This window comes from Delphinus delphis, chromosome 11 (assembly GCF_949987515.2).
Source record: "Delphinus delphis chromosome 11, mDelDel1.2, whole genome shotgun sequence".
Classification (NCBI taxonomy): Eukaryota; Metazoa; Chordata; class Mammalia; order Artiodactyla; family Delphinidae; genus Delphinus; species Delphinus delphis.
This window is the reverse complement of record NC_082693.1, coordinates 51,894,939-51,967,027: the sequence shown is the minus strand read 5'-3', so window position 1 is coordinate 51,967,027 and position 72,089 is coordinate 51,894,939. Positions and strand designations below refer to the sequence as shown.

The window sequence follows — 72,089 nt, the reverse complement described above, 5'->3', positions numbered from 1 at the left end:
TCGAAGTTGAATATTCTAAACTCTCAGTCAGGAAAGTTCAGAATTCGCTTTCACAAAGGGGATAAACATGGATTCAGGAAGTCTGACCGGCAACAATTCCAGGGCTCACATTACCCGCTTCCTCGTTATTCCAGTTGGGCTCTTCCTGGAAAGGGGAGTCTGCTGTTTGATTAAACATTCCAGTAACATCAACACTGAACAAAATCATATAATCGGCCTGATCTTAATCAAGTGTGCTTACCTCTCCTTGGGAAAAGCATTCAAATTAAAAAACACTTCCCTAACAGATCAGATATGTAGGAACAATTCCCCATCTCTCCTGCTTCGCTGGCATGTCAAGTCCCCGTTCATATGAGACCAGCCAACGTGCACTGAGCACTTCCTAAGGGCCAGGCACAGTGCCAAGCGCTTTTGCTTACACTTTCTCATTTAACTCTCACAACCCTTAGAGGGAGGGAGGTACTATTCTCATCCCCATCTTACAGATGAGATCACTGAGGCCAGGGAGACTAAGTAAGTTGTCCAGGGCTACATCATCACCTCCAGAGCTACTAAAAATCCAACAGTGGTGTGGACAGGTCCTCAGCAGACCTGGCTCAGCCACTGCCCAGGTAGGCTACATTCTCTCTGGCCTCAGTTTCCAGTCTTGGAGAGAATGCAGCCACTCTCGAAGTTCCTTTCCAGCCTGACATTCCACAGCCTGCTGCTGCTGCTGCTGCTTCTGGCGGGCTTCTTTGTTTCCACGCTCAGCTGCTCTGGCCGGGCCTCCCCCGGCTCTGCCCTGTTTTGTTTTTGCGGCTGGACCTACTACAGACGCACTCCTGGCAGCGCAGCCCAGAGCGCAGCCGAGGAGGCTTCCTCTTTCGCTCGGTTCCTGGCCTCTTTAGTATGAACAGAAAAGGTGGGCAGAGGCCAACTGGCAGAAGCCACAGAAATAGCAGCGCATGATTCTCCTATGAGCAGGAGAAAGGTCGGCACGCAGGACCCCGCCATCTGCTGAGCTCTTTCACTGACTAAGGTTGCTTTTGGCACGCACAGGCACCAGGGGTTTCCACGCTTATTTCCTTCTGGTAGGAGTAGACAGCTTTGCTGATAGACAATTCGGAGGTGATGCTCCACGGTCCCGTGCTAGCAACTGACGGGCCAGGGACAAGAGATGGAGACCTTCAACTGCAAAGCCACACAGGAACACCTTCCCCCCAATCTGAATCTCTTATTCTGTAGCCTGCAACCTCCTGGGGGATCTCCCCGGGCCCAGGCCACCTCTGAGCCTGTGGGAAAAGGTGTGCAGTTCAAGGACGCGTAAACCGCAGTGACTCAGCCATCCCTGCACTTGCGGGAAAGGTGGGTTCCCTGGATTAGCAGGCTTCCTTCGCCAGCACTGCGTCCTCATTAGCATCTGCCTGCAGGGATCGTGTGCTGGGCTGTCTGCAGCACAATTTCTCCTCTCCCTGTCATCCTCTCTCTCTCTCTCTCTCTGGGTCTAGGACAATACTCAGGCCAGGACAGTTCCAGTCATAACTGGATCTTTCCATCACTTAGGAGCACACATGAGGATTTGCTGGAGTGGTGTTTTGTTTTGTTTTGTTTCGCTACTATTAAGCAAGATTGCTTCATAATCCTTTAAGTGTTTTTCAGCCAAGTTTTATTTACATATCCTGGCCAGCAAGCACGTGATTAACCCAAGGATGTCACGGAGGGAAGGCAAATGCTACGTCTGAACAAAAGCCGATGCTGTTTCGGTGAGGAGACACACACAGCTGAGCTGTCGAAAGGACAACCGTCTCTTGGGCCAACACTACACAAAACTCTCCGACTCTGGAGACCCTCAGAAACAAGAAGGAGCTGCTGAGGTAGGGACCCAGATGCAAGTGATTCTGCTTTCCGTCTCCTTCTCTCTCTTTCACTCTCTCCACTCTGGGGGCAAATCTTGAGGAGAGCCGGATGCCCACAGCATCTAATACACGTGAATGGTGGCAAGCTCTCTGTCTGTTTACCACAATGATACACTTACAATGTGGTGTATTCCTACAATGTACACACCACCCAGAAAACAAGCTGCATTGGCCTTGACAGAAAGGAACTCTTTCAATCAATATTTATTGAGCGGCTTGAAGTGAAAGAATTTTCTTATCTTTCACCCCATGATAAAGGTAATTAGAGCCAGTTATGATCATTTCCATTCCGCAAAAATATATCTGATGATCTACCAGAAGGTTAAATGGATCCTGACTAATCAGTGAAATTTTTAAAAAAGAAGTAAAAGAAACTTAAACCCCAAGACCTAGACTCCTGGAATAAGGATCTGTTCGTGAATGAGAAATCCTTAAACATTAAAATAAGCATTTACCAGGAGGTCTTGATAAGCATTTATCAATGAGGTCTTGACTATATATAGGCTGACTCTCAGGCAAAACCTACTATGACACAAACAGTGACCTTCTATTTCTAACTCTCATCCCTTCACACTGCCTAGCTACGCAACTTTAAAACAAGTCATTTATCTTCTGAGTATGCATTTTATTATCTTTGATACGAAGGGACTGGGTCAGAGATTTCTAATTTCCCATCTAGCTCTAAAATCACATATTTGTTTAATGAAAGAATCTATTAACACTGTCAATGGCAGTTTTAATTTTAATCTTTAACTACAAAGGCCACATAGCACAAAAAAGATGGTTTTGCATAACCTCCCACAGAAATATTTTTGCAAAATTTTCCTTGCTCTTCTTGGAAAAAAAATATCACGCCATCAGGCTCTGTGAGAAGAGGCCAGTGATACAGGATGGAGGATAGTGGTTTCATTTATTTGCTCTGAATGGCAATGCTCTGAAAGTGCTAGGATTTTCCCCATGAAAAATGTGTTTGCCGCTAATATTATCTCTCGTGATCGGGAGTTAGTGTCAAAGGTTTGTGAATGGATTTCAGAATGTGCAAGTGGCACCTCCCATCATTAGCTGTCTGCATTTTTTTATAACCGCTTGCATACTTTTGGTCAACCACTGTAAAATAAACAGTCCTTCTCAAATGTTTTTGTTTTCTTTGACAGCACAGCAATAATTCACTTGGAATGCTGTAGAACAGAATAGCACTTTAATGCTTTTGTAAGGCTGCCTTTTTATGATTTCTATTCATCAAGTTGTTTTTAAGTTAAAAGATGCCAGACTGAAAAGAACATAAAACAATCTGGAGATGTGCTATGCTTATCTCTTCTCCCCCATCCCTTCAAAATACACATGCGTACAATATACGCAATAACCACACATGCACACGTGCATAAATTGATGTGTATGTACACAGTCAAAATGTATATGAAAAACAATAGTCATGGAAAGCGCTGGCTGTTTTTGTTTTTTTGCACTTGTACTTTGGTTTCATGCTTGAGAAGTGTAACATCCAAGTTAAGGTATGATTGTGTTCATGCAGATGAAGGTGGAAATTAACATTTACTCCTGCCTAGAAAAGTTTTAGAAAAAATGCCCTAACACACTCTTGGCTTATTTGGTTAAACACTCTTGATCCCTTTTCTCCAGTCAGGTACACACTAAAGAAGGAGTTTAGAAGAAATATATAGTTTGGTCAAAAGAACTTTATTTTTTTGTGTGGGGGGCAGTGGCGCTGGGGGATAATCGTCTCAGATGTAATATATGACAGAATAAGGTATATATCTGTGTGTCAAAACGGAAGGATGGGAGTTAACTTGAGAATAGTGCACAGTTTCCGTGTACCACGACATGCGATAGCTTTATATAGGTAAGAAGTTGGAGGTAAGAAGCTGGAGTGTGGGCAGTGATCTATTTTCATCTTACCCATTCTCCTCTCTGAGAATCCCATCCCTAGTCTGCACGCCTCGCCTCTTCAACTGTGATCTATGACAAGCATGAATAAGTCTTGTGTTGAGTTTAATTTCAGAGGCTGCGAGTTTATCAGCTGAGCCATCTCACCTGCATTCCTTGAAAGTGATTGGAGCCCTAGAAGCCTGGCCTAGCTTTGGGCTTCTCCAGCAGAGAGCAGTGAAACACTGTCAATAAACTTAATTCTGGAAACCAGAGTAGCTTCCAAGCTAAAAGGAAGGCAAAGGCAGAACTGGCAAGCTCATCGGAGTTGTGAGGAATGGGGGCAACTGGGCTTGTAGATTTTCAGAGCTGGATGTGTGTAGAGGTTTGGTGCCGATGGTGACAGCACTGCATATATTTACACACTTAAATGTTAGGCAAAATAGCACTTTAGAGCGAAATAGATGAGGCACAAAAAAAGTGTATGCCTTCCAAAACTGGTCTCTTATTTTAATCGTGCAATCACTGTATTATTATACATTTATTAGGTCACTTTCATCTGCTTTCGGTATTATCACAATGTCAACTCTTGAATCCCATTCTCCGGCCACCTACCTTGGCCGTTCTTCAAGCATTCCTTGTTTGCAGCACAGTAACTGCTTGGTAAATCAAGTGCCGGAAGGAGTTTGTACACATGCATTCTACAGGAAACGTGGTCGTGAGAGCCGTTTTAAGAAGCTGTGGCTCCAGTTCAAAATGAGGTTCCTAGTGGGGATGTGTGAACGATGCTTCCAGGTGAAGTGATTTACAACAGGACATGTGAACTTGTTAACAGTATAACACAAAAATGTACAACTCCCTGGACACCCAGTCCTTGGCTGGGGTGCGAATGGGTTCTTCTCCTTCCAATCAGCAAAAGCTGATGACAGAGGATATTAGTGAATGGACTATGTCTGTGCTAAGCTGCTCTCAAAGAAAACATCTATTTTCACTTAGGAAGTATGAGCGTTAACGATCCCATGAGGTGGTCTATATGATCTGACTTGCTACTTTTCTTAGATGAAAAGAAGTTTAATCCATTATATATTTTTTTGAAGCAAAGCTATCAGAGAGATTATTCGGCAAAGATCTTAAAAAAAAAAAAAAACAGCAGGCAGATCGCTCCCTTGCTCTTTGGAAGCAGGAGGTAATACCCTATGTATACATCAGTGGCTCCATGAGTTTCTATTCTGAAACGTTCTGCTGTCTTCAAGTGCTGGGGTCAGATGCCAGCCCGTGCGTGCAGGCTGCCAAAATACTAAGTGAGGCATGGGGCGCTACACATCAAAGGGGAGAGGTCGGCATGGCAGCTTGCCCGAAAAGCACGCTGTACAAAGGATGAACTTCGAAGAGACCGGCTCACATCAAAAGTCACCGCGTGTTTTACATTCCCCCAGTGCCCGGGGTCATTTTACCTTCCACTGGCAGCTCCTCTCAGCCAATCTAGCTCCCATTTCTTGAAGGACAACTCCCTCCCCTTCTTTACTCCTCCCAAAGCCCCTCTCCAGTCCCATCCTGGCAAAAAGAAACTCTTCACAACCAGAAACCGACTTCCAGGGGGCAACTAGAGCTGCGCACCTAAGGGTGAGGCTTCCCTGGGACCAGAGAACGTGGCGATGCAAGGCTGCATTGCTTGGGAAAGCACAGTCCCCGTGCTCCACGTCAACATTCCACCCCCTCGGCCTTTCCCAAGGTCTCAGTGAGAAAACTTTTTTTTTTCCGTTTTCTTTTTTTTTGGGTTCTTATCAGTTCAAATAAGAACAATGAATTCCTCAAGCCCACAAGAATGTGACAAGGTGTCAACAAAGCCGACCAGGAAGGTGATGTATGGCCCCTGGGCTGCAGCTCCCATAAATCACTTCACAAACCAGAGCTGCAAAGAATGAGCCTTGCAAGCAGAGTGCAGAGGGCCAGCTCCCTGCACCCTCAAACAGGCACACACCACACCCAGCCTCGCCCAGTGCCCTCCCTGCAGTGCACCTGTCACCCCTGCACCAACAAACTGGCCTGCTCAAGGGTTAAGTTCTTTTCCTTCTGTGGCAAATACTGTTCGTACATGGGGAGCACCGTATAATTTAATGTGCTTTAGAGACATGCGTTGATGTGGCTTTGTTGAAGGCTGTCTGGAAAGTTCTACACGAAACCCCAATTTTAAAGGTTTATAAATGACAGAAGTATTTGTTCTTCGGTCAAATTTTGATTTAGAAAGTTTGGGCTTCAGTGGTGAAATGATTTTATGGTTTTCAAAAGTCGGATGCCAGAAATTGTTTTGCCTGCTTTGTAAATGACACAAAGAGAAATTGAGAATTACCCATCCAGCATCCCTTTCTGGGATCCTAGGATGTGGCTTTCTTGAAAGAAAAACTGGACAAATAGTTGTGTACAGACCAAAATTAGGAAGGGAATGGGACTATTTAACATTGCCTTATGCAAAGTAACATACTGGCCAATATAGAATAACCAAAGAAGATATTTTCCGTCACTGTTTTAACATACCTAACCGACTTATACTTGACACCATGATTTGGGAGAGAGTATACAGTGTAAACTCCCAGTGTAAAGACTCCTGAAAATATTTACATACAAGTGTTTGATGAATTTTGCAGAAATTAGAATTCATTCTATGAAAAACATAATACAGAACTTCTATTTTTTTTTTTGAAAAAAAAGTGTCTTAAGTACATACTTAAGAGTTCAGATCAGCTAAGGTAAAGCATTTACAAACGTATTAAAATGTAGACTGATTGGTAGCTGCTACATTCTTATATAACAAGTACTTTAGGGGAAAAAGAAGGAACTTCTAAAGAAACAGTGTTACGAAAAAATGAGAAGCAATAACAAAAGAGAATAAACTTACCAATGCCCACACTAACAGAAGTCAGGGGCAGCCTAGTTGAATGTAGTTCTATTGCTTCCATCCAAACACTTTTTAAAAATTAAAGCGTTTCAAAATAGCTAGAGGGGCCAGGGTGAGCTCATTCTCTACTGACTATCCTTGCTCATTCTCTCAACGATAGTAAAAATAATTCAAAAGAAAAGCAAATTTACAAAAGGAAAGTAACCTCTATCACGTTGGTAGTTCAAACTCATAAAGAGAGGACTTATGATTGATGTAAGCCTTGGTATTTAAAAAAAACAAAATATATGAAAATTTAAATAAAGAATTCTCTGCAATCCAGTATGATGGTTGAAATAACAAACTGAGGTTGTTATAAATGACGTGTTCTTCTAGAGCATGTAAATAGGTCAACTTGGAATAATATAAATTATTCATTCAAGAACGCAGCTACTCAATTAAATGAAGTCCGTCTGGTATTATTGCCAGTAAGACAACCAAAGAAAGTATGGGCTGAGCCACTGTCAGTTGCCTTCTAAGAATGGAGAAAATCCAATTTGGGGTTACTTTGGAAGAATTACCTGTTGCATTAACTCTTTAAATATAAACGTTTCATTTTTACACACGTGTGGTTTTGAAAAATCAAACTCACCATGGCAATAGCATCAAACTCCAGGGAACTTCTACACGACTATTACTGGGGAAAAAAACCCTCTTTCTGGTTGAATAAAGGGAAAAGAGAAGATAGAATGAGTACATGCAGATCTGTGAGATTCCAATTTTCTGGCATTGGAGAAACTTGTAGAAAGAGCTACACCTGCTTCAAAATGTGACTATTTTCCCAAAACGGAGCTCCAAACTGGAAAAGGCAAGGAAGAGGGCACTGGGGATGACCATTTGAAATTGTCTCTCATATTTTTAAGCATACTTGTGAAAATATTAACCTTCATATATAGATACAGAAGAACAGATGAATTAGAACATGATCATCCATCCTTTTGTTAAAAAAAAAAAAAAAAGATATCTTGCTAAGCCTCGAGGAGGTTCCATGGGTAAATGTGGGCAGCCTGGTACATCTCACAAATTGGCAAGATCAAGCATACGTGGGTTACCTGTACTCCATTCCAGTGAAGCTGGCGAGGCACCTGGAATCACCCTACACCTCCTTCTGAAAAAGACTGAAACAACTACTAGAAAGAACCACATCTTCAGTTGGTTTCCCTTCTATTGGAAACCTATGGCTTTGTTGTCTGAAAGCAATTTTCTCCCATTGAAAAGATGACAGTTCAAGTTTCCTGAATATTCGCCTCATGTCGTTAAAGACTTATCTACACTTTCACCCAACGTGTCTCAGCAAGACTGACAAAGCCTTCAAGGAAGTAGCAGACTTTACATAGTTTTAAATGATATACATTTTTATATCTTTGTTACTTATATGTTTTACATACATGTAGTATTCACATTACATATTTATTAATTTTGATTTTCAATGTGCAAAATAAAAGTAAGTTTTATCTGAGATCTATGAAGAGTATTAAGAATAAATTCTTACTCTTATCCACATCTGGCTAGTGTCAATAAACACAGACCAAGACCCAACTCCAGTTAAATGCACACAGTGAAGAAAGAACAATTGAAAAATTATTACAAATTTGCCTCTGTCCCATTGTCACTTCATTCACTCAGCAAGTACTTATCAAACACCCACTGTGTGCAAAGAGCTATAGTAAGGTATAGAGAGATACAAAATGGAAGCTCACTTATTATTTGCCATTAATCGGCATACCTCAAACTACCTTATGTTATTACTTATCTTTTTATGTATGTGATTTTTGAGTTCTATAAGGCAGGAACTACATGTTAAACCCCATGGGTTAACCCTATATAGTCCTCTGTCTTTATTATTGGACTTACAATGATAATTTTCTGAGGATGAATATACTAAAATGTAACTCAGTAATGTTATAATGGTGATATTTAAATATATATGTACATATATATTACACAAATATGTATTACATACTTTATATGACTAATAAGACCCTAACTTTCTACCAAGCTCTCTCTGTATTAGTATGGGAAGTTACACTTTATCTCTAATGAATATGACTCACTAATAATGACACTGGAAGTCTCTCCTATTCTCTTCCACCTGTTCTGTTAAAATAAATACTAATCTTCCCACACTTGACTTCTAGAGTGACTATGTATAGCCACGTACACTCAGCCTAAATTCAACACAAATAAAATATTGAGAGAAGGAAATAAACCTTTTTTGCCAATAACTGCCCTACTGGGTTTTCACAGCACCATTCATTTCTAACATGCCTGGTAACTGCATCCTGAGGGCTCATGGTGTAGATACAGACATATAGCTTGGACACATTCTTTCCTTGGATGCTTTTTATGAGATAGGCAGTGTGCTATGGACCAAAAATACAATGAGGAAGGAGATACAGTCCACTGTGTGAAAAATGTAAACAAACAATTACAGTACACTGTGAACTGTGCCCTCCTCAGGGTGTGTGCAAAATCCTATCATGGCAAAGAGGAGGGCGTACTGGGACTTCCCTTGTGGTCCAGTGGGTAAGACTCCGTGCTACCAATGCGGGGGGCCTGGGTTTGATCCCTGGTCGGGGAACTAGATCCCACACGCATGCCGCAACTAAGAGTTCGCATGCTGCAACGAAGATCCCGGTGCCACAACTAAGACCCAGAACAGCCAAAATAAATATATAAATATTTTTTTTTAAAAAAGAGGAGGGGGTACTCATTTTGGGAGGGGGAGAACCAAATGTGAACTGGGGCTTGGGAGATGTGTTGAGATTTGTCCAGATGGAGACAAAGGTAAAGAATACAACAATGAGAGCAGAGGAGTGAAATAACCAATAGAGGTTTCGGACAGACTAGCCTTTCTGTACTAATGGAGGGAAGATTACAACTGGAGGATGATAAGAGGCAGGATTAGAAACTAGGCCTAACGTGAGAATCAAGCTAAGAAATGTAAACTTTCTCCCTTGGGCGAATGGAAGCCATTGAAGGCGTTTGGTCTTGGAGATAGCACTTGTGGGAGTATTGAGGGTGGGCTGGAGACAGAAGACTAGAGACAGCAAGGAAGCTAGCAGGAGACGAGTGCAAATAGTTCAAGGGAGGGATGATAAGGGCCTGTACAAAGGAAGCATCAGAGGGAATGGAGGAAAAGCAAACTCAAACCATATGGCACAGTAAATAAATGACAGGACTCTGTAAGTGTTGAAATGGAGGAAGAAGGGAGTTCAGGGTGACCGGATGAGTGATGGCACGCTCATGTAAGCTAGGAATACAGTCCTTGACATGGAGGTAATAACCAAAACATAGATGTCATGAGTTGCCTCAGAATGGACACACGGAATGAAACATAGTGGGCTTCGCTTATCCCCCTGGAGACAAGCAAGCAACGTGAGAAGGGCAGGTAGAAAGAGAAGCGTCTGCCTGCGCCGAGGAGCTTTCAGATAAGAGAAGAAACGTCAGGCCCAGGTTTTGTTCTGGGATCCAAGGAGGGAGAGTGTGATATAAGGAAGAGTGGTCAAAGTTCAGATTCTTCAGAAGAGACATCAGGATGAGGACTGAGATGCACCCCTAGGATTTGGCAGTCCAGAGGTTGTCGGTGACCTGACGTGGAGCGCTTTCTGTGGGATGAAGGGGGTGGAAGCCAGGTCACATTGGCCTCAGGAGTGAAGGATAGTCGTGAAGAAGTGAGAGTATTTTTCACTTTGCATCCTGTTGTCTCCCTGATATTTCAGAATGGTTTCAGCCTAAGGGCCTGAAACCCCAGAAAGCTATGATGCTGAGAAGCACAAACAAAACTGCAGGGCACAGACGGCCATTGGTAGGTACTGTGACAGTAACACACCAAAGAGGGAGGTTAAATATATTGTTCATAATCCAAGGTTATTCCACTATTCCTGAGCCTTTCTGAGGAAAACTACCCCGGTAAGACACGGGCAGAAACCAAACTGGAAGAGATTTTTAAGAGATGCTAAGAAGTTCATTTGGCATTGTTCTGTGAAGCTGACAGCCTGAGTATGAACTACAAATGGGGTATGATTAGAAAAGGAATGTAGCGCTCTAACCTAAAGAGAAAACCGTACTTTAAGGATCCCCATAGTAAAGGGATATGCTAATGGATAAAACATATTCTACCTCATTATTCTTTAGCTTTGAGAATCTAGATATATGGAGAACATTCAAGATTCTCAAGAGAAGGAGGAAAAAAAATATCTGAAGGCAAAGCTAAAGGTTCCTTGCTTCTACTAATGAACTTCAACTCATTTTCCATTTGTACCCGCAAGTAAGAAACCCATATAAACGGATTAAGAAGGCCAGAAAGACACAATCCAGCTGTGGGGTCAGCAAACTTTTTCTGTGAAGGGCCAGGTAGTAAATATTTTAGGCTTTGGGGGCCAGGTGGTCTCTGTGGCCACTACTCAGCTCTGCCACTGCAGTGGGAAAGCCGCCATATGCAGGACACAGGACGTGAATACATGAGTGGCTGTGTCCCAATAAAACTTGGTTTCTGGATACTGAAATTTCCATCTCACCTGATTTTCATACATCACAACATATTACTATCCCTTTTCTCAACCATTTAAAAATACACAAACCATTCTTAGACTGCAGGTCATGCAAAAATAGGCGATGGGCTGGATTTGGACTGTAATTCACCGTATGTTGACTCCCATGCTAGAAAACCCTCATCCAGGTCAACCACTTCCATAGACTTGGTGAATTAGAACTTCTGGGTGTGGAACCCACTGATCTGTAGAGACCATGGAATTGATCTGTTTCACAATTTACAGAAATCTGGTTCTTCAGAAGTCCCAAAGCCTTTCTTACTGTGGCCCTGGGTTAATCACCCTGATGCTAAGAATGCAAATTACAGTTAACCTGGGCTATACATTCAATTTTTCATTCATCCAACAAGCATTCATTGAGTGATAATGGTTTCTCCAGTGCTGTGGGAGATATTACTGAAGGCAAAAACGGGGTCCAAGTCCCCCAAAGTCTACATCTATTAGAGACAATAGACTCAAGCATTGAAATAATGGTACAATAATTTCAATGCAAGTTCACAGAATTAAAGGGAGAGGTCTGAGATCGCTAATACTTACACCAGGTGGCTAGAAGGAGGTAAGTCCTTTCACTTTCAAGTTAATCAAAGCACCTGACTACCAGCTCCTGACATTAGAAAACTGTAAAAATCATCTCATAAAATGCTAATTACTTGTATTATAAATACCTCTTTTAAAAACTGATGGTTTAAAGAAAATGATTGTAGCAAATAATTGTAATGCATTGGTCATGAGATGATCTATGGCTATGATGAATGCTTCTGAGTAAGCCTACTTTTTTCTGAATCAATTCACATCTGATCCTTCCCTTACACAGAAGTCTTTAACAGTTTCCCATTTCCTATGATGCCCAATCTCCTCGGGCACGTGGTACACGGCCTTCATGACCTAGATTATCACTTATTGTTTAGGCTTATTGCCCACATCATCTCCTACCCGTGCTATGCCCCTGATTTACACTATCCAACCCAACCTATCTGCTCTCGCTTGAACACGTCTGACAGTTTCCTGCCTCCCTTGATTCGTTCCTACTTTTCACACAGCATGGAAGGCTCTCACCAGGAACGGAGCTTCATCTTCCAGCCATCCTATTAAAATCCCATTTATTCTTTAGGGCTCAGCTTGAAGTGCCTTTCATCTTCAAAAAACCTTCCTTATTTTACCTAGTTGGAATAAAGGCCTCATTGATCTTTGTTTATGATTTACATCTTGGCAAAACTATTTATAAAATACCTACTTCATAAGGCTCTTAGAAAGATATAATAATAAAGCAAGATAATGTTTAGAATGCACCTAGCATCGCTCCTGGCCCATAACTGGGGTTCCAAATAAACAGAAGTTCCAAGCGTATGCATATCTACCCTTAGGCTGTAAGTTCTAAAGGCTAAGAACCATAGTTTATTTTCTTACTCACAAACCTATTAAGTGCTCAATAAATGTTTATTAAATATAATTGGAATATTGAGCACTACATTTTTGCAAAGCATAACCAATGCTTTTAATCCTAAAGGTAAATCTGAGAAGGACTGAAAATTGTAAGATGTCCATATTTTTCTAATTGTTTTGGCCACATGGTGTTGAAAAATCATGGGTTTGGGAGTATGATATATCTGGATTCTACACTTGGTTTTGTTACTCCCTAACTGTGTGTCCGTACAAATTACTTAAATTTTCTGAAACTCAGTTTCTTCATTTATAAAATTATGTCAATCAGGTGTCCTTTGAAGGTTTATTTTGAGGTCTCTAGAATAATGCCTGGTATTTCGTAGGCATTTAATAAGTATTGATTATGAATATTAAGTGGGACTGTTTAGATGCCCCATTTATGTTACCTCCATTGAGAAAAGATGTTCAAAATAGTATATACCAGAATGAAATGTGAACTATATTTCTTGACCTTTCTTGCTTTCCTTTTTTTTTTTTTAATTGAAGTATAGTTGATTTACAATGTTGGTAGTTTCTGGTGTACAGCAAAATGATTTAGTGTGTGTGTGTATATATATATATATACATATATGATATATATATTCTTTTTCATAGTCTTTTCCATTATGGTTTATTACGGGATATTGAATACAGTTCCCTGTGCTATACAGTAGGACCTTGCTGTTTATCTATTTTATATTTAGTAGTTTGTATCTGCTAATCCCAAACTCCTACTAATTTATCCCTCCCCAACTCCCTTTCCCCTTTGGTAACCATAAGTTTGTTTTCTGTGTCTGTGAGTCTGTTTCTGTTTTGTAAATAAGTTCCTTTGTATCATATTTTAGATTCCACATATAAGTGATATCATATGGTATTTGTCTTTCCTTATCTGACTTACTTCACTTAATATGATAATCTCTAGGTCCATCTACGCTGGTGCAAATGGCATTATTTCATTCTTTTTTATGGCTGAGTAACATTCCATATATATATGCCACATCTTCTTTATCCATTCATCTGTCGATGGACATTTAGGTTGCTTCCATGTCTTGGTCATTGAAAATAGTGCTGCTATGAACACTGGGATGCATGTACCTTTTCGAAATAGAGTTTGACCATTCTTTGTTAAATACAGAAATACAGCAGCAATCTCTAGCCCATTTTGTGTTGGGGGAGGGGAGTGGTGCGATGGAGGGTAGTTTACTATGATCCATGAGGAGTCACCCTATTGACAGTACATTCTTTGACTTCTCCCTGATGACCTCCGTGGATAGCAAGAGGGGAGTGTGGACCATGATGTCAGATTAGACTTGAGGATCCATCAACCTACCAGATGGAAGTTTAAGAGCTATGATAACTACCATCTGCTTGGTAAGCTCCCTGAAATACAACTATTGTGTTTCATTTTCTAGTCATTGCTGTCATCTTTCTGAGTTGCTCTGTGATCTACCACGTTCCTCCTTCAGTCTTGCTTTGATTTCTGTAGATACATGATTATGGGAGTGGCAGTCCCTATTTGATGATATATATCCAAACTAAACTGGCCCAGGGAACCCTACACAAAAATGAATCAAAATCTACTTGGTATTGAGTTGAATTGAGTAGGACCGTTAGAAAACAAGTTAACAGTTTTCTAACACATTCCTAGACTTATTTTAGCGAACCATGTCATCAACTGAATGTTTTGCAAAGGTTTCTGACTCTTTGATTCAGGAAGTGTAAGCAGCTTACTAATGCCAATCTCTTAAAATATATGGTAGGGGAAATCAATCAATGGTAATCTATTGGACTCCCTTGTACACAATGTGTTGGTGGTTTGGGGTAGCATTAGCATTTTAAAAATGATAGTACTATAATCTTTTTTTTTTTTTTGGCACAAATTCTTGATTTACTTTTTACTTTCTATGCCACAATTCTATTATTCTACCAAGAATAAGCAATAAAACCCACCAATCACCTAGTTGATAACATTAAAATTGATGCTAGCATTCCCATAGATTCGAATGAGGATTCAGGTAAAAGAGTTAGGTGAGAACAAGAATGGTGCTACCTGGGTTTTTCTGCCACATCACCATTCCATAAGCCATCATTGAAGATGCTGGTTGGATGCTGGATGACTGAATTACACAAGAACCATGGAGAAAACAGCAAAGAAACTTTTGCTTCAATTTTTCTCCATACTCAAGGTAAATGGTGTTTGGGGCCCAAATGGTGTGACATTGCCTCAGTTCTCCCTTTCCTGTTTCATGTTCAGACACAGCCAAGGCTGGAAATCGGACACCTCCCTGATCCTGGTGGACTGCTTCTTCCAGGATGATAATTTAGTTTTCATTCTTTATGGGCTCTGTAAAACCACCTACCGCTAGAGAAGCTCTTTCACATGTTCTTAACTCTGAGAACAAATAAAAATGGCATTTTGAAGAAAAATGAAGCCAGCACAAAGAAGTCAGAAACATGATACTGTAAAATCAGGCACTTATCTGCACTGCAAGTGAAAACAGCTTCAGACTCAAAGAACTTAGCAATTTAACCACTAGTTTTCTCCTGAGAGTTGACTGTCACAAGAGATCCTTACATTTCTAATGGTATTCAACAGAATTCTTCCCTTTCAGTAAGGCCAGCGGCAGAAGGTTTACTGGATATTTGCTCCTTCTCGGACGCGGAGATTCTTTTGTGAGCAATGTTGGAGGGAGAAAGAGCTCAACAGGGAGTGGACACAGGGAGACAAAAGGGACAGGCCTACAGGTGCCTGTGACATCTGTTTCTGTGACCAGTGGCAGAGGAGAAGGCCAATCCTTCATCAATTTAGCAACATGGCACTCCAGTCCCTCATTCAAGCTCTTGGTAAACACTGCTGAGGAGTAACAAGGGGCTTCAGGGAACATAGAAGAAAGAGATACCACGTCCTCACCCTCCAGGTGGTTCCAGTCTTGTTCAGGTGACAAGCTTTATGTATGCTGACTCAAATCTTTTCCTCACTCCCTCCAAAACTCCACCCAAAATTCTTCTCCAGCAGGCAGCTTTACTGACTAATCGCTCACGCCTCAACCCTGCGTTCCCCACAAGACTCATATCCTCCCCTTTTACACAATTGGAACTTGGCAGAAGTGTTCTTTAGTTGATTTCTGTGTGCTCCGTCCAACTGATTTGTCAGTATCATGAGGATAGGGTTTTGGTCTTCTCTTTCCTTTGTGTCCGTTCACAGTAATTAGCTCTGTAGCTTAAGCATAATAAACACTCACTCAGGGAGGACTGGCCAGCCAATTCCGACGCTTCCTGCTCAGATATCATTCCAAGTGTGCTGCGTCCTGGCTCTCCCCATAACAGACTGAGTTCCTAGAGGTTCCCCTTCCTGAGAAGGTCTCCGGGTTTTCATGTTACCTTTGTATCCCAAAGCAAAGATGTTCTCAACAGAGGAAGAAGTTGGAAAAGAATCCAGTGCTTCAGGGGCTAGACCTTTCCTCATCATCAAAACAGGACCAGTGGTTGCTTCTACACAGTTTGTGCCATTAACTACATAAGCAGCACCAGCTAAGAACAAGGGCAGGTCCTCAGCTCACAGTGTCCACACTTTTTGCTGTTATACAAGCTAGTAATTTAACCCACCAACTAAGGAGTCTCCTGCACCTCATTCCACCTCTTTCCTCACAAATTCTGTTTCGTCCTCTACTATGTTCTTCTGCAGTGTCTAGAAACCAGAAAACCGGAACCGATTTCTCCTCCCCCATCCCTACACACACACTTTCTCTCTCTCTCTCTTTCTGTCTTTCTCTCTCACTTCTACAGGGGGAACAGCAGCAGAAAGAACAATTTGACTCAGATGGGTTAAGGGAGCACAATGCTAAGTAGCGTGGATACACGTCGGCTGCATCTCAGCTAAGTGCCAGAGTTATCACTGCTAAAAAGAAGAACGACTATTTTAATTAATGACTGCTTTCTTAGATCTGTGCTGAAAAATGAAAGGTGGGCTAAGGTGGGAGAGGTAATATTTATTTCACTTTGAAGCTTACAAATAGTCACATAGGTGGAATAGATACAATGAATCCTCTCACTGTTTTCCTGCCTCTTATGATACCTGCGACATATTCTTGGGTGTTCCGCCTGTGGCATTCTTCAGTACCCAGAGGAGAAGAAAAACAAAGTTGAATGCTCAGGTAGCCCCGTCTAACTCCCCGCTCCCATCTGCCGCTAACGCAGGCCAGGCCAGCCGATCTACCAGCTGTGAGGCTGGCTTCTTGTCATTTGGGTTTCTAAGTTCACACAGCACCTCCTCCACAACGTCCACCCAGACTGCCTAATCTAAAGGAGCCTCCCTCACTCCAGTGCCCTCCATTACGTGAACTTGGTTCACTTTTCCCCATAATTCTCATCAGTGTTGGAAACGATCACCTTTATTTTTGAGTAGCTAGACCACTATTCATAGCCCCTCTTTCGAATGTAAGATCTATGAGAGCAGGGGCCTTGAAGTGCTCACTAGTGTATCTCCAATATCTGGCGCGTTGCCTGGGATTAGCACTGGTGTGGGAAAGGTCAGCTAAGTGAGCGAGCACATCTCCTTAGGGAGGATTCTCAGTTTCCAGTCTTTCTCCTATGTTTGTGAACGTTTTTTCTCTCCGACACAGAGGCCCACCCTCCTTAGACCCAAAGGAATTACATATTTTATGTGATTCCCTAGGGCTCACACATTTGATCCATCACCATTTTAGCCAATAATGACAGTTTGAATATTAGTGAAAGATATATGTGGACACAGATGCTTACAACGAGTGTCTTCCCAACTTGATAATGAAGAAATGGAAAAATGTCACTCCGGTGAATTCCATATTGTATTTCCATTCAAACTGGAAAACTTTAGAAAATCTGAGGACTAACTTAGATTTAAATTTAATATAACTATTTTGTATGTGTATGAAAAGCACATATGCATTTCATTAATAGAGAGCGCTTTCATTTCTATTTGCAAATGTTTAGTACAAAAAGTTCACCCTCATGAAATCAAACAAAAATACACTAATGCGCAAAAGACCTGAAATGAATAAAACACATCCCACTATTTCTAATCGCAGTTAAGTGAGATAAGAAATAAGGCCACTGAAAATTTTATGCTGTGCTCAAGTGGCCATTGCACATGTAAATGAAAGGAAAATCTACTATGTGTGTGAAATGTAAACAGCATAGAATCATTTGTAGGGTGTCTTAGGGAAGAAAGAGGATACAGTAAGTCCCCTACATACGAACCTTTGAGTTGCAAACTTTCAAAGATGTGAACATGCGTTTGCATGTCCCATCATGTAAGTTAGTTCATGTGTCTGGCGCACATTGTCACGTGCGTGCATCCTCTACAAGTGGTTGTGCTTTTGTGTACTTTACTGTACAGTATTGAGTAGGGTACAGTAGTACAGTATCTTTATTTCAAAGCCAGGATGTCCGGAAGCAAGTGTAAAATCAGTGGTATATAGGCGACTGCGTGAGTTGGGTACCTAGGCTAACTTTGTTGGACTTACGAACAAATTGGACTTATGAACACGCTCTCAGAACAGAACTTGTTTGTATGTAGGGGACTTACTGTACATGAACATTACAATATTAACGTTAATGTCTTTAGTTTAAAGCATTTTTTCTAGTATGTTAAATACTTCCCTGTATTTAAAAAAATGAACATTGCTATTAATATAGCAAAGTTAGTGATTTCTGCCAAGTGCAAGGTGAACACAAGCTACCTACAAAATAGCCATCGATGGAGCCCGTAACATCACAGAAGATTTCAAAGAGGTGCAAGAAAATGCTATTATCTTCCTAATAATCATACTTTTGTCGCTAGCTATGGAATTTTTGACTTTAGAGCACTACTCGATTAAGTTAACCCAGGAGTCAAAAATTATCATCGCGGCTGATATTCTTCAAATGTCTTCAGATCCCTTGCTTAAGTTTGCTTTTCTGAAAAGCACTTACCCACCTCTCTGGGGTGTTATAGGAATTAGGAATCCTGGAGCCCATCGAGTCAAAGCATGGCCAGCAGGTTGGAAGCTAATAAGCACAATGGAAATGGGCTCCACTTAGTTACCATGGATACCTCAGATACAAAGGATTCCTATTCGAGGGACTCATCAGCAGCTACTAGCACAAAATCCCACATGTTGCCTGGACCTAAATGTGATCATAAATGTTTACTGCACATACATAAGACTCATGGAACTAAGACTGCAGAGCTGCGGTGCGGGAAGCAGTGCGTTTCTTTCCTTCAGTGTATTTGTGTATCTCGTTTTCCATCTGGAGAGGTTAATTTTGCAATTAGCTTTACAGAATACAGCATTTTCGTTGCATTACTGAAACTGCTCGGCCAATCTTGGATGAAAGTGAAAGTCCACTAGCAGGTCAGAGGGATTGCAGTGGGCACCGACCCTAGCATCCCTGACCCGTATGGTCCTATTCATGTGAAAACCTTTCAGACCTTTTCTTGTGAGTGAGTCCCAAATTACAACTCAGTTCCTCATCATCTGATTCATGCAAAGGGTATCATCTTGGTGGGGTTTTTTTTGGTCTCTGAAATCTAATGATCTTTAAAGCCAAGGCTGTCAGTTTAATCAACACCCCAGGGACATTTCACTCTTCTTTACAGTTGTTCACATCATACCTCAGAAAGGACGGTGCAGTCAACTGCTGGGGCCAGGACTTGCACTTGTGTCCATTTTGCTAAACAGCTTCAGTAAACCAACAAAAATGCTCCATTCTGTAAAGCTAAGTGCATAAGAAAACTTTAACTTTTCCAGATGGAAAATGTGATGTCACAGACAGGAGTTAATGATCTGGCCCCCAAAAGGATTCTCCTTGGTCTCACCTCCCTGCTGTCCTTGAGTGCTGATTGCAACGTCAGGATGTAGGGCTCACTGCTGTCTGTGCTGTGCTTATTCTAGTGAGCTCGTGGAGAAGTCGATTACCATGAACTGAGCGTGGGTGAGGAAGGGGCCAGGGAGCCATATAGAGGTCCTGTGTATGGTGGGACCACTGGTCCACATACCATAGCTAGCAGCTGACAGCATATTTTATCTCCTTTGTGTGCAATGGTCCCATATTCCCTTTCTTCTCCACTTTCTGCATCACTTTTCTTTTCTTTCTTTTTTTTTTTTTGGCACCACTTTTCTTTTTCCACATTTTCTAGAGATCTTTATCCACAGTCATGGCTTCAACTACTACCATGAATGGCCCTCGTATCTTTAACTGCAGCTCAGCTTCCTCTCCCAAACGTCATCCATACATAACTAAGGATATGATTATTTCATCTCTACTTGGAACTCTAAACCCATTCTTCTCCTTCCTGGGTTTTTTCTCTTAGCTGGGGGCATGGCCACCCTCCAAGTGACTCGTGCTTCTAGTCCTTGACAGTTACCACTTTTTAAATATTTGGAGCACAAGAGATTTCTAGCCACTGCCTTCCATTTTGTACACCCAGCAGATTAACTGTTCTAACATAGTATTTTTAAATGTACTTTCAGAAACAGTTTTTCCTCACCTCTCATGTAACAGAAAAATGTGAAAGTATTTAAAATATTTAAGCCCGTTGGTATTACTGATTGTGGGAAGCAGGGAGATAAGTGGGTAGAGAAAAAGCCATTTGCTGTTGTTTGAAGTTGTGTAGGGTGTGTGTGTGTGTGTGTGTGTGTGTGTGTGTGTGTGTGTGTGTGTGTGTGTGTGTTGGTAAGTTTGTTGTAAGAGCCTGAGAAAAAGTAAACATATCCAACGCTTATTCTTTTGTTGCCCTCCTTTAAAATCTAAAGTCTCACTGTGGAGTTAGGAACATGCCCATGCATAAATCGATTTAAAAAAATATGTCAACATATTAAATTTTAAAGAATCGTCTATTCAGAAAATAATTGCAATATTTCTTTACTGAATTTACTCTTAAGATTTTATCATTTTGTTTACCATGGACATATAAGATGCTTAAATTAAATATACGGAATATCTAGAAGGAAGTCAAAAGGTAAGAACTCCCAGTTTTAAGATAAATAAGTCATGAGGAGGTACTGTACAGCACAGCGACTATAGTTAATGAAACTGTATTGCATACTTGAAAGTCGCTAAGAAAGTAAGCCTTAAAAGTTCTCGTGACAAGGAAAAAAAATCTGTAACTATGGGGGGGTGACAGATATTAACTAGATTTATTATGGCGATCATTTTGCAATACACATAAATACTGAATCATTATGTTGTGCACCTGAAACATAATAGAAACCTAATATATTATATATATATTATATAAACATAATATAATGTTTTATGTCAACTATACCTAAAAAAATTTAAAAAATAAATTTTTTTCTGAATTCAGTGTATCATATATATAGAATGAGGATTAAAAATAATAAACATTCACATATAAGTTTTGCCACATGGAACTCTGTTTTGTCCATCCCAATCAACAAGTGTTATTTCTTTAAATATTCTTGTTAAAAAAATCAATCACAGACACTTTTGTTTGTTTGTTTTTATTTGGAGGAAAACTCTCCCAAATAGACGCAACTCTTTCCAACAGTGCAGAAGAGCACGCCACCATGTTATCAATCCTGTTGGGCAGCTTCATCTTAGATTGAGGCCCTGAACTAAACTTAGCAAGACTGTCTACATTTTGTTATCCTTGCAGGTATTTTTCCAATATCTGCTTCTAAGTCCACTTTCTATTTTGTAATCTCACTGAACGCAGTAGTGGAGCTAATGTCACTTATATTTATGTCTCTTAATATTGGATCCAAGAGATTAACAGCAGCAGTAATTCCTCAGGGTGCTGTAATTAATGACATAATACTGTGGAAATACTTAAAAAAAAAAAAAAAGCTTCCAATTACACAGTTTTAAGAAATCATCTTGTGGGAATGACCTAAGTAGCCTAGCCATATGCTTTTTAAATTTCATTCCACAAATGTGTATTAAGCAACTACTGTATACCACTGTCCTAGGTTTTGAAGAAAATGCGAAACATGGGGTACCTCTTCTCAAGGAGTTTACAAAACTGGTAAACAAAGATGGGATTTGTTCAAAAAGTCTCAGTACAAGAGAACATGGATCATGCTCTAAGCAAGGCACTAACAATGTATGTTCATATTCAGGGGCGAGACAGCCCTCTTCTGACCAGGAGACTACTTCATAAAAGAGTGGTGTCTAGACCGGACGTGGAAGACTGGAGAAGATTTTCAGCAGTTGGGTGTGGGAGAAAGAGATTCCAGTCAAAGTGAAGGTGAGAAGGTGTCTGTCTTGTTCGTGGAATAGGAAGCTTATTCACTTGGCTACATGTATGTGAGGAAAATGGTAAACAGGGAGCTCAACAGTTCTATTTATGAGACCTGAAAAATTTATAATTGATTCAGTCACTAATTAGGAGCTACTGGCAGTTTCCGAACAGAGGAATGACCTGATACAGAAATGACCTGAAAGAATCATCTGGAAGTAACCTAAGAACACAAATGCAACAAGATTAGGGCGGGTACAAGGGGTGTGTGTGTGTGCGTGTGCGTGTGTGTGTGTGTGTGTGTGCATGTGTCTGTGTGTGGAAAATTTAGGCAGACTGTAGGTAGGGGGATTATAGGATTTACCCTCCCAAGCTGGACACTCTGGGGACTGGCAGGGGTGCTGTTGGTAGTTACACTGGAACAACAGGCATAAACTGCAACTGTACTGAAATAAACGTGATATATCATCATTTTACTTATGAGGCACTAATGTGACATTTTAAGAGATAATAGTGTTACCCTCTGTGCCCAGAATGGAGCCTGCGTTTCCATAGAGCTGGAACTCCTGGCTCGGGGTCTCTTCCCTCAGCCGTCACTGAACTGCTCCGGAGCCCAAGGGGAGGGCGGCCTCACTGAGGCTGCCGGCTCTGGAAGGGCCCCAGCAGCCAAGGCCACGACAGTCCTTGGGACCGCGGGCTAGTTGTTTCAACAAGTAACTTAAAGACAAAATGGAAAGCAAGGAGGTTTGTGCCTGAGATCATGTTGATGTGAAACCAGGGATGGCCACCTTGTGGCAGATCACTCATCCTGGGGTAAGCCTGCTGCCATGTCATGAAGACACTCAAGCAGCCCTAAGGAGAGATCCACGTGGCAAGGAACTGAGGCCTCCGACTTACAGCCACAGACTTCTAAATATTTTCAAAACGTTTGTACGGATTTTCATCCTCAGCAGCAGTGAATGAGATTCAAGGATTATACACATTCTTGTCAAACTTGATAATACCTGTCATGTTCATTTGAACTTTCTGGTTGTTTTGGATGAGATGCCGTGAGAGATATGACTTCATGAAACAGAATAGGTCAGGAGCCTTGATCTCGATATCCCTGCTTAAAAAGTGTTATCACATGTCTGCCAGAAAGAATTGCTGATGACACTGGAAAAAATTGAGTTATCCTTAACCATTAGGGGTTTTGCGACAACATGGATGGACCTGGAGATTGTTGTGCTAAGTGAGGTGGGTCAGACATAGGGGGACAGATATCGTGTGATGTTGCTTATATGCGGAATCTTAAAAAAAAAAAGAGCCAGAACACCCACATTATGAACGAGAAATTGGTCCCTCACCAGATGCTAAGTCAGCTGCAGTAAAGAGCTGGGCTGAGGAGAAATATCTGTGAGCTTGAAGACATATCAGGAGAAACCTTCAAATCTCAAAAGAAAAGAGAAAATGGGCAGGAACAAAATCAACAGAACAGAGTAATCAGTAATTGTGGAACAATGAAAAATGCTATGACGTATACGTAATGGGTATAGCAAGAGGGGAATAAAGATAACAAAAAACAGAAAATATTTTAAAAAGATGACTGAGAATTTCCCCAAATGAACGTCCGACAGCAAAACCACAACATCCAAACTCAGAGGAACATATGAATAGTAAAGAAAACTGACCAATATCTCTCAGGAACATCAATGCAAAAATCCTCAACACAATATTAACAAATCGAATCCAACAATATTTTGAGAGAATTTTATATCATGAATGAGAGGGAATAATCCCAGGTATGCAAGGCGGGTTCGACATTCTAAAATCAGACATTATATCCATCATATCAACACCCTAAAGAAGACAATCATTAGCATAGCAATAGATTCAGAAGACCTTTGAAAAAATCTAACAACCATTCTTCATAAAAACTCTCACTTAAAGAAACAGACTGAGGCTTTCTCAAGTTGATAACAAAAATCTACAAGAAAGTTTTATCTTACACCATGATTAATGGTAAAAAACATGAAGCTTTTCCACTAAGTTCAGGTAAAACTAAGGATGTCCCCTTTCATGACTCCTTCTCCATGTTTTACTCCAAGTCCTTGCTAATGCAGTAAGGCACAAAAATAAATAAAATAAATACCGATTGGGTAGAAAAAAATGAAAGCAGCCTAAATAAAATGTGGACCAATATACGTTATGGACACCTCACCAAAGAAAACAAACACTTTGCATATAAGTATACAGAAGAATAATCCAGATTACATGCTGCCATGAAAAAGCAAATTAAAAATACAATTACATACCGCTACATAACACTTAGAATGGCCGAAATGTGAACAATGACAGGAACAAATTCTGTAGGGGATGTGGAACAATAGGAAATCTCATTTGTTATTGGTGGAAATGAAAAATAATTACAGCTACTTTGGTAGTCTGATTGACACTTGCTCTAATATTGAACACTCCCTTACCGTACAATCCAGCAAGTGTTCTCATGGATATATACTGAAAGTAGTTTAAAACATACGTTCAGACAAAAACCTGCATATGGATATTTATAGCACCTTATTCAATATTGCCAAAATGTGAATGAAACTAAGGTGTCCTCCAACAGGTGAATGAAACAATATAGTCTAATATATTCTGGGAATGGAATAATATTGAGCACTAAAAAAGTAAGCTACCAAGCTATAAAAATATATGGGAATTCTTTTTTTCTTTTGAAATACAGGTGATTTTATTTTTTAATTTAAATTTTATTGGAGTATAGTTGATTTACAATGTTGTGTTAATTTCAGATGCACAGCAAGTGATTCAGTTACACATATGCATACATTCATTCTTTTTCAGATTCTTTTCTGATAAAGGTATTCCCAGAATATTGAGTAGAGTCCCCTGTGCTATACAGTAGGTCCTTGTTGCGTATCTATAGCACTATTCGTATGTTTACCCCAAGTTCCTGATTTATCCCTACCCCCCACCTTTCCCCTTTGGTAACCGTAAGTTTGTTTTCCAAGTCTGTGAGTCTCTCTCTGTTTTGTAAGTTAGTTCATTTGCAACAATTTCTGGGTTCCACCTATAGGTGGTGTCATACGGTGTTTGTCTAGCTATGTCTGACTTGCTTCACTTGGTATGATCATCTCTGGGTCCATCCATGTTACTGCAAATGGCATTATTTTCTTCTATTTTATTTTATGTGTCGAAAAGACACATATTCTTTACCTATTCATGTGTTGATGGACATTTTCATTGCTTCCATGTCTTCGCTATTGTAAATAGTGCTGCAGTGAACACTGGGGAAGATGTGTCTTTTCGATTTATGCTTTCCTCTAGATATGCGCACAGGAGTGAACTTGCTGGATCATCTGGTAGCTCTATTTTATTTCATTTCATTTCAATTTCAATTTTTTTGGAGTAGGGTTGATTTACAATGTTGTGTCACTTTCTGCTGCACAGCAGAGTTAATCAGTTATACATATATCCAATCCTTTTTAGATTCCTTTCCCATACAGGTCATTACAGAGTATTGAATAGAGTTCCCTGTGCTATACAGTAGGCCCTTATTTGTTATCACTTTTATATATAGTAGTATGTATATATTAATCCTAATTTCCAATTTATCCCTTCCACCTCCCCTTACCCCTGGTAACCTCCATTCTGTGCTCCATAGTGGCTGTTACCAACTGGCATTCCCACCAATAGCGTGGTATTGGTGGTGCAATGGTTAAGAATCCACCTGCCAATGCAGGGGACACAGGTTTGTGCCCTGGCCTGGGAAGATCCCACATGCCGCAGAGCAACTAAGCCCATGCGCCACAACTACTGAGTCTGTGCTCTAGAGCCCACGAGCCACAACTACTGAGCCCACATGCCACAACTACTGAAGCCCACGCACCTTGAGCCCATGTTCCACAATAAGAGAAGCCACTGCAATAAGAAGCCCACGCACTGCAATGACGAGTAGCCCCCACTCGCCGCAACTAGAGAAAGCCCGCGTGCAGCAACGAAGACCCAACGCAGCCAAAAATAAATAAATATAAATAAATAAATAGAGATAATAGTGTTATACTTTACAAAGTACCTCATTTAAAAATGGTTTGAAAGTCAACCTTTTTAGAAATAAAATCACACTTTTTTGCTATACCTCCCAGCTCAAAGACATAAACTCAGGAAAATTCACAGATGGCTTACTCAGGGTTAATGCTAAATCATAAACTGTCTGTTCACTGTCACATGGAAAACCCTGGTTCTTTTTACCCTGTAAGCCCTTTGAGGAAATGGAACGTACTATGTTTTCTCGATCTCTCTACTTCTTCAGGTCCAAGCACAGTGGCTTGCACAGAATAGCTACTTGATTTTTTGTCATATCGAACTAGGCAAGAGACCAAAGGCAGAATATGGCAAAACTTGAGTTGAAGGGAATTAAGGTCTCCTCCAGGGGAAACAGGCAGTTAGAATAGAATTGATACAAGGTATCATGAAGGTGAAAAGGACAGATATGGAGGCAAGGCAAAGACATAATGGACCCAAGGTGACTGTGCTGCCCAATACAGTAGCTACCAGCCATGTGTAGCTATTTAAACTTTAATTTGTTATAATGAAATAAAACCAAATATTCAGTTCTTCAAACGCACGAGCCACACTGCAAGTGTCCAAGTAGCCACATGTGGCTAGTGGCTACCATATTGGATGGCACAAATACACTTCCATCACTACAGCGAGTTCTGTTGGGCAGCGCGACTCCAGAAGAACTGGGAGAATCCTAGCACCTTCAACAAAAGTGAAAGAAAGCAGAGGGGTAGGTCTGAGAACCAGAGTGGCATCTAAACTTTTCGTGGATGTCGAAAGCCGAGGAGATGGAGAGAAGCAGAATGGGGACACTTTTGACAAAAAAGGTTCAAGAAAGTTTGACTGCAAATGAGTTCACCAACGTAAACAACTACTTGAAGGCTGTAAGCGAATTTGGTAAAGAAGAGAAGTGGGACAGGAACTTGAGAGCCAAACAGGACAAGATTTCTTAGCTTGCTTCCTATTGCTTTTAGTGCAGATCTCTATGTTCTGCAATTTTTCAGATGCCCCACCGAGCCTGGCCTATATCTGAAGCTTGATAAACGTGGAGAGTCACTAACCGGTGAGACAGATAAAACTGGTGCACAGGCATCATGCCTGGGTGATGCTGTCCACACTTCTGCATCAGGGCAAGGATGACAATATTCCAGGATTGTCCAGGTTTTCCCGATTATGACTTTTCAGGATATTTCTAGGTTAGATTTGTTAATAATTGAGATAAAAATAACAATACCGGCCAGGTATTGTGCCGCCTTTTTAAAAGAATCAGAAAGGAGCACGGTGAGCAACATTTTGACACTTTGGCTTCATTTTTAAGAGTTTTTCGTGTGTGTTTTGTGTTAAAGGTTTTCCCATGATTGCAGTATTTAATATACACTAAAAAAAAAACCCTGCAATCCTGAAAAACTAAGTTGTGCATTGCTCTCTGGTAGATTCACTATGCAAAAGTATAAATAAGGCTGCCTCTATATACAAATGACACAAAAAACTCAAAGAAGCACAGTAAATTATTACATGGTTTAAAAACTTTTCTTGCAGTGTTTTATTCTAAAAGAAGTATTATCACAAAAATGGAGAATAAACTTCTTTCCTTTCAGCCCATATGTGAAACCTGAATATTATTTGAAATTGATAACAGAAACTGGTGTTTCTAAATATGTCAGTGATTACAACACTTTTAAGCCTTGAACCAATGTAGAAATTACTGAATCAATTTTTTTTTTTGAGTGGGAAAGGTAGGGAACTGTAAAGTCAGTTATAAAACATATGGAATACTGAGAGATGATTCAAACAATCTGACTTACTATTGTATGTATACACATTCATTTTCTCGAATTAGTACATACCATTGGAAACTGCATCAACCCATAAAAATAACTCATACGCCTATCATGTTTTTCCATTTTAAGCTTGTAATAGCAATAACGACCTCAGCAAAAGACATTTCCTTGGAATTAATGGCTGGCTGGGAGGCAGAGCCAAGGGCCACTGGTTCCTCCCAGCTGGTCATTAATCCTCAGGAAATGCCTGCACCTCCACCATTATTGCTAAAGCACCATTATAGAAAATTCTCACAGTTCTAATATATGGAAATTTGAGGCTATTTTGCAAGCCCATGGTATTCATGTTAGTTAATAGGTCACCACTGAGCACAGAAGACATAATTATCAAAACGACAGAAGGGAAAATGTTGTTCTCCTAGGTCTGTAAGATTATAGGAAATGGGGACTAGCCTTATGGGAAGAAGTAGATTCGAAGCTAAAAGATATTAATTTAAAGGGAGATTTAGAATCACATATATAAAAGTTAATAAAAGACACAGCATCCACTCCCATTACTTGGTTTAAAAAAATATTTTTTTAAAAAGGTACAAGTTATGGTTATATGGACATTTCCTCCCAAATTGATCAAATAATGCTAAAGAGAATGAGGTCAGGAAGAATGTTCAGGAACACAGATGACTGTATTCAACTAGGAAAGTTTAGGGAAATGCATACAGTTGAGAGTGCTGACTGCGTGTAGAATTTCTTTCTTTTTAATTTTTACTTAAAAATTGTACACACACCATGAAATATTATCCAGCAAACATTTTGTTCTAGACTTTACTACCACGAAACAAGTTTTTTAAATTTTGATTTTTTATCTTAGCTGGAGGCTTTAGCACATGCAAATAAGCATCTAATAACTGAAGATAAGATCGAAATAATACACAAATATAGTGCTAATGTTCTGCAACATAGTTTTCAGTTCTCTAAAAAATTTTTTACTGGCTTCCAGGCTAAAAGGCAAATGAAAATTAGGTGTTTTCAGGTCTATTCATTCCCTCTTTTAAATAAACAGGACCCAACAAATGGTTTCAAAGCAGGGAATCAATCCAGAAAATCACACCCAAAACAGTCTATAAATTTTTTCAGTGTGTTACTGTAACAAACTACAAATGTTGGATATGATGCTTTACACTTAATGAAACTCACTGCAAGTTCTCATTGGGTGTTACAAATACCTGCCTGGTTCTAAATATGATCTGGAAGCTAACGAGACCTGTTATGAACTGTGTTCCCCCCGAAGATGTTGGAGCCCTAACCCCTTGTGCACCTATGAATGTGACCTTATGTGGAAATAGGGTCCTTGCAGATATGATCAGGTGAAGCTGAGGTCGTTAGGGTGGGCCCTAATCAAACATGACTGGTGTCCTTTTAAGAGGAGAAGAGACATGCGGACACACAGTAAGAATATCATCTGACAAGAGAGGGAGAGATTGCAGCCATGCAGCTAAAGCCAAGGAACATCAAGGGTTACCAGCCACACCAGAAGCCAAGGAAAAGGCATGGAACAGACACCCCTAGAGCCTTCAGAGACAGCATGGCTCTACTGACACCCTGATTTTAAACTTTTGGTTTCCAGAACCGTTACAGAATAAATTTGTGTTGTGTTAAGGCACCCAAGTTCATGGCACTTTGTTACGGCAGCCCTAGGAAATGAATACAGGACCTGAAGGAAGAGGTGCGTCAGAAGAACCGTCAACATTACAAATGGAAAACCAAGAAAAGACTGGTGGGGTGACAGGAAGCGCCCCCCTACAATGAAAAAGCAATGGACTAGGAGTCAGGAAACCTGATTCTTGTCCCAGCTAATGAGGTTGTCTGACCCTGAGCTGGACACTTAACTGTTCTTAGCTTTCATTTTGTCACCTGCAGAATACGAGAAAATTCAACTACTTAATCTCTAAACTAAGTCTAGGGTTACTGATGGGCAGATGAAGCACCAAACAGACGAACATTTTCATACTTACAGAAATCACTCTTCTGGCATTGCTTCGAAAAGGGCTCAGTGACAGACAACAGGACACAGGAATCAGAACCGCAGGCTCCCATTTGCCACTTCCATGGTCACACCAGCAATTTGACCACATGTATTTGGATCAAGTCAGGCCCAAAGTTTGCTATGGAAGTAACTGCAGCCTGACCTGATATTCTTTTATAATGCTTTCTTTTGATATATAGTTTTTTCTGCCCTTTCAAGATTTTCAAAATGATTCAAAAGTAAGCTTTTGTTTAGATAAGATCATTGTTACCACCAAAAACAAAGGATGTCACTTGCAAATCATGATTTTTTAAATTTTATTTTGCCAATAGGAAAAGCGTTCATCCAAAGAGGAAAAGAAGCACTTTATATGCCGTGCCATAGCTGGGGTTTAGGACCCAGTAGGACGGTGGCAACAAATATAGTAAATTTATCCTCCAAATGGTTGCCACAGTGATCAAGTTTACAGCTTTTTGAACATTGGTTATCATGCCCAAACATCATCATCACCACCACCATCATCATAATCATAAATTTTGGTCATCTGATCAAACACTCAGATTCCAGGAGTGACTAGTAGAGCACGACAGGCCTTTGTCATTCTCAGTTTTAATATTCACAGTTGGAGCTCTTTGCAAATCCAGTTTTTTCTCAGACTGGAGTACAGGATACTTAGCTGGTGAGGCAGCCTGGCCATCTGCCTAGTGTTTGCATCTCAGTATAGCTTTGCTCTGTGTGTGTGTCTGTGTGTGTGTGTGTGTGTGTGACAGATGGTTGCAATCTTTTTTAAAATTAGGGAATGTAATGCTATTGTGGCATTCTCAAACGTGGATATTCCTAAAGGTCTCAAGATAACAGGATTCTACTATAGTTCATTCTAGAGTCTGAGCCAGATAGCCAAAGTACAATTAACAGGACAGTTCCCCCAATGAATATCTGTCCTCATGGACATTTAAAATCTGTGTGAAACAAATTTCTAGGAGGGGAGAAAAGCATTTATCCACAACCTCGGGTCTCTGGAGACACGTTTCAATATATCCCAAAGAGGGCAAACAGTTACTCAAATCAGCCTGTTGCATGTGGCCTCGGGAAAAGCAGGTGTGTTACACCCCTAGGCCAACTCTTTGCTTCCTGGCCTCTGAAACTGGCAGAACTCTTAACACAGTACAAAAGCATAAGCTCCTCCAGGCAAGCGGTTAGCTGTGCGCCTAGCCCACCTATGATGCTGCCTGGGCCAGCCAGCCCTTTCTAATGAGGGAACGTGAAAGAGTGACTGCACAGCCACAGACAGGAGCCACGGGCCAGATTTCCACTCTCCACCTCCCTACAGCCACACAAAGTCCCTGTGTATTTAGAATAGAAGACACATCTTAATGTCTGTCATCACGGGATGTGCTGACACTCTCAAGCAACCTACAGTCTTCAGTGGTGGATACATGAATCTACACAGGTGGTAAAATTGTACAGAGCTTAAAATACACACATACACACACAAATGTGTACACACAGAAGTGGGGAAATTGAATATGATGGGTGGACTGTACTCATACAATATCCTAGTTGAGATACTGTACTACAGTTTCACAAAATGCCACTACTTAGGAGAAACTGGGCAAAGTGTGAAAGGGATTTTCTGTAGAATTTCTTATAAGGGCATGTGAATCTGAAATTAAAAATTAAATTTAAAAGGAAACTAAGGATATAGTTTGTGGAGTTTGAGGTAAAGGAGGAAAGAAGACGAAAAGGGGTCTAATTTTTCTCTCTACCAGAGAAAGCTCAAGAAAGAGATTTTTTACTTAAAAAATATATAAATGTGTAAGGCTATCAAAAGCTCCCTTTCTAGTTCGAAGTTTTTCCTATTTAGAAATTTGGAAACAATGTGGAGGGCCTTCCTTCTGACCTTTTTTTGGGGGGCAGAGGGAGGTCAATAAAAATCCTGACAACGTTGGTAGAACACCAAGTATCTCAAACTATGTACGCCCATCAGCTATTTTTCATACCAACTACTTTCAGATGTCACAATATTATGCATAGCTTATCAATTTTGCGTTAAGTTAACCTGGAAGAGGTCTTTTTATGATTCACGAACACGGGAAGCCTCACTGTAAACCAGGGTGATCATCTTTCCTAGACTAACGAAAGGGTCTGGAACTACATTCCCACACATCTGCCTCAGCTTTCTCTTATGGATTTTAAATGGAGAGTCGAATACTATGGTGGTGTTCTCAAATGTGGACATTCCTATTTGAGATCCAGAGAGAGACAGGAAAAGTAACTAAATTTATTGAGCGCTCAAGATGCGCCAAGCACTGTGTATTGAGCTGCCGAGACCAGGAAGGGTGGAACCCCCGTGTGGTGAGGGTACAGGCTCACACCCCAGACATGACATCACACCACCACTCTGCCTAGTCAGAAGCACTGACTTCGGAGGCCAAAAACGATTACATGATTCAATGGCTAAGGTCACAGACAGCCATGGAGGAAAGGGCTCCAGGAGGGCAGCATCCACAAATCCTAAGTGGACAGCTGGATCACTATGGCTAGTTTTATTAGAATATAGAAACAGGTAAAGTAATCAACAGGATAGTTAACCAAATTCCACTCTCTACTACCCAAACTTAAGTACTTTCAGCCCCATAATTAAACTTGAAACCAAACTAAATTGAGGCAACAAAACAAAAAGAGGAATCCAAGTATGGAGGAAGGCTTCTTGTGTCTGCAAACCCTTATATTCAAGAGATTTAACAAACTAACAGAACATGTAAATCTTCATTTCAACATTGCTATGTCCTCTACGGTCTGGGATCGCTGTACTCTCCAAGGTCACTTCCACTCCAAGCAATCCCCAAAACCCCAGTCAGAGTTCTCTTCCTATTCAGATGTGCTTGACCGTGCCATTCTTTTGTTTGGAACTTGGCAGTGACTATCTTAAGTCTAACAACCCTCTCCTTTAATGTCCATCACTGGAGAGATCTCTGCTGCTCACTGACCCCTCCTGGGTCACATCACCTCTTTATTCCCACTTAGACCACCTGGCCCTCTCTTTACTCACCTAACTCTGCTTACTGATTCAGCCTCTCTGCACACAAACTCAACCCCTGTAATGCTGGAACTGTTTTAATCTGTGTCTGTCATACATCTGAAAGTTGTCAGTTTTAGCCTTCCAACCATAAGAGCTGATGAAAGCGGAAATGAAAAAAGAGCAAATGCCCTGTAACTGCTATGTAGGGTAACGGTGAGGCTGAGGAGAGTGACCTACCTTTTTAAAGTTACATAAATGACAAGACCAATTTCATTCACCCTATTGTAAAGTATTAAATTTTAATTGCTGATTACCCTTACTATTATCACTTTAAGATTGTGTGGTGCCTTGTGACTTATAAATTACTTCTTTATGTTATCCTCAGTCCAACTCAGAGAGGAAGGCACAGAAGACATGATAATTATTATCCCCATCTTACCTATGAGCAAACAGGCTCAAGGATGTAAGTGACTTGTCCAAGGTCATATAGCTAGAAATTCATTAAGTCAGAAAACAAGTCAGAGAGGCCTTTCATCGCAAACATAGTGTTCCATCTACCATACCATCAGAAGTCTCGTTTAGAACCATGATCAGTGGGTTGGAAAAAAAGAACCTAGTCAGAAAGATCTGGGAATGTTATTATGGAAAAATGAAAAGCTGACAATAAATTTTCACAGGTTTGAACAATAATGATACAAGATACCATACTTTGAGCCTTTACCGGGAACGGGACACGTTAGCTAAAACTGCAAGGGAAAGATTATCAGCCTCATTTTACAAAAGAAGAAATTTAGGCTCAGAGAGGTAACAATGGCCTAAGGTTAGTAAGTGATAAGGCCCAGAGTCAAACCCAGATCTGCTAGGACCCAACATGTGTATACTTTCTGCTACCCCAAGTAGGAAGGTTTATTTTGAAAAGGGACATACCAGATGTTCTCTATCACCATTAAGAACAAGACAAGAGGAAATGAACTGAAAACCGTATAAGGAGAAATTTAGGTTGAATGTCTTAAGACCCTCCTGTCACAGGCAGAGTGATTAAACTTGCACCATTACCAAGGGTACTCATGAAACCTCCTTTCTGGATGGCTTTTTCACATATATAAAAATTTGCTCCCAAAGAGACTTTCAATACTGTAAGTAAATCAGTCTAAACGTTTTCTCGGACTCAAAAAATTCCTAAAAAGATAAAACCACAAAATAGAGACACCTAAATTTTCACACAGATTCAAAAAGCTGTGTTTGCCTTATGGATATAAAATGTCAGCTTCTCACATGGGGGTCTAAAATCTTATCATAACATATTACTTAAAACAACAGCAGGGACTTCCCTGGCCAGTCCAGTGGTTAAGACTTCGCCTTGCAATGCAGGGGGTATGGGTTCGATCCCTGGTCAGGGAGCTGAGATCCCACATGCCTCGGGGCCAAAAAACCAAACCATAAAACAGAAGCAATATTGTAACAAATTCAAGAACGACTTTAAAAAATGGCCCAATAGATATTTCTCCAAAGAAGATATACAGACTGCAAACAAACACATGAAAGGATGCTCAACATCACTAATCATTAGAGAAATGCAAATTAAAACTACAATCACCTCACACCAGTCAGAATGGCCATCGTCAAAAAATCTACAAACAATAAATGCTGGAGAGGTGTGGAGAAAAGGGAACCCTCTTGCACTGTTGGTGGGAGTGTAAATTGATACAGTCACTAGAGAACAGTATGGAGGGGCCTTAAAAAACTAAACATAGAACTACCATACGACTGAGCAATCCCACTACTGGGCATATACCCTGAGAAAACCATAATTCAAAAAGAGTCATGTACCACAGTGTTCATTGCAGCACTATTTACAATAGCCAGGACATGGAAGCAACCTAAGTGTCCATTGACAGACGAATGGATAAAGAAGGTGTGGCACATATGCATACAATGGAATATTAGCCATAAAAAGAAACAAAATTGAGTTATTTGCAGTGAGGTGGATGGACCTAGAGTCTGTCATACAGAGTGAAGTAAGTCAGAAAGAGAAAAACAAATACCGTATGCTAACACATATATACGGAATCTCAAAAAAAAAGGTTCTGAAGAACCTAGGGGCAGGACAGGAATAAAGACGCAGACACGTAGAGAATGGACTTGAGGACATGGGGAGGGGGAAGGGTAAGCTGGGACGAAGTGAGAGAGTGGCATGGATATATATACACTACCAAATGTCAAATAGATAGCTAGTGGGAAGCAGCCGCATAGCACAGGGAGATCAGCTCGGTGCTTTGTGACCACCTAGAGGGGTGGGATAGGGAGGGTGGGAGGGAGACGCAAGAGGGAGGAGATAAGGGGATATATGTATATGTATAGCTGATTCACTTTGTTATAAAGCAGAAACTAACACACTATTGTGAAACAATTATACTCCAATAAAGTAGTTAAAAAAATAAATAAAAATAAAGCTAAAAAAAATCTATTTGATAGGAATTGACACATTAAGAATATTGAATCTTCCAATCATTAAATATGTATATCTGTATTTATTTAGGTCTTCTTTGATTTCTTTCATTGGTGTTTTGTAGTTTTCAACATATGTACAGATCTTGTATATATTTTGTTAAATTTATACACAAGTATTTCATTTTTGGTGATATTGGAAATGATATTTAAAAAAATTAAATTTCCAACTGCATTGCTAAAAAAAAGGTCCACATCAAAAAATCTTAAAAAAAAAGAAAAACCCAACAGCAAATAGTAGTGCTGAATACATACCACATTTTAATAATCTCGGGCAGAAAACTTTTTTTAGCAAAAAAACAAATGTCAGTCACAAGGGAATTCTTCATACCGTGACCATGTACAGCCAAACCCTCTCACACTATACAATCTATGTATTAACAGGATGCATGTATCCTATTAATCCTATAATGTACGTAAGCCCACTCGCTTTACCACAGCAGGAAACCATATGGTGCCAATGAGTAAGACATGAATTAGTTCCCTGTGAATACTAAGGAAACCCTAAGAAGTTTTCTACAATGCAAGTAAGAAAATAGAGAAAATTTCTTCCTATAACTACTAAAAAGGGTCCCAATTGATCTCCACTGAGATTAGTGATTTAACAGCAAAGCAGATTAAGATTATGTATTAGACAAAGTCACCATTTTATTGTTTATAAAATTACAGAGTTTAAACAATTTTGTGTAGCTCATCAGTTGTCTAAACAGCATGCAAAGCAATGCACAAAACCCTAAGCCTGGCTGATTCACTGATCGATTTTAATGTCCACAAAAGAAGTAGGTCACCACTGGAGGAGGAGCACGACGAAATAAAAACACAGGTTTAACAAGCCATTGTTTTGGTTTGATAGGCTGGAAATGAGCACTCTAAATGGCAAATCTAAACGGAACGTCAGTAAACTCTATACCATTGCTCTGAAAAGAATTATAAGGAAGAGAATAAGATTGGGAATGAGTTCATTTTCATGCAATACATGTGGGAAATACACATTCCAAAGTTAAGAAAGGAGAACCAAGGCTGTAAAAAAAAATCAAACATTACTTATTCCCGGAAAAGAAATGTAAAATTGAGTAAGAGCACAGAAGAATGAAAATGTAATAGGATGGACAGTTAGTTCAGTGGCATGAACAGTACTACTCACCAAATGTCAGTCTCTCGAGAGGATCGGAGACCACCGAGATGGTCATGTTCATACTTTCCAGCTCCACCCCAGATCTACCAACTGAGAAGGGGGCCCAGGCCTGCAAATCCTTCATCAAAATCCATTAGGGAATTTAAAGAACTTTTGGGTTGTCTGAGAGAATAATGACAGGAAAGAAAATGCTGAAACTGAGATTCTGTAATTAGGAAATTAGACTCCGGGATCAGCTTCTGACACAAACTGGGTGATGGATGTCTTCTCTGATATTAGAATCATTTGGAACAGGGAATGAGAAAAGACTGCAAAACAAATGGTATTTTATAGAACATTATTAGTTATAATCTTCTGATTCCCTGCTCCTCCACACCTCCCTGGGCTTTGGTGCTTCCTGTAATAGGGTGCTCCCTCAAGACTGAAAATATTTGCATTGTCTGGAAACTTGGCCGACCTGCACTTCCTTTATTGGTAATGTTAGTGCTTAAACTTCTCTGATGTGACATTGCTACCTATGTTATTCCGACTGTAAAGTCCTTATTCCTATAATGACGTAAACCTAGGGTATTAGATTTTCCCCCAATGAGTCCCTAGCTATAAACCCCACGGCTTTATGTGTCACTTTAAGTGCTTCAGAATATCCTTGAAAGAAGTCAAAGAAACAAATAGTTATTAACGGATTTTCCTCTGTCTTTATTTGCATGTTAGTACTAAAAATTAGGACCAAAGGAAATGGGAGACAGGCAGTTAAAATGAGTTTTTATACAAAAAAAAGAGAAACTACCTTTTCAAAATTATCCTGTGACGTTTTGCCAACAAAGCTCTCTTCTGTGTTTCTGATGATCCAAAGCTGTGACAAAAATTCTTCTAAGGTACAGCACTAGAGTCTATTTTGGAAAGCAGAATGCTATTTCCAGGAGTGAGGGAATGGAAACATTAACATAGGGCAAGGCATTCAAAGTCTGCATTGGGCCTGGGTGATAGTGGCTCACAGCATACTTCTTAAGTGGAAAGGCATAGGCTGGAATTCAAAATTATTATAAACACTGCTTTGATGCCTACAGGTTGTACTTTTAACCCTTGTGTGGCCTCTTTGAAAATACAAATCATCCAATTAAAAAAAAAAAAGGCCAAAGAATGCAATTCAAATCCACATTTGCTACTGGAAACAAAAACTGAAAGGCCATGCTTTATACACACTAATGAAATACTGTCATTCTATTCACCAAACATTTATTAAGTCCAGCTACGGGTCTGAAACTATACTAACATCAATGACGATGATCTATTGAGTGCTTGCCTCTCGACGAATAAAAATTTTGGATGGCTTCTCATTTAATTCTTACAAAATAATCCTATGAGATGAGAACTATTATTATCCTTTGTTTTACACACAGGGAGACTGGGCTGGTAACAACGAGCAACTTGCCTTGATAAGCTGATAAGGGAACCCAGGCAGTCTGAACTCTTAATCACTTTGCTGAATTCCTTCCTATATCCTAGGTGCTGAGGGTAAAAAAGATAAATGCAATGTGCTCTCTAACCTCACAGAGATAATTTTTAACTACAAATGGTAGCACGATTCAGAAACATTAAAGTATACAATCAAGTTGTTTTAACACCTAGCGATTTTTAAATTATTTGACACACACAGCATGAACAAAGAGAAAAAACAAGATCAACATATGCTGATATGGTGGCTCAAGAGAATTATCCTCGCCGTTCTGATTCCATTTCTCCTCCGCTTTTTGGAGCCTGTATCTAATAATTTAATACCTATCTTTTTAAGTCTACCTTAACTGGATAAAACTGCACTATGTTGATAAATCAAACATGTCTATATGTGATATTAGCCTGGATATCTGCTATGGTGATAATGAGAGGATATAACTCTAGGTCCACTAGTACAACTAATTCATAAATTATACATACAGCTAAATTCAAATAATAATATAGAGAGTTATTAGGATTGGGAAAGCAACATAATCACTTCTATAGAAGGACTCAAATTCTGAAGAGCTCAAAATACTTGAAATGGAATTTAATTTACCCTCACCAACATCTGAAGCACAGAGTAGTTAATCTAACAGGCTGGCATCAGGTTTCCTGTTTGGTTGTGAGCACCTCAAAGGCAGCCTCCACCTATTTTGTTGGCCTCTACATTCCCAGGACCTAGCACAGGGCTTGATCCATAATATTGCCAGAAGACTTTAGCAAAATGTTTAGACAAATGGAAAATCACAGAATCAAAGGTCTCGGAATTGGAGCCCTAGGGTTTAAATGGTCCGGCCAAGCAAGAGACAAGCAAACAAACAAGTGAACCAAAGTGCTTAAGTTTCTTCTATATCCACAGTGTCCATCGTACACGCTGAGCCTTCTGCACAATATTATGTTCAAAGAGACACTCGAAGTGCCTTTTCTGGGTTAATGCATTGAAACCACAGCACAAAGTGATGACACGGCTTCCCTTGGTCGTACAACTAGGGCGAGCTTTATGATCTTTTAACACCCCAACAGGGCACTTTCCGCTTCATAAGGCAATCTCCATTTGCCAGAATTTAAAGAACTGTCATTCCCCAACCTGAGTCTAACGGAAGAGCAGACAGCGCAATTCTTCTGGCTTTGAACAAGGTCAAAGCCTTGCTAAATCAAGCCTGATCTGCAGCCACTCATTAATACTAAGGAAATATAAAAAAGAGACTTTGCTTCCTATAGCATCCTGAAAAAGATGCCTTACTTCTAAAATCACATTGATTATAAGAATGAATAAATAATGAATTAAAAAACAAATTTCAGTGTCATGGCTGCACTGAATTTACCCCTAAGGACAGGGTTTGGGGGTGGCTTGGATGTATCAAGTCGACAGATAATCTGAAAACCTTATGTATGCCATTACTCTCAGCCTCCTTCCCACCAAGCCTTTTACCAGAGTTGACCCCTGTTCCTGGGCCTGCCCCCCCATCTGGCAGAGGCGCTAATGAGCAGTGAAATGGCCAAAGGGCAGGCAGCAGGGGGGAGCAGGGAAAACAACACAAAAAAGGAGACAGGAGGCTGGATCCTTTACAAACTCAACAATCAGTCCCTGGACAATAGAGCTGGTGGTAGCAATAAAGGTTTTTGTATTTTACAACTCGAAATGCTTGACAGCCATTAGTTATAGATAGAATGTTCCTATCAGAAGAAAAAGTGTGGGCACACTGAGCGACCTGCCCAAAGGTACACAGCTCATCAAAACAGTCTTTATCTCGGTCCAGAGAAGACACGGTAGGCTTGATTAAATCCCGCTGGATTGAAATTTTGCCAAAAAATAGTGAAATATCTGTGTCAAATATGGAAGAGTTTAGAATCAAGAATTCCTTGGTTAAAAAAAAAAATCTTAAAATAAAAACAGATTCCACTCTTAAAAACAGAAGAAAAATGTTCTCTTGAAACATGGAGTAATAGTTTTACCTATCTTACCTAGTTAAAAACATATATATATATGGCATATTAGTTTTATTTATATATGATACGAGGGTTTCCAGTGTTTTAGAAATATTTACTGCCATCCATAAATACTCAGATTTGGGGGAACATAGGTAAATATGTGTATGGTAGTATGGATAAAGTCTTAAATACATTTACTGTCATATAAAATGGTCACTGAATTTCATAGTACTTGTCATTTAATTAGAGTGAAACTGAGATAACTGTCTTGGCCAGGATTTTACTGATTTGATTATTTGGGTCGAGAAACAGGACATTTATTTGATCTGCCTCCTGTCTATAATCTGCCACTCCTCCACAAGTGGGAGAAAAACATATTCTTCCTTGATTATAGTTTAATAAGACCACCTGGCTATTGTGGTATTGTGGTAGCATCACTTGAGCAGTGGACCCCAAGGTCGATGTCTGAATAATCCTGAATGGTCAGGATCTGGTAGAAGCTGGTAATACCAAACTGAACTGGATGACCAAGTAGAGCTGGTTATCAGTCTCTTTGTTAAAGACATCATTAACCGAATAATTAAGAACAGGACTTCAATACTGAAACAAGCGGAAAAAAAGAGACTAAATCAAAATGCTAATGATCAAATCCAATTCTTGCCTTCTGAGTATGATATAGTTATTAGTGTTTTCATATTTAATTTTGCAATTTTATATAAGCATTTTAGGGAATTTTGCAGTGAGCTATTAAAAAAAGAAAATCAACTTAAGTCACTTTTCCCCACAGAGTTCTATTAGGGTTTGCAAAAAACTCCATTTTTATCACAAAATATTGCAAAGGAGATAGTTTCAGAAAATATAGCTTACCGATATTGAACACATTATAAGCATCAGAAGATTTATATCTTAATTATTAAGCATATGTCAAAAGCTCATGTGCCTTAGAGGAAGCATCTCCCGGTTTTTAAAGCATGTTATTTTTCCAAGTTTCTAAGTGAAAATGGTTTTGTCTTCACACACTCCATTAGTAGACAGTTTCTGATATTCTATCAAAGTCATTTCTTTCCCTCTGACTCCAGTAAAAAGTTACAATTATCTGCAATATGCATTATTGGATATTCCTCTCTAAACATCAAAGAAATATTTTCAGTTTAAACAAAGCAAGTGTTAAATTACAAATGGCTAAAAGTTTAAAAAAAAAGTAACAAACATCTGGAGGGGAAAAGTAATGGAAATGAAAACCTAATGTTTTAACTTCAACATTAGATTTCCAGGTTCCTCAATACATTAATGCTTGAGAGCTTTAGAAGAAATCCAGAGTTTCAACCAGTCTAGTTGTAACAGGTTTTATTCCGATTTAGTTCCTCCTACTTGATTTTAAAATCATCATGTAAGTTTCTAGATTTCTACAAACTTAGAAAAACAAAAAGCTCTTGTTGCCTATCTAGAATGTTTGACTAACAAATGAAATTACATCACTTTCCTGTGTATCACAAGTTCTTTAATAAAGGAACTGTCCCCCAAAAGATATGGAATAGAAATGCATATTTTTAAACCAACAGACCGCACACACCCCATTACCAAATGAAGAGAATCAGCAACCCGAGAAAACAGCTGGGGTTTGTTAGTAACTTTCTAGTGACCCATTGAAGTTAAGCTTCAGCATCTAGTCCTTGGATCAATTTCTAGGTCAATTTCAGTATCTCCAGAATGATTTCTTTTTTTTTTCTTTACAAACCATTAATTTATATTGGGGAGTATTTCCCTTCTGTTGTTAATTTCCTTTCTCATAAAGATATTCTGAAAACAAAACACCTAAAAACATCTCTGGTTCCCACTGATTTATTCTTTATTATTTTGTCCTTCCTTCTTTTCCTCCAGAAGCACTGGCTGCTTCACTAAGCAACATCTGGATGGAGCATTTCATACACAAGGTTAACATTGTTATTACTGCACTGTATTTTCTTGAGCCTTAGCTCTACTCTCTAAAACTTTTTCCAAATATTTTCCATCGCTAAATCAGTTACGTGATGGGCTCCATTCTAAAGCCAAAATCGAGAAATGCAAATAAATATGAAATGCCTAGTTTCAACTGGCAGAAGGACTGACTAACTGAAATCTATATAGGTTCTAAGAGGCCAGAACATCTCTGCATGTGCCTATTGAGGCACACAGCAGAAATACTACTTTCCAAATTGATGAACAACACATGGCATGAACCTCTACAGTTAGAAAGCTTATAAGTTGCAATTTAAATTTTCTTCCTTGGGAACTTCCCTGAAGCTCCAGTGGTTAAGACTCCACGCTTCCACTGGAGGGGGCACAGGTTCGATCTGCGCAGTGCAGCCATAAATAAATAAATAATTTTCCTTAACTACAAATAGATTTAAAATGTACCTTAGTATTATTTATAAGCAAGTCTTAAACTTGATGATATTCAGCATAGATATAGTGAAGATATAATGATACCGCCAAGGGTACTCGGTGAGTTTGATGCACAACTGTCACCTCACTCCATGTGTAGCTACAGGTAGCTATAAGCTATTAGGGTTTAGGCTGTCAGTGATATCTACATGAAATTGTACAGTGGAATTAATAATAATGTTAAACATTTCTTGAGCACTTACTATGTGCCAGGCCTTCTATTAAGCCCTTTGCATCACTGCCTTATTTAATCCTCACACGATGCTATTAGAAATGTACCACTCTTACCACCTTCTTAAAGAGGAGGAAATTGGACCTTTAAAACTGAAAACATTACTACTGTATGACCCAGCATTTCCACTCCTGGGTATTTATCCAAAAAAAAATGAAAACACTAATTCAGAAAGATACATGCACCCCGATGTTCAGAGCAGCATTATTTATTATAGCCAAGATATAGAAGCAACCTAGGTGCCCATCAACAGATGAATGGATTAAGAAGACGTGGTGTATACACACACACACACACACACACACACACCCCTATATATACACAATGGAACATCACTCAGCCATAAAAATGAATGAAGTTTTAGAGGGTATTGTGCTAAGTGAAATAAAGACAGACAAATACTGTACGATATCACTTATATGTGGAATCTAAAAAATAAAACTAGTGAATATAACAAAAAAGAAACAGACTCACAGATATAGAGAACAAAATAGTGGTTACCAGTGGGAAGAGGGAAGCGGGGAGGGGCAAGATAGGGGTAGGGGATTAAGAGGTACAAACTACTATGAATAAAATAAATAAGCTACAAGGATAGATAGTACAACATAGGGAATATAGCCAATATCTTATAATAACTATAAATGGCATATAACCTTTAAAAATTGTGAATCATTATGTTATACACCTAAAACTTATATAATATTGTACATCAACTATACCTCAGTTAAAATACTTTTTAAAAGTGCTTTTAAAAAGGTCATGTAATTTGCTGAAGATTCTAGTTAGTCCAGTGATGGGCCAGAATTTGAACCCAAGCCACCTGAATCCAGATCCTGAGCTCCCGACTCTAAGACCAGTAGAAAAGTTACGTCCCTCTTCTCTCTCCTTCCTTTACCTCTCACCTCGTCCAGACCAAAAAAATGTGAAAATCCAAAGCAACTCATCAAAATAATAGATCTGAAATCTGATTCAAACTCAGAAAAAAAACAAAGGGGAATAAAGTAAATAAGAGAAGTGCTCTTAACCAAAATCTAGTTAACATCCTCACTGCATTAGTCAACACTCCATCCCCTGTAGAAGCAAGACTGGCACAAACTTCTTTCCTATGTCCACATACTTTTGGTTAATCAACTTTGGAGTAACCTACCAAGTACTGATCCCAGTCACATCAGATGAGAGGGTTACAAGGTAGATATCTTCTTCCAGCCCTGTTACATGACACCATAAAATGTACAAGACTTCTTTTTAAAAGCAAAAGAACTTTATAAAACAAAACAACCCAGAAGAATAAAAGGGGACCAGTTTGGCTTTTAGGCCCTGTACCTAGTAAATCCTGTCAGTTCAAAAATATATCTCTAATATAAGGAAATCAGTGAATGACACTGTTGGAAAGAATTGAACTTACTGTAAAGTACAAGGCTCATTTCCTATGGAAAATGCAATAATTTATTTCTTTAGTACAAGCTTTCCAGTAAAGAATGCCCTTGAACTGAATGCCTTGCTGTGACTGGCCGCACACTCTACCCAACAGAATATATATAAGCAGAAAGGAAACACGCTGTCTAGAAAAAAAATACACAATTTCCTTCTATTTCCTTTTCTAAGTAGAACAACTCTTCTTTGGGGAACAAATCGGGGTCTTATAACAATTAGCTACACAATATTTTCCATTCTCACAGCCAGTAAAAACTAGAAATCATGAGGGTCAATGAAGATGGCCCAATTATTCCCAGAAAGGCAAGGGATTTTGTGGTGGGTGTTTCGCGTGGGCTTCTTATTCAGCATGAAGATCAGGTGCCTGGAATCCAGATATCCCCCAAATGAGCAAGAATCCATTGAGAAAATTAAACACATACAGATCCTTTAACTACTACATATTTTATTCCAGCTTGGCTGAAACATCGGCTGTGTGAGGATGAGTGGTGGAAAATAAAGGCATAAAGGGAGGTGGGTATAAACTGTGGGGACTTCGAAGAGCTAGGGAAGGTTGTAATCAATTCAGTGGCCAGCTGTGGATCCGTAGAAAGTTTCTAGGAAGAGCAGTGTACCCTATGCAGGTTAACTGGCAAACATAGGAGAGCCAAAGGTAGAAAAGGTGAAAGGTAGGAAGACCAGGTAAGAGGCAAGATATGGAACTGAAGAGTCCATCTACGGATAAGTGCCTGAAGGGAATGTGGTGGACATATACCATGGAATATTACTCAGCCAGAGAAAAGAGGAAGTCCTGCCATTTGCATGATGAAATTTGAGGACATTATGCTAAGTGAAATAAGTCAGACAAAGACAAATACTGTCTATCACTTAATATGTGGAATCTATAAATACTAAATGTATAGAAACAGACAGTAGAATGGTGGTTGCCAGGGGCTTGGGGGGAGTTGGGGTGGGCGGAGGGAATGAGGAAATATTGGTCAAAGGGTGCAAACTCCCAGTCATAAGGTAAGCTCTGGGGATCTCGCATGGTAATTATAGTTTACAATGCAGTATTATTTACCTGAAAGTTGCTAAGAGAATAGATCTTAGATGTTCTCACCACAAAAAAAGAAATGGTAATTATGTGAGATGATGGAGGTATTAACTAATGCCACTGTGGTAATCATTTTGCAATACATAAGTCAAATCAACACGCTGTATTCCTTAAACTTACACAAGGTTATATGTCAATTACATCTCAATAAAGCTGGGTTGGGGGACAATTGATGGAAGCTGAGTGCTGGTTAAATCTCACTGTATTTGCTTACAATGCGTTTCATTTTAGCAACATTAATCTCATGACTTCAAAGAACTTACCTATTTCCTATTCTGTTGCCTATAAGAAAGTTTATATAGGTTTTTCTTATTGATGAGTTCAATGGCATACGATGTCCTTTTAGTTCTGATGCTTAGAAAATGGCAGACCTATATTTGATATGTATGCCAATACCAATTTAGTCAACACTGTGCTCACTAGAGTATAATGGAATAGTACTTTTTGACTTCTGACACTAGGTCAAAAAAGGCCTTGCTTGCAGTTTTCTCCTCATTTGGGAAAACACCCTCTCTGGGAGCCCTGAGTGTATGTCAGAAGGCTGACTTCCCACCCTGAGACCACCAAGTTAGAAAGGCCATGTGTGTGGGTGCTCCAGAGGACACCCCCAGAAGCACCCAGACTTCCAGCCAATTCTGCAAAAGCACCTGTGAGTAAAGACGCCTCCAAATTCTACCCCAAGCATGAGAGGTAACGCCCAGCTGCTTGAGTCCTCCCAGCTGAGGCCCTAGACATCCTGAAGCAGAAACAAGCCTTTCCGTTGTGCCCTGTCCATATTCCTGACCCAAAGAATCCATGAGCTTTTTTGTTGTTTTGTTTTTTTACATTATTAAGTTTTGGGGTGGTTGATGAAACAGTAATAGGTAACTGGAACCATATGTCTAACAAGAGAGGTAATAAACCCATTGGTTATGGAGCCCACACCTGGAATATGATACTTCGTTCTGGGTGACATATTACAAAAGACAAAAAAAAAACAAGCATACTCAGAGGAGAAGAAGAAGAATGTTCCTTCGTGGGAAAAAGCTGAAAGGCTTAGAGATATTCAAATCAGAAAAGAGAACAAACGGTATATGTTAATTGCCTTCAAATATCTGAAGAGCTATCACAAGTAAAAGTAATAACAATTACTCTGTATATTCCCAGGAGGGAGGCCTAGGAACAGTGAACAGAAGTTACAGGGAGTCAGATGGAAGTGTTTTCTAATGTTCAGAGCTTTCCAGGAAAGAAGAGGCAGCCTTAAGAGGACGTGAGTTTCCTAACATTAAAGGCAATCAAGCAGTCTAGATGATCACCACCTGGTGGGTAAGTTTGGAGAGAATTCATTTATTGACCAGAAGGTTGAATAAAATGCTCTTACTTTAAGGTTACACTGTAACACTGAGATGTTTTTAATCTAAAGATCATCCCCATTTCCTTGTGCTAAGAAATCTAATCCCAACACATGTTGAGCAGAGGGAAAAAAATACAAGATGAATAAATTGAATGAAAGGCAATACCAAAGTATAAATAGAAAGGGATGCAGAACTCTGGAGGAGAGAAGAATGGAAACTAACAGGAAAATACAATCCAGCAGAGCAGCAAAGGGACTTCAGGAAAAGATGAAGCATGAAGATGGAACCATGGAAGACAGAAAAGCAAGGCCAAAGATGCCATCATAGATGACCCAGGGTAGAGAGGATGCCCTCATCTTTCTTGAGAAATGGTTTTATTCGTTTTTAAGACGTTTTTCCTCGGTCAGTGGGAAAGACAGACCAGAAGAACATGGTAATGTAGCAGCATAAAGAACAAGGTTCAAGTGGTAAAATTAACAAAGCTCTTCAGTGGTCAGTGAATTTCTGGCCTCAGAAAGATACAGGATCTGTGTGCCTATGGGGTCAGGTACACCTGCATGGAAGCCACCGTCAGTATGTAAGAATCACTACTAAGGGAAGCAAGAAAAACCGGTGCGTAAAACCTGGTTTCCTAACAAAGGCAACGGGAAAATGAAAACACAAACCACCTAGAAAATGAGATATTTCCAAGGCCAAACCATCCCAGCAACAACAATAAAAAGAAATGAAAAGAAAGAGTTAAAAAGTTATCTCATACACATTTCATCTGAATTTTATCACCATTTGTAATCAACTTCCAATGTTTCATAATACCCTTTAACCTTAGTTACTCAACCCAGGGAACAAGTCATCTCATTGTTACCCCATTTGAAGGAAGAGTGGAGACTCTTTTCATGTTGATAAGAGATAGAAAAAGGAGACACTCCCAGGAAAGAAAAGTGTTTTGAGGAAACTCCTGGAGCCTGAGGGTAAGAGGTGGTGATAATATGCTTGTTGCTTTAACCCTTTCAAAGATGCATCATATCAGAAGTTAGAAATTCATGGAATCGATAAAATAAAAGTCATTTATTAAAAAAAACACAAATTTTTCAGTACTAAAAAAGAATAGAAATTTTATCTTACTACTCACCCATTTCCTAGGTCTGCCTCTTGGCCGTTTTTCTCCAGTGGCTTCTGCTTTCTGCAAAATGAAAAAAGAAGTTATATCGTTTTCTACCTGACATTTCTTATAAGTGCTGCACCAAGGGACACATTTCAAGTAAGAACGTTCTGGTTTGCAGATAAGGTATTAAGATTGCTTTAAGAATCTCTTTCTCCTTGAAGGTTCATCTTCTCCATTTTTCATTGCATGATGCAAAGAGAGATCTATGCAGCCCTCACCCTAATAGACTCCCCTGGAGTAATCTCTGAAATGCATGAAAATGCTTTTTAAAAGCCATTTTGCCCTTATTTCTACCTGTAATCAAAAAAAATTATTCCCACATATCCATAATTATGTAAAGTGGACTTTTAGAAAATTAATGTTTCTTAAATGATGATTTTTCTTTCCATATCACAACTAAAATTACCAAAATTAACATTGATATATTACTGTACAATTTACAAACCACTTCTACCCACATTGTTAGGCAAAAGCAAATCTAAATGTGAGTGAAAATATATAGGCTTCTAACTCAAAAAAACAAATATTAGCACACTTCTACATAGTTAATTTCCTATTCCTTGCCCCAAACAAACACCTGTCAATCAGTTCACCCAAAGCAGAGAGAGAAAAAAAAAAGCTAGCAGAAATCATCAATGTTTTTCTCTGAGATGGAAACAAGGGATGCTAAAAATAATAATTAATAAACAATGTATATTATTAACAATTAACAATTCCACACTCAACACAAACCTGACATGAATATATTTCTAACTATCTTAACAGTTTGTTCATTGCTTTACTTCACAGAAGATTTTTCTGGTATCACAGTTGTTTTTTTCCCTTTGAGTAAAATTTTAATATTATAATTTCCCTGTGTTTATCACGCCTACTCCAATCCCCAAATACACCAACACACACATATCACATGCACTTTCTATAAAAATACACGTTTATAAGGACTTCCCTGGTGGCGCAGTGGTTGAGAATCCGCCTGCCAATGCAGGGGACACGGGTTTGATCCCTGGTCTGGGAAGATCCCACATGCCGCGGAGCAACTAAGCCCGTGTGCCACAACTACTGAGCCCGTGTGCCACAGCTACTGAAGCCCACGCACCTAGAGCCTGTGCTCTGCAACAAGAGAAGCCACTGCAATGAGAAGACCACACACCGCAACGAAGAGTAGCCCCCTCTCACTGCAACTAGAGAAAGCCTGCGCACAGCAACAAAGACCCAACACAGCCAAAAAAAAAAAAATACATGTTTATAATTTCCATTTTCAGAGTAAAGAAAACTTAGTACATCCTCTTCTGTGTATGAGAATCATCTCAAGGCTATATAAACACAAAAATACAGGTAACCTAAGCCAGGATAACTCATTTTGCATTTTACTTTTGTTACCTGGGTTAGCAGCAAGTACTTGGTACAACGATACTAAAATTACCTATTATAACCGTCTACACTGCCAAATGACTCTTTTTTCTCCCTTCAATCTGGTAAAAATAGATGGAGATAGGTGACAGATTGATAGATACACAGAGAGATACAAAGATACACAGGTACATAGACAAAATAAGATTTTTAAGTCACAAGATTTCTCACCAAATATCTTCCTGACCTATCTAACAGGTTCCATGAATTAACCCAAACTTTGTATGATTATAATGTTAGTTCACATTTATTGAGCATTTAAAATACCCTAGGCACTGGGCTAAGTCATTCGCATGTGTTATTTTAATCTTTACAACAGCCCTCCATGTAAGGTAGCTGTTATTATTTCTCTTAGTTTGCAAACGGGCAATTAAGTCTTAGAAAGGCTAGCTGAATAACTCAGGTCACACACAAAGCTGGTAAATGGCAAGCCTGGGATTGGAACCCAGTTCTGTTGGACTCTAAAGCCAGGGCTCTCACTGTCCTGACAACGCTACCTCCCTTTAGGTTACATGCATTTGCTGCTATGAGGAGATATTTTAGCTAACGAAAATTGTCACTGACTCAGCTCCACCTAAGAGTCAGATTTGGGCACTCTGAATCATAGTGGTAGGGGTTACTACTTTGAATGGCTCCACAAAGGAATCATTCCTTGTCAAGGGTTAGTGGTCCTGTCTTACCTTCGGTCATAAGGGCATGAGTTAAATTAAGTGAAAGCCAGGAGGGCCCGGTGAATCACACCCTCTTTCTGAGTGTTGTCTCAGGGAGAGAGGGAGATCTCAAAAGGAACACAGATTCCACTTTGGAAAGCTTAGATTCAAATCCCTGCTCCGCCATGTTAGCTTTATGACTTTGGGCAGGTCCCTGAAAACCTTAATTTGGTTTCAGGTGTGAAATGGAGATAACACCTCCGGTGAGGAGTGAGGAGTGAAGTGGCTGCCGTAAATGAGGTGCTCAATAAACGTTCTTTCACTCCTAACCAGATGGAACTCTTAAAGGGGAAGTTTTCCTTTAAGTTAGTCCAATCTCATAGAAGGTTCAATCAATGCAAATATTCCATTACACCCATAGATCACCTTAAGAATGAAGCTTTTAAGAGACCCTCTGGCTAGTACATCACGAGTTATATGAGTACAAAATTCCCTAATACAGAAGTAGTGTCTGATTTACCCTTTAGGAGCAACTGTAAGGTTGCACAGTTTACTCAGTAGTAAATAATACAAACATGGAAGATAGAAATCCTTTCTAATGGGCATGGGGATGGTAGGTGGGGTTGAGAGTAGGAGACTGCTGATCTTAAAAGCTAACAGTGCTACACCAGGCTTTTCTGTATGGTGGTTATGTACCGGGGCCATGATGGGATCCGGGTGTATCTAAAGTCTGTTAAAAAGAGGGTTGTCTTCTAAGAGGGTTTCACTGCATTTTAAAGTCAGAGAAAACAAATCTCTCATAAGAGAGAGAAAGCCCTGCAAACAAGAGGACTTAAAAACGAGCATCCCATTTACAAAAAGTCTATTCAAAAATAAAATTCGCACCATTAACTAAAGGGCAAAATATCACGATTATCACTTGGACTTGTTAAAAGCAAACTTGCTCCTTGGTCTTGGGGCCAGTATTACATGTAAACTGAAACCCTCTTCTGAGACGACATCTAGAAGAAACACATTAGCTGTGCTGTGTGTCGTCGATCTGGGAGGTTTTCATTGTTCCTTAAAACCCACATTATTTAATCATTCTGATCAAACTTCACAAAAGCTGCAAAACCAGTTAGGATTTTCCTTCGTAAACCAGCATAGATCCAGGAATTTTACATATTGGAAAACACTGGCTTTAACTTTTTTCCCTGTGTTTAATGCTCTTCGGAATATTATTTTTCAATAGAAAACAAAACATTTCGGGGGCTTGTTTTGTTTTTAATATGTTAACATATGCAATACTGTGTAAGTGTATATTTGGTTTTCCTTAGCCAGAGTGGAATTTGGTTCCACACTACAAACCCATGTATAATTCAGACAATAACTTATTCTGAGTACTTACTGCTTATCTCAGGGCGGGGGAGTAGGGAGAGAGGGTGGGAATTCTGCATTTGTAAGAACTGAATTTCAGACTATTATCAGCCCTGTTATACTAACGTCTGCAACGATCATATGTTAAAAGTATTATTCCCTCCTGGCTTGTCTTCATTCTTATTTTTGCCTTTTAAAAAAAGTGTAAGTTCAGAACTGTGTATTTAATTTTATAAGATGCTTTAGAAGCAAGTTCATGAGGATTGGGGAGACTATTAAATGGGAAATGTAATTATATCTTTCTCTAAGAAGTTTTGGTACTCCAGGCTCTTAAATGTATGAGCACTAAAAAATTAATTAAAAAAGGAAATTCATCTAGCAAATAGAACTCTTGATCTTGGAAACAGTGCTTAGCATTAGTGTCTGGTGCATAAGATGTGCTCACTGCATAATTATTGCATGAAGGAAGGAAAGAAAGAAACACTGGTGTTTATATCACCTGTGTGTTTCCCTGTTGTTTCCCTCTCACCTTTAGAATTCTACAGCTTGGTAGGGCTTTAGAAGACATTTCATCCAGCCCCTTCATTTAACAAATAAAACAACTTCTGGGTGTGCCATGATCTCCAACGTCATAGCCTTCTGGTTTATTTGGGGGCCAGGAATGGGTTGCAGTAAGCACATATTGCCAATCCCTTTATAAGCTTGTAGTGAACTCCCCTCCGAAGATTTCTCAAAACCTAACTTACAACCTACATTTCTGGTTACTGGAGAAAACATAATCTACCTTGTAGCAAATACTTTATGAGATATTTGACACCACATAACAGTGGAAAGATCATAAGCTTTAGAATTAGATTTGAACTCAAGCCCAGGTACTCCCATTTACTGGAGCTGAACATTAGACATGTCACAGTTTACATCTCTGAATCACAGTTTTCTCATTTGTGAAATGAAGACCATAATGCCTACATCAAAGGATTAAAGGAGCTAATGTATATGGAAGGTAAGCCTGACAAAAGCTACAGCATTTAGTAGGTAGTCAAATGTAATTTCTTAACTCCCTCCATATTTTAAAATGTTACCCTTAAAAGGAGTACCTCCCAATTTTGTAAGTTTCCAGTCAAAGTACTGAGTGATTTTCTGAGCATTATCTTATTTAAGTAGGGCAGCTATTACTACCCCTGTTTATATGGGCGATTAAGCAATCTGCCCATGTTTTTAAGTGGTGGAACTGAGACCCCATCTGATTTCAAGGCAATAAAGGGTCTGTTCTTCTGGGAGACAGTCCCGTACAAAATGAAGTAGCCATGGGGAAATTTTTTAAAAAACTTCTAGGGTGGAAATCAAATGAGTAGTTAAAAGTAAAATATTTCCAAGTTTCCTATAAAGACATAGACAAGAGCTGAGATTGGGAACCAAGCGCATTAGCCAGTTCTGACTTCTGGGTCAAATTTAGATAGCTATTAATTTTTTGCTATTCTAAATGCTCACATCATACTGTGATAATGCATAAAAACCAGAATGCCTCACTCCAAATCAATCAGTGCATCTGTATACACACACACACAAAAGAGCTAGAAAAAGATTTGGGCTTAGTAGTACCTAGCTTTGTTTTCATGTATCTTTCCATGTATATGTATATATGACTAAGACCTGCTGACTTTAGAGCATAGGGAGCCATCGAAAAACAGTGTAGAGTCACATTTTATTTCTTTTAGTAGCTCTTTCAAAAATATAAAGAGTGTAAATCAATGTGCACTGGCATCAAAATCAACTGGACTAATCAGTCACATTAAATGTTAAGTAATTGTCACTTCACCTTTTTGCTCATCTAGTTCTATGGGTTTCCAAACTGTACATGCAACTATTTTTAGTCTTTAAAAGACATTACAAGTTTGCCATCGCTACATATTTTCCAAAAAAGAAATAAAAGTGAATTCTATCATCCACTGTAGTTCATGCTCATTTTCCCCAAGGAAGTCCTTGTTGTCAACTCCCATGTCATTATTTACACATGCCTGTCTTCACCTATACAAACATGAAATTAAAGCCAAGGCCAAAATAACAGGAAAAGTTATTTTCAAAGTTTAGGATTCTCCTCTTTAACTGTTCCTCTCCCTCCTTTGTAATCAGAAAAATCAATAGCAATGATATGAGAGTTCATAAGGGCGACCTTCCGAGCAAACTACTCCCTACATTATCCTGGAGAAAAAAATGGCTGTGACTACTCCTTGCTAAATCATTTAGAAGATGCCATTCAGCGTTGTTCAGTGGATTAAAGCAATATAGAATAATAAAGCAGCAGCCTAAAATGGAATCAGTTCTCCATTCACCTTTTTCTCCTGGTTGGCACTATAAAAATTCAGAGCTAAAATTCTCAGCATCTAGGATATAAAATTCATTGTTCCACCCTTGTGCCAAGTTATATGGTTCCAGAGCAAGCTCTGGAAACTGCAGAAAGTCAGCTAACAAGATAAGATGGGTCTGAATGATTTAACTGACATAAAATGCTCTTCAGCATCCATCTAGTCTCAAAAAAGAACTGAAATGCAACAGAATACCAATCTGTTATGTTCTCTTGAGCAAAATGATCTGTTGAGACCTTGAGATAAAAATGAACCAGAGCTGGAAGTCAGTCAAAGTAATGAGGGGCTTTCGATGAAAAAGTTCAGAAGAATAACTGGCAAAGAATGAGATCTCTGGGTTCCTTGAAGTAAAGTGATTTCAGAAAATAACTCAAATGTATTTGAATCTTCCATATTTGGATCATAATCTACGATGACTCAAAGGCATTGTGAGAGAGAATTTACTGATACATTAAGGCTCGGTCCTCTCTGGCAAAGTTAAGTGAAAAAAAAAAACGAGTCAACTGTTTAGGTAAGACAGCCTAAAATACCAAGATAATGGAGACAACAGTTGGGCTTTACATAATTCCACCTGACTGGATTTATCTGTATGCTTAGATAGAGCCCTGAGTCCCAGTGGAAGTTACTTGCCCATAAAAACACAGAGGAACTCAAAATAACTCGTACTAGTAACATAGACGCCGTAGGCTGGAATTGTATGACAACTGCCTATACCATCTTTCCCTGACTTACCTATAACGATGCCTTTGGTTCCCCTCTTCAGCTCGACCTACTATATCCCGTAAAAAATCATGTCCTTGCTCCGCATCTATGCGCTAATATTTAACTGAAATGATGAGGAAAACCCATTCTCTCATCCTAAAATATCTGTGCTTGGTGTTAGTAATCATTTGTGAAAAATCAACCAACCTCCTAGGAACATGATTAGAAAAGGAGCACAAATCTTCCTCTATAGTATCCAATTCGTATCAAGTCTTCTTTGTTTAGGCAAGTGGAAAATATAAATTAGGTGTCTGCCTGAACACATTATTTGAAGTATACTTTACCTAGATGGTATTTTCATTTTGTACTTTGCTCTTTATTTCTCTTCACTACAACCTAAAGTCAAAAGGAAGTTCAAGCAAATCTGTGATATCATGAAGTAGGGCTATCTCACACCTGAGATCTTTTTTATACGCAATTCTTCCTATTAAAATTAATTCAATCTCAGAATTTTTTTTTTCCCTAAAAGTACCTGAATGACAATTGGCCTGACTTACAGATGAATTTGACTTGTGACCTTAAAAACTGGAGAATTAGTGAAAGAAACCCCTCCAGTGTTCTCTCATTAAACAGGCACAACAAAAACCCTAAACTAAACATAAAGGAGATGGTTATCTTTCTTCTCTCCAAACATGAGAAATGTGAAAATACAAAGTATTTCCATCCAGCACAAACAGGAGAGGAAAACAAAATAAAACAAAAAGGAAATTAAGAGCCAACTGGTCACAGGTATACCTCAAACTAAGACATAAATAAAAGGGTCAAGACACACACACAGACACACACATACTCACACGAATAAATTATTTATTCAGGAAAACATTAACTTCTGATTTCTTTTATTAAGATAACAATATGAAACTGGTTCAGGGATGAACTTTGAGCACTCAGATTGGTGTTCTTAGGAATAACTAGAATTTCTACATAATGGTTATCCATGGGAATTTGTCATAACGGAATAGAAGCAAAGTGAAGAATAATTATCTTCTCTTCCAAAAGTTCCAGGCATAACAAATTATGTTTTTATAAATGTTTGTTTTATATATTACACAAATCAAGTTTATATTGAATATGACCTGAAATTAAAGTGATTGCTAATTTAGTAGTCCTCCACTTGGTCTTGCAACTTTCCTCATGCATTGTCAAGTGTCACACTGCTAATTTTCCAACAAGCAGTTTTGTTTTCAAATGCCCCAAGGCCAGTTACTGGGTCCAAACACAAACTTTGTAAGTAAAGAAACTCCAAGCAGCAAGAAATTTTAAACATACAACATCATCAGTCTCCCAGTGTACACTGTATCTCCTCTAATTTTAGAGTTCTGTTCTCTTATATACTTACCAGGTTTTGTTATATAGTTTCCATTTTGGTGAGTCTCAGTTTGCAGGAGAATTCCCAATTTATTAATCATAGAAGACTTCTCATCTCTACTCTGGTCAGTCTAGCATGTTATGAACAATGTAACTTTTTCTAAAAAAGATAACTTTTCAAAGTCCTAACAAAAATATGTTTTGTTAGAATACAACATATGTTTAATAAACAAATATATGTTTGATAATCATGTTTACATAGGGTAGTAGCAAACTCAATAAATACCAATTCGAAAGTGAAAATACCTTAAGTTTACACATGCCATGAACAATTCATCAGTGTCATTCATTATTTTGCAAAGTGTTATCTTCTCCAGATGAAGCGTAATTTATAAAACTGAAGAAATGTAACAGTCAGGTTCTGAGCAAAAATACGTATCCATTTTTATTAGAAAGGGGACTTTTATAACAGAATTGTGTGAAATAATTTTGTCTGGAAGAATGAAAGATTTCAGAGAAAAATTTCTTTCGGAAAAAGAAAGCCTACTTCTGTTTTGGAAGTTGTAATACTATGTGCATACACATGAAGAATTATCAGAAAGATGAATAGCCTAAGGGTCATTTATAAATGCCTATCACCCAAGAAACTAAAAATAAGTCAAACCTTACTTGGGAAGAAACCAACTTTTTGTTATTTTGCTTTAGGTGGTAAATTAGGCACAAGTCTCAGCTTTCCTTTTGTCAATAAAGATTTTGCTAGTCAGTGGCAAACTTTTCAAACTGAAGAGAAGGTGATGGAAGCACCTTTTTACTCGTTCCAAAAAAAGAGTAATACAGTAAAATATGAGAGGTAATTCATTTTCCCTTTTTTTGTATTGAATTTTAAATAATTTATTTATGATGAGATTTACAGATTTCTTCCTGGGAGATGTTATGATGCATTTTTCAGAGCAATTACATCATAGTTTAAATGTTTGTCAGCTAGCTACTAAGATATTTCTTTGCCATTCCATTAGAGTAAAAGTAAGATAAAATTAACTTAATGCAACCAAAAAAAACCCTATGTTAAATTGGCCCTTTTTTAAAATTGAATAAAGCAGGTAAAAAAACAAATAGTAAGTATTCATATTAGTAATATCAGATTACACAGGCACTTTTAAATGACAAGATAATTTAGAGCTACTTCAATGTTTAGTGATTAAATATGAGTACAATTAAATCTTCACTCTGAGAAGCAGTTCTATTTAAATATATCAGAAATCTGCCCTTTCAACTCTGTTCAAGACTGTTAAAACAAAACAGAGAAGAACACATAGTTGCTCCCTAAATAACTTTATATGTATCACTGGTTGCTATGGAAGTCTACAACACTGAAAACTATCAAATATAATATGGTAGGTGCTCACACTCACAGAGAAAACCACACAAAACATTAATCCTCAAGAGATGAGCATACAGTCATTTTCAACAAATACTGTACATGGTGTACTCAAATCGACTGTAAAGATATATCAAAACTTACTTCTGAATTTTGAACCTTTGTTTTTAACGAGCATACAAACCCACAAATAAAATACAGAAACTTTTTTTCTGATTTATTTGTAAAGCTTAAAAAATGTGAATTTTATCTTCACCTTCCCTTCTCTGTCTACGCATTGATCCTGAGATATTTCTTCTTTGTTAGCTCAAATACCACCAAACATGAAGTTTTTAAACTGCAATTTAAAATTTATAAAGAAAAACACTGGAAATTACACTTGGTTGGGTTCTATCCTGCCCAAAAATATACAATAAATGAGTCAAATATTTGTTTAAAAAATTTCTCATTGTCCTATTCAGAACATTTCTCTATCACCTGAGGTGGAAAGCCTTTTGAGAGATTATGATATATTATATTGTAGGTTTATTGTAAACAAACAAGGTACTTTATCAGCACATTTAAAGCAGTAAAATTAGTGAAAATTTTTTTCCAGAATCCCATAATTGGATTTACTTCTAATTATCATCTATTTGGCAAAGTACTTAACTTTAATAGTGGGATTTGGTTTTCCAATAATCATGTAAATAAGCACAAAGTAAATTAATCTTTATTATTTTTTAAGGAAATTGCAAAAACTTCACCACCAGACAAAATCTATAGCTTTGATTTGTTTTTAACTATTTCACAACTGGTGCAAATCTTAATTGTTCATTCTCCACTCCCCCACCTCCCCCTCCCATCTCCGTTTTAAGTTTCTTATTATTTGGTGATTGTTTAAAAACAGCACTGTAAGCATCTTCATGAACTTTTTATACTAAGTATCTGCTTGAAAATCTCACCAATATTAAAGGTAGGAAATGAGTCTTGGGTTACCCACTTGGGAGAAATCCTTAGGTGCGGATCTAGAATGTGAAAATTACAGGGAGGTTCCTCTGGGCGTTGAGAAAGTTGGGAGGACGTAAGAAATCTCACCTTTTGAGCTGCTTTGGAGGGACTCTTGTTTTTGCTGCCTTTGGGTCTTCCCCTTGGTCTCTTAGGAGAGGGCTCACCGGTTGGCTCCTAGTTTCGGGGGGAAAAAAAATGCTGCTGTGGCAAGAATGGCTGAAAGAAATTGACCCTGACTCTATAGTTGTATTTTCTGCCTGTGCTGCTCAACAGAACTGTTGGAACACATTCAGTTCAAGCATAAACGGATGATGATGGTACAGAGTTTACAGAAAGGGGAAATAACTATACTTGTAATCCAAGAATTCATAGAGGAAATTCTATTTCGCATATGAAAGCTAGATTCTATTTCAACCCGAAAAAGGTAACAAAGGCTGACTGTTCAAAGGTTGCTTGTTCTAGAAAGAAAGTTATACATTTTAAGGTGTAAAATATGCAAGGCTGTGTATTTGGCAACGCATAGAAATAATAAGCATTTTACACAAATACTACTCTCCACTATACCAGCATTTTAAACAACAGAAATATGAAGCTAACATCAGAAATATTTCAACAATCTCCCATATTGAAAAAGGTGGCTTTTGATCATTCTGTATATCTATACTGTAGGTCAGTTATAACTCAATCAACACACTGAGTGAAATACTGGAGCAATTATCCAAGTTCTTCAACTTAAAATAACTCCATTCCTCCTGAAATTTCCAAATAATTATGGTAAATCTGTCGTGGGAGGCTTTGCTTGAATTATCTAGGTAATTGCTTCAATTCTTCACTGCCAATTGGAGATGTAGGAATGGTCTCCAGTCTAGATTTAAATGTCTTTTGATAAAAATAAATATTTTCTCCAAAACTTTCTTTTGAGAAAACCCTTATGGGGGTGTACCGAAGAAAACTAATAAAAGGGATGGGGGGTGGGTAGTAAGGAGGAATGGGAGTGTCTGGGAAGGAGAAATTGAAACTATCAATAGGTTTAGCAAAACTTTAAACGGCTTCTATGCCAAGTAGTAAATACTCAAGTGGTTAAGAGAATGCGATGATTAATATTCCAGATTCTAAATATTTATCCAGTGAATCATCAATTTACATCTCATTCAGATTCGGTTATTAAATGAGAATTAGCTTAAAATGCATAAAAGTCTTCAATGAAAATTCGCATCCTATTTAGAGATTCTGAGGAAGGTTTCCTGCAAGCTTCTGTGGGACCACTAGCTCCAGTGGGCACATCCGGAGCAAACACATAGGAGACACATTTTTCTTTCTTTGTGAACTCTGCCTTAACTCAAAGGTAAAACCTCCAATCACCTCCAGACCCCACTGCAATTTCTTTTGGATTATTTTTTGGAGGTGGGGGGCAATTAGTAGTTAGAGTGAGCCGGGTGGCGTGTGGGAAACAAGAGCGGGGGGAAGGGCAGTGACTTCCTGGGAGGTGTAAAACAGGATCCTAACGCGATGTAAAGTGTCGCCCGGGCAGAGCGGGAAAACTCAGGGGCCTCTAGATTGGCTTGTTTCCTTTGATGATTTCAAAAAGGTACAGCAGTTTTTCTAAAACGCACTGGCAAGCAAACATTGTTCGCCTTCCCCACCTTGCTCTCGGGCAGCTTTGGGACTCTAGGATTATTTTCTAATAGGCCTATTTGCCATGAAGGAAGCGCTTTAAGGCTAAAGAACGAAGAAGTAGCTTTAAACCCCACGGAAGCGGAGTTTAAATGTTCTCAATAGACAAGTCCCGCTCCATCCTTGCCCGCGGAGGCTTGGAAATTGCTGCGAACAAAACCCCTCCACCCCGGGCGCTGCGCGCAGCTCCGCAAGCGCAGGCTACACGCTTAATTGGTTGCATCCGCAGACAAAACCCTCCACTCCGCGGGGTCCCGGGCGCCCCTCGATCGTCCCCTCCCAACCCCCAGTCACTCGCTCTGGAGAAGGACGTTTCAGGTCTGCAGCTCTGAGGCGCGGCACCCAAGGCAAAAGGGGGACTGGGCGCCTGGCGAGGAAGTGACCCTAGCTACCGTGCACCCTCTCGGACACTGCTTGCCACCGCGCCCTTGGCTGAACTACTTAATCCTATCCCGTGGGGACCCAGGGTCTCCTGTAGCCAGCCCCTTTCCTGGGACACCTCAGCAGCGGCCGCATTTAAAGAGCCCTAGGAGAACCGGGCGGGCCCACGAGTTCTTTGTCGGGAGGGCGCGAGTCTCAGGCCACCGAGAACTTGGGGAGGGCGCCAAGGGGGCGGCTGCGGCGCGCCAGTCCCCGGCCAGCGAGCAGCCCCAGTTGGCGGGAGAAAGAGCCTCCGGCCCCCGAGGCTTCAGCCCCTCCAACCCTGACCCGTCAGAGTACCCCTAACCCCCGGGCCACTGCAAAGCGGCTCGGAAAGTGCCTGGCGAGCCCCGGCTTGTCGGACCCGGCCGCTTCCCGTCACCAGGAGACACCGCGCCACTCGGGCCGGGCACAATAGCGAAAGTCCGAAGACGCGCTTCGCCCGACCCCGCCTCCAGCCCGCACCCGGCCGCCCGCCCGCCGTGGCTCCCACCTCCCGGCCCAGAGGGGCGCGGGCGCCCGGGGCTCTGCCGCGCACTCGCGCCGGGACTCCGTAGCTCGCCCCCGCGGCGGCGTGCGGCGGCCGCGGCGGCTGGACTCCCGCGCTCGGGTGGCCGCGGGTCGCGGGGCCCTCGCGGAGGGAGCGGAGGTGGGCTGCTGCCCGCACCCCGCCCGCGTACTGACTTGCTGCTGCTTCCTGGGTCGGCCGCGTCCTCTCTTCTGAGGCGCCGGGGCGGCAGGTTGTCCCTGGGCTGAAGTGGACGGCTGCCCGGCGCCTTCACCGCGTGCGCTCATCCTGCCTCCCGCCGCCGCTACCGCTGCCGCCGCCGCTCCTACCGCCGCTGCAGCCGCTTCGCCTCTGACGCCCGGAATCTGCCCAGCACCTTTCGGGAGACTGCGAGGTAGGGCTGGAGAACGAGGCGGGTTGGGCGAGAGCTGGCGTGCGGCGAGGGCTGCTGCTGCTTAGGCTGCCGCCGCTGCCACCATCAACACCGGACGTCCAGCGGCTGCCAACAAGAGAGAAGAGGGGAGGAGGAGGAGAGAAGGAGGCGCTGCTGGTGGCGGCGGCAGGGTGGGTGGGTGCCGGAGGTGGAGGTGACGGTGGAGGTAGCGAGAGGAGGCGGAGAGCGAAGGAGAAGGAAAAGAGGGTTTCAAGTTGGGAGGCTACCCTCTCAGTTTGGGATCAGAAGTTGCGGTCACCGGGAGCACTTCGGAAGCGGCTTGGAAAGGGAAGAGACTTGGAGTGAATTGTGTCCCTTGAAACGTTAGGCGGGGAAAGAATTCCTCCTCCTCTTCCCCCTCGCTCCGCGCTCGCAGAGCAAGAAAGAGAAAGAGAGAGAAAACAAATAGCGCCTTGGGCAGTCGGAAAGCAGAGGGAGGATGGGGAGATTCTGCCGGGATCGGGTCGGGCACTGAGCGCGGGCAGGGGACGGAGCGGTGGGTGGCACCGCGCCTCCTCGGGTGGCGGGAGCGGGCGGCAGCGGCACCGGGTAGTCGGAGGGGGACGGGCTGATTGCTCTTGCGTCCTGCACCAAGCGCGCGCTGCCCGGGCTGGAAGTTTTCTGAGTTCCTGCCCCAGGATTCAAGCGGGATGAGAGTGTGTATGTATGTGTGTGTGTGTGCGTGTGCGTGTATGTGTGTGTGTGTGTGTGCGCGCGCTTGGGGAGGGGGCGGCGGGATGGGGGGGAGTGCCCACCTCTAATCGTGGGCGGATAAAGGGGAGGGGGCTGCGCCCTAGGAAAAGTATGAGGAGGAGGGAGGCCAGGCGGACCGCCGAGCCAAGGCGCCTGGCCGTGGGCCAGAGGCAGCGTTCGAAATACAGCTGCCTCCGCGGCGGCGGCGCCCGGGTGCCACCCGGAGCCCCGCTCACGTGCTCTCGCCCGGCGGCGGGGTTAAAGGGACAGGCCGGGGATGCCGGGCCGGCTCGCCGCCGGCCTCGCCCCACCCGCCGCCCGAGGTCGCCCCTGGCCGGCTGTCCTAGGAAGGCGCGGAAATGTGGCTGCCCCCGGAGCCGCGTTTACGGGCTTGGCCTTTACCTGCACCTCCACGATGCGGAGCCAACACTCTGCAGGAAGCGTCTGGCTGCACGCGCGGCAGAGTTCTCGTTTCCTAGGAGTGGGGATCGACTGAAGAGGAGTAGAAGCAGGCCCCCGCCGCCCTGTTCTGCGTTGGAATGCCTTCCTCGCAGATCGCACGACCCGTCGCGGGCGCGCGCGCGCACACACACACACGCGCACACACACACATACACACACACACTCATACACAGACATGCTCGCAGATCCACACACACACGTGCACTTAGACACACGTGCACACTCCCACAGCACATGCAGGCATAAACACACATGTAAACAAACACGCGCGCACTTACATGCACACATGCACGCAGAAACACATGCACGCAGAAACACATGCACTTTCACAGACACAGGCACACGTGCAAACAATATGCACACAGTCACACGGAGCGCGCCAAGCCTCTTTCCTGAGCTTTTTTTCTCCGGGAAAAACTGGAGGCGACGCGAAGTCTCCCTTTGGCTGGCGCTATGCACCCGGGTTCCAACGCTCGCAGGGTAGAGGGGTTGCCCAACGCGGGGACCCCATAGCTTCCTAACTCCACAGTTGAGCCAACTGTCCAACTCTCCCTTCAATTTACCTCGATTTAACCTTCTCCCTAGGAACTCCCTTTCTGCCAAGTCCTAATTTTATAGCCTGGACTGTTTCTGAGTTATGTGAACACCATAATGACCACAGTCCGTTTTAAAAAGGTGGAGTACATTTTAAAATGTACCTCTTTTCATCCTTGAATAACAAAAAGCTCTGAAAAAATTAGGTTGAGATTTTCACACATCACACCCAAAATTATTTTGGACCAATTCCAAAATAAAAACTTTCACCCGAGGAAGAATTTTTTTCCTTCCCCCAAATACAGACCACCGTGGTATAAAAACCGCCTACTTTACAGTCCTAAGTAAGGCGTTCGGCACCGCCAGGTTCCTCTGTGCCTGTGGAGGGAGGAGGCGCGTGTAAACGTCCGCCTCAGGCGCGGCAGCGCTGATTGGTCCGCGTTGCCATTTTAAATCCATTTCCAGTTGCCCTTTGCAGAGCTGGGACACTTAGCTGCGCGTCGAGTGCCCTGCAGAAACCCAGGGTTTCTCCTGGGTCTGGGAAAGCCTAACAGTGATGGAGAAGGAAAGCCCCCATCCCTCCGGATGGAGCCCTGCGCTGACTGGGGAGGGAGGGGTCTCACAGGAACCAAAGGTTTTCTGCCAGGACTTGGCTGAAAGATGGTATCTTCATCAAAGAGATTGAAATTTCACGTACTAACGATTGCAGGGATGTTTCCTAACTGCCAAGTTTGCACATGCTTTAATGTGATCACATTCGCACAGTGGTGTGCACATTTTACATACACATACAAAACGGGCTTCTCGTTTGTTTTTGTTTGCTTGTTTTTGCAAGGACTAGAGATAAAATTCTGAGGGTGAATGTAGGAGAAATTACCGAAGATTTCAGCCAGCCAATTAGAAATTGGGGTACCTTATATCCTCGGATTTTTCTAAAATATGCAGAGGCCGGCAAGGAAGGGATTTCAGAATTTTATTTTTGCATTAATCCTTGACTGGAAGAACAGCACAGAAAAAAAGGGGGGTGAGAGCCACTTGTTTTCAGACTGCTGTCACTTTGCTATCAGACTCTTCCACCCTTTTTGAATTTATAACCAGAAGGATAGGAAACAAATATTGCAGCAGGTTTTGTCTATATCAGTCTTATATATTTTCATTCCTGGAAGCTATATTTATTTGTTTTCTAGTTACTGTATGTTTTCTGTCCTCATTTCTCAACTGAAAGATCACTATCATCTCTGAGTTCTTCCAGTTCTAATAGACTTTAAAAAATGTATAATATCTTGCTCTCTGTGTCCTGTTTGTATGTAAACTGCATGTAAATTCCATGGAAGCAGGTAGTATTTCTAACACCTCTTTTCTGCACCAGTTGTGTGTAGGTAGTGTTCAGTTCATAATAGATTTTCGGTACTTACTAATTTACTGCTGTGACTGTTACTCTTTTTTTTTTTGTTTGTTTTGTTTTGCGGTACACGGGCCTCTCACTGTCGTGGCCTCTCCCATTGCGGAGCACAGGCTCCGGACGCGCAGGCTCAGCAGCCATGGCTCACGGAGGCCCAGCCGCTCCGCGGCATGTGGGATCTTCGCGGACCGGGGCACGAACCCGTGTCCCTTGCACCGGCAGGCAGACTCTCAACCACTGCGCCACCAGGGAAGCCCAACTGTTACTCTTAATAAGTTACTATTTTACAAATGTACCACAGGATGAGAAAAGCATTACATATATTAAAATAACTTCAAAATTATTTTGATTAAAAGAAAATGCATCTGTGATGAAAATATTGGGGTTCCCACATTGTACTTTATCATATTTAACCTTTAATATATTCATGAGTTAAAGAATGATTAAAGGAATTTCTCAATTATAACTGATTGAATTAATCATGGATAATTAAACAGAGATTTATTAAAACCAGATACTTTGGAAGTGAATCTATATAGGGTCACAGAAAAAATATAACTAATGTTTATTGAACAGAAATAGCATACACACACACACACACACACACACACACACACATATATGTTCAGCATATAGAAGCTTAATATAGCACAAGGCAAACACATATTTCTGAAAAATATTTCCAGTATTTTAACATGAACTCATTTGTACTGCTCAAACTCACAGTTTTAGTGATTTTGTTTTTTAAAAGATGCTTAGTATTTAACGAAATGCAGGAATGATAATCTCTAGGAGTTTCCCTACGGAATCACCAAGAAAGAATATACAGGGCCAAGTTAACATTTTGGTAGGGGAGGGCGGGATGGTGGTTTTGGACGGGCCTTCTAGTCCCATAGACAAAGGGTCACCAAACAAAATAAATTTGTCCCCTCATTCACTCTACAAACATATGTTGAATTGGTTTTGCAGTAATCTCACCTATTATTCTCTCAGGACTCAGGATTGTAATTCATTCAGAACTGGAGAGAATCTCTTTGGAGACAGCTAGGTGCTCATTTAAAATCCATTTACCTGTTACATTAAGCCTTTCATTTACCCTTACAAACATTGATCCTCTTCCGTCTAATACATAGTGTCTTCAACAAACAGTTATTGAATACCTAAAAGCTCTAGGCTTCACAGAACATTCTTTTTGACAAAAGTCATGGAAGTGGAACAGAAGTGGCATAGTTTCATTTCCATGTCTCATCTGTTGACATTGTACTGTCAGCCCCAAACAATCTTGGTCTAGGTATACAACCCAGCAGCTTTAAAGTCAGATATAGGAATGGTTGCCCTCCTGGTGTACATGCTGTGCATAATCCCTGGGAATATAATTTGATGGATTTTACTCCCAAGATTAGATTCTATTAGATGGTACAGTTGACCTTAAGATAAGGAAATTATCCTGATGAGCATGACCTCATCATATGTGTGCTTTTAAAGCAGAGCATGTTCTCTAGTTGACTTTAGGGGAGGAAGTTAGAGATTTGGAGCTCAAGAATGATTTGACTGTCCATTGTCTGTTCAAAGATGGAGAGGACACATGGCAAGGGATGTGGGGAGCCTCTAAGAGCTGAAGGCAGCCTCAGGCTAACAGCCAGCCAGGAAACAGGGACCTCCTTTGTAAAACCACCAGGAGCTGAATTCTGCCAACAAGAATGAGCTTGGAAGTGAACCTTCCCCAGAGCCTCCACTGAGAACTCAGCCAGGCCAACACCTTGATTCCATCCTTGTGATGCCCCCAAGCAGATAACCCAGCTATACCTGCCTTCTGACCTACAAAACTGTGAGCTAGTATGTGGGTATTTTAATGGTCTGTTAAGTCATTAAGTTTGTGGTAATCTGTTGTGCAGCAATAGAAAACTGATACAAGAGGGATCAGGTCAGGTAAACTTCCCTTCCTCCATTCCATGGATTGCTTCAAAAACACAATTACTCATACAGTTTCTCTGTATGTCCTAAGTGTTTGCACTACACCTACCAAGCCACCCACCTGCTGTATCTTTTTGGGCTGACAGTGAAGTAATGTCCAGCATGGAAACACATCATCTGTGTTGCTTTCCATCCTTTCCTCTTTCCCTCTCTCCACCCCCACTCCATCTCTGTCTCTACCTCTATCTCTGTCTCTTCTCAGTACCTTGGAATTCCTGAAGCCACCATAGTGGAGAGACATGGGGAGAGGTCACACATTCAGATAATTCTAGGCCCCCCCCAACCCCTGCCTCTAAGCCACCCCAAACTAATGTGAAGCTGTTCAGAGAGGAGAGACCCCTGCTGAGCACTGCCCCAATTGCATTTTATTAGTATCAAATAAATGTTTTTATTCTTAAACCACTAAATTTTGAGGTGGTTTGTTATATAACCATAGAAACTGGCCCATGATTTTTCCCCTAAAGCTAATTTCTTTTTTATTTACCAATTAATAACTTTAAATGAGTGATTTTCTTAGCTAGAAATCACTGTTAGCTGGGACTCACTTTAAACCCTCCTCTTTGCACATTAAACGATCACCAAGTCCCTCCATTTCTGCCTTCTAAATGTTCCTTCAATCTGTCTACTCTCTACTTCCACTGTCTCTACCCTAGCTAGAACTTTCTCCATTTCTCATTTGGACAACTCCAATGTCTTTTTTTCTGGTCTCCTGACGGTCAGTCTTACATTTAAAAAATCCATTTTCTACAATGCTTCTAGAAAGATCTATTTCTTTTTTGGATCAGTTATATTTATTATATTAGAAAATGGAGGTGACAGAAAAGCAAAGAAAAAAAATTGCCAGTTATCCCACAACTCATAGATAACCTGTAACATTTGAATCCTTCTAGACTTTAAATGAACTACTATAGGTTCATGTTGCACATTCTGTTTCATAACCTATTTTTTATGTAAATAATATATCAAGAATTTTTTTTCATGTCAATGAATGTTCTACAAGACCACTTCTAATGGCTTCACTGTATTCTACTGTATATATATATTAGAATACCTGGAATTAAGTAAGCACTTGATAAAAATCTTTATGACATCCTTGTGAAAAGATGAAGAAATATGGCTTGGATGTTGTGTATTCCTTTGTGCTGACATCAACTTCCAAGGTAGTCTTTTCTATCAGCATCCTGGCATAATTTACAGATTTTCAGATATCCTAAAGGTAGAAGGGATAGCTAACTCTATTGATGCCCAAATTTAAGATTGAAAAAGATCTCAACAACCCATGCTATAATTTGAGATGATGAATATGAAGTATTCATGAGGGGAATTAGTTTCAAAAGGAGGAAAAATCAGCCATACCAGTATAGGGTGGAAAAAGTGATTTAAAAACAATTCCTTGGATTACACATCAGACTAAGAAACAGATATTGCTAGTTTCCCACCTAATGTTCATTCTGCCCTTCTAATTTGTAAAAGAACACTTACAGTGTTGAGTATGGCAACATGCCCAACCATGAAACTACATTTCCCAGCCTCCCTTCTAGATTGTGGTGCTCAATGAAATATAAGCAGAAGTCTTCAGAAGTACTTCTGGGAAAGCTCTTTAAAGGGGACTGACTCAACTGAGAGGTTTCTCCATTTGGATGTCCAGTTGTTCCAACACCATTTATTGGAAAGAACTGTCTTTGCTCCATTGTACTTCTTTTTTTTAATTGAAATATAGCTGACGTACAATATTATATCAGTTTCAGGCATACTACACAATCATTTGACACTTGCATACATTATGAAATGATCACCAGGATAACTCTAGTAAACATCTGTCCCTATACAAAGTTATTATAATATTACTGACCATATTCCGTATGCTGTATATTACATCCTGATGGCTTATTTATTTTATAAGTGAAGGTTTGTACTTCTTAAACCCCTTCAGCTATTTTGCATCCCCCACCTCCTCTCTTCTGGCAACCACCCATCTGTTCTCTGTATCTGTAAGTCTGTTTTGTTTTGTTTTTTAGATCCATTTTATTTTCTTTGCTCCTTTGTCAAAGATCAGTTGACTATATTTGTGTGGATCTATTTCTGTGCTCCCTATTCTATTCCATTGATCTATTTGTCTTTTCTTTTGTGAACACCATACTGTCTTGATAACTGTAACTTCACAGTAATCTTGAAGTAGAATAGTGTCGGTCCTCTGACTTTGAGTCCTCCTTCAATACTGAGCTGGCTACTCTACATCTTTTTTTTTGCGTTACGCGGGCCTCTCACTGTTGTGGCCTCTCCCGTTGCGGAACACAGGCTCCAGACGCGCAGGCTCAGCGGCCATGGCTCACGGGCCCAGCCACTCCGCGGCATGTGGGATCTTCCCGGACCGGGGCACGAAGCCGTGTCCCCTGCATCGGCAGGCGGACTCTCAACCACTGCGCCACCAGGGAAGCCCTACTCTACATCTTTTGACTCTCCATATAAACTTCAGGATCAGCTTGTTGAAGTCCACAAAATAACTTGCTGAGATTTTGATAGGGATTGTGCTGAATCTATAGATCAAGTTACAAAGAACTAACATCTTGACTATATTGAGTCTTCCTAATCATGAACATGGAATATCTCTCCATTTATTTAGTTCTTTCATATCTTTCAGAAGAGTTTTGTAGCTTTCCTTATGTAGATTTTGTACATATTTCATTAGATTTATACCAAAGTATTTCATTTTGGGGGGTGCTAATATGAACGGTAAAAGGGTTTTAACTTCAAATTCCACTTGTTCACTGCTGGTATATAACAAAGAGATGACTTTTTTTTTTTTAATTTATTTATTTTTTTATTTTTGATGGTGTTGGGTCTTCGTTTCTGTGCAAGGGCTTTCTCTAGTTGCAGCGAGCAGGGGCCACTCTTCATTGCGGTGCGCAGGCCTCTCACTATCGCGGCCTCTCTTGTTGCCGAGCACAGGCTCCAGACGTGCAGGCTCAGTAGTTGTGGCTCACGGGCCTAGCTGCTCTGCGGCATGTGGGATTTTCCCAGACCAGGGCTCGAACCCGTGTCCCCTGCATTGGCAGGCAGACTCTCAACCACTGCACCACCAGGGAAGCCCCAAAGAGATGACTTTTATATATTAACCTTGTTTTTACAACCTTGCCCTAGTCACTTATTAGTTCCTGGAGTTTTTTTGTCAGTTGTTTTAGATTTTCTGCATAATCACATCATCTATGAACAAAAACAGTTTTATTTTTTTCCTTCCCAATCTGTATACTTTAATTTCCTTTTCTTGTCTTATTGTTTTAGCACTTCATCAACTACATTTCAGATTTTCTTACCCCAGTACTGGTTCTGCAGAGGTTTCTGCTCTGGGAAGTTGTCATTCTCTATATTCACTTGTCTCCAGTTTTTGAGGTAGTGATTGCCATGTGATCTTACTGCTCTTATGCATCTAAGAATAATTTTTTCTTAGTTTGTTCAGCTTTTTACTTGTTAGGACAGAATAGCAACTTATAAGCTCCTTACATGCCAGTTCAGAAACCAAGAGTTCCTAAAACTGGCTTTTAAATACTCAGAATAGAGAAGATAATAATATCACTATGTTTTGCCCTTGTCAGTGTACATCAGGAAAATTATATTTAGTTCTAGGCATTGTGTTTTAAGAGCGATTTTGACTAATAACATGTGACCCAGGTAGGTATTCCAAATAAGTCATACAAAGACCATTTGAAGGAAATGGGTTTTTTAGCCTAAAGAAAGACTTGTGGTAAGATGATCACCCTTGTAAAGTACTGCCATTTTGAGGAAGTAACTTTAGATATATTCTTAATTGCTTCAAGCAGAAGAAGGATGGGTCATCAGATTTCAGCCAAATATAAGCTAGATCTTTCCAAATTTAGGGTTGTTTGAATCCACACTGTATTATCTTAATGCACAGTCAGTGAACTCCGAGTTATGGAGATGTTTATACGCAGAGACTTAGCGACTAAACAAAGTACATTGTGGGAATATTTGGAGTAGGAGGTGAGATTAGAGAAATTGTTTTCACTCCTTTTGAAGACCAGAATCCTTCTTCAAGTGAAAGCCTACTGAAGCCTTCTCAGTATAACTCCACTCCTGGAAAGATTCTCTGGCACTTCCCAGGACACAGCTTTAAAAGACTGGATTAGAAGATAACTCTGTAACTCCAATTCCAACTCATAATGTTAAAAAACCTCAATTACCAATGAATATTTGCCCATACATGATTTTTGTCTTTGATACCCAAGAAAAGTATTGGGAGAAAACCAGATTTATCATCAGAAAACTTTTAAATAAAAATAAAATTCCCTGTCGTATATGTATCATAGGTGAATGATTATTGTGCATTTTAAATGTAACAACTGCATTACCACCTAAGGGAAATTATAGTCTGTGCCATCATGTCCATAAGTTTTTGTAAAGTGTACATTGTAATAAATTAGTAACTAGTATCTATTGTAATAGTAATAAGTAGTAATAAATAGTAATAAAAATGAATGATAGAACACCCATTTGGTACCAAGCTTTGTTTCAGGTGCTTTGGGGGGAGGGAGGCAGAGTTCAAGGAGGAACATTAAGGAGAGAGAGAAAAACAAAAACAATCAGACCTAGGTGTAGGTTCAGTCTTCAAAGAATTTACAAACTGGCCAGAGTTACATGTACAAAAATCACTATAATTTAAAGCAGAAAAAAAGATAATCACTTTCAAGTATGTGCTGAGTGAGTTCAAGGAAAGAAGAGATTTCCATGGTATGGGAATTAAGGGAGGCTGCATGGGAGCAGTGGTGTTTGAGAGGGCCTGGAAGGACAGCTAGATAGAGATGGGAGGAAAGGGATTTCAAGCAAAGGGAAGATTATGGAAAATATTGCTGAAATGCAAACTGAAGCACTTATACCAAGAGAGGGTTTACTGCATTAGTCAGAGGCCAGCTGGAAACAATTCACTGCAGATGGTTCTTGGGAAGGCACTGGACTGGAAGGACCACATATAGAGATTGGGCAGAGTTATAGGAACGAACAAGGAATGTTGAGGCCCCCAGACACTAGCAATATTGGGGAGCCATTACCACCCTAGGACTGAAGGGTTAAGCAAAGCAAGCAAAAGAAAAAACACTAAGACCCTACTGAACATTGGAGCCCTGGGGGAAGGGCTATCTGGTGGGAGCTGAGGTCGCAGAGGCCCGTGACCCCTGCCAGAGAAGAGGCACCAAAGCAGCGAATAGACGGGAAGAAATACCCTGACCTCTTTCTCCTTCTGCTCTGCTTTCTTATATCAGTGCTTGCCGTGGCCAAACTCAACAAGAAGCCAACAAGCAAGGGAACTTGGATGACTTAAGCCACCAGCATGGACCTCCAGGTAGGTGGGGCACAAGCAAGCCTGAGAAGGACAAAAAATGGAAATTGGGTGGGTGGTTGGTCGAAAGAACAAGGAATAAGCATGACATGAAAGATTAGAAGTTGAGAGAGAATTTTGGAAATCTTACCACTTTAAAAATTTCTAAATTATTTGGTAGTCCATGTAGAGACACTGATGCTTGATCAACAAGAGAATGACATAACAAACATTACAGAAGTGGGCAGGCCAGGCGAGGCGGAACTCTGTGATGGTTATCAGTGTTCCATGTTCCTTCTTCCATTCTGCACCCCGATTCTTAGCATGTGGCTTTCATCTATGGTCACCCTCATGGCTAAAATTTTGCCACTCTGCCTCTAGTCTCACATCCATGTCCTAGACAACAGCAATAAGGAGAAAATGACAACGAAACCAAAGGTTTCCAGAAATCCACAGCAGATTTTCGTCCCAGGATCAACCTCAGCTACAAAATGAGGGAGGCTGTGAAAAAGGCACATTGCTACTCTGAATAAAATCAGTTTTTTTTTTTTTTTTAAGAAAGAAGAGAAAATGAAATATTGGGTAGAAGCTAGCAGCGTTTGATATAAAAGAGAAGAAAGCCTGATGAGACGAGGGCACTCTAATTCTTAATTATTTGAGCTTCCAGTAATTCCAAATTTGGGTGTTGTTGCCTAGATGGAGAGGTTGGGAGGAGGAGTTCTTTGGGGGAATGAAAAGGGTTTCTGAGATTTGAGACATACTAAATTTTGGGTGACAGCAACATATAACACACAATGGCTAAGCCATGTTAGAAAACAAGAAAGGGGAGAGAACTGGAGATAGAGAGTTGAGTGGTAAGGTAGATTGGATTATTGTTCCCAACATTTTACCTCTATAC

At 40.3% G+C, this 72,089-nt stretch overlaps 1 protein-coding gene across 1 annotated transcript; it reads right to left on the bottom strand.

Moving 5' to 3' along the window:
* Positions 1-43,304: 43,304 nt before the first annotated feature.
* On the bottom strand, positions 43,305-60,782 carry HMGA2 (high mobility group AT-hook 2). Its single transcript, XM_060025979.1, has 4 exons — positions 60,541-60,782; positions 57,850-57,936; positions 47,513-47,563; positions 43,305-43,367 (listed from the first exon to the last, which is right to left on the bottom strand). Exons 1-4 carry the CDS (start codon positions 60,649-60,651, stop codon positions 43,305-43,307), a joined length of 312 nt encoding a protein of 103 aa, XP_059881962.1. The 5' UTR covers positions 60,652-60,782.
* Between the last annotated feature and the right edge of the window lie 11,307 nt (positions 60,783-72,089).

Bases quoted from the DNA above. Each gene is read 5' to 3' on its own strand.
- HMGA2 (XM_060025979.1), bottom strand. From the start codon at position 60,651: ATGAGCGCACGCGGTGAAGGCGCCGGGCAGCCGTCCACTTCAGCCCAG. The intron at 57,937-60,540 runs GTCAGTACGCGG...CCCCGAAACTAG, and splicing joins GACCCAGGAAGCAGCAGCAA to GAGCCAACCGGTGAGCCCTC. The intron at 43,368-47,512 runs GTGAGTAGTAAG...CTGGTCTTAGAG, and splicing joins GAGGCAGACCTAGGAAATGG to TCGGGAGCTCAGGATCTGGA.